This window comes from Emys orbicularis, chromosome 2 (assembly GCF_028017835.1).
Source record: "Emys orbicularis isolate rEmyOrb1 chromosome 2, rEmyOrb1.hap1, whole genome shotgun sequence".
NCBI lineage: Eukaryota > Metazoa > Chordata > Testudines > Emydidae > Emys > Emys orbicularis.
In genome coordinates this window covers 38,302,272-38,374,360 of record NC_088684.1, presented here as the reverse complement: position 1 = coordinate 38,374,360, position 72,089 = coordinate 38,302,272, and the positions used below count along the sequence as shown (strand labels likewise).

At 45.8% G+C, this 72,089-nt stretch overlaps 1 protein-coding gene across 1 annotated transcript; it reads right to left on the bottom strand.

The window, feature by feature from the left end:
* Nucleotides 1–45,069: 45,069 nt before the first annotated feature.
* On the bottom strand, nucleotides 45,070–52,045 carry ZNF706 (zinc finger protein 706). Its single transcript, XM_065399468.1, has 4 exons — nucleotides 51,919–52,045; nucleotides 47,464–47,600; nucleotides 46,037–46,144; nucleotides 45,070–45,371 (listed from the first exon to the last, which is right to left on the bottom strand). Exons 1-3 carry the CDS (start codon nucleotides 52,043–52,045, stop codon nucleotides 46,049–46,051), a joined length of 360 nt encoding a protein of 119 aa, XP_065255540.1. The 3' UTR covers nucleotides 45,070–45,371; nucleotides 46,037–46,048.
* Between the last annotated feature and the right edge of the window lie 20,044 nt (nucleotides 52,046–72,089).

Below are 72,089 nucleotides of genomic sequence, written 5' to 3'. Positions count from 1 at the left end.
TATCCACACGGTTGTAGAATGAGTGTTTGCGATTTTCTATTCATGCTCAAATAGCCCCAGCTGATCTTTAAACATGGAAACTAAGTTGATAAACATTTTAATGGAACTCCTCTCTGGTAGATTAAATTAACCAAAATGTAAACTTGCACAATGCATTAAGGATGGGGTTGCTCTAGGGCCCCGATCCTGTACCATTAAAGTAAATGGGAGATTTGCCATTAATGTCAGAGAGCATAGGATCGAATCCTATGCACATTCTGTTACCCGGGGTTATCTGAACCCAATGCTCTAGTAACTAATCTCTGTCTTCCAGGTGATGTCAGGTATTAAATCAGCGGGGACACAGCTCCTCTGATAAATAATTAGTACAAACAAGAGTGCTTTCACTCAAAGCTCCTTCTTTATTAAGTCTCAAGCACACGCGCATGTGTAATAGCAATAATCTAGAGCACTCCAGCTATAGCTACCCAAAGTCTGAGTGGTGTCAAGTGTTCAACCGCAGGTTTCCAGTGATCAGCCGTCCTTCCAGCTGCTGGGGAGTAACATGTCAGTCTGGTAGCTCTTAGAAATCCTCCTTGAACTGCTCCAAATTGCACACTCTCAACTAATCTTTTATAAGTTACTCAAAATAAAGCGCATAGTCATAACTTATAGTAACCTCTAATAGGCAAGCAATTTCCCTAGCAACGGCCAAAAAACCCACTCATGATGCTACTTAGCAGCAAAGCAACTCCTAGTCATAACAATAAGACATACAGATCCAATGTCAGTTATCCACCTTCTTTTATTCTAATAAATCTGTGCAAAGCTGCAGCTGTGCAGCTATTTGTCTGCTTTACTCAGACAAAGGCCAACTTCTTTTTAACTACGTGGTGTTCTCGTTTTCAACTAATGATGGCTGGGTTCACAAAATGGTTACGGTTGTATCAAGTTCAGGTTATGTCAAGTCCAGTTCTCTTGTAACAGTACAACCTTAGGAAGCCTCTGATTTCCAGAGACCCCTCAGAGAAAGGAAGGCTTAATATGGAAGAGGCTTTCACTAATAGTGTGGAGGTTGAAAGAGTCACTGTTTTGATGCTTGAAGGAGCCCCATAAGAACTTGGGCGAGTCCTAATTTATCAGAATGAATATTGGGTCATGCTTAAGAGTGCGACAGCAAGAAGACATGAGATCCATACAGGTTTCAGGATTCTAGACGTTGGTACATTTCAAGGTGAAGAACAACCCTGGAGACTCAGTGACTGTGGCCTTTTGATGCAGAGTTTGGAGAAGAGGGTAAATCATTAAATACATCACACTGTATCAAAGTCTCTCAAAGGCTTTCTTGCTAGAACGGGGAGGCGGCCACAGCAGGGTGCAGAGGGAGAGAGAGATAGCAACTACCCGCCTAGTAATGCAAAATTTCAGTATAAAAACTCCAAACACAATATTTGGCAATAGTATAATAAGGGCAAAATCATTTTTCAGAGTTGGACGGCAGATTTCAATTCTGAAACCTTGCCCCTTTTATGCACAGAATGCTCACTGATGTCAATGGAAAGTTAGTTCCACACATGTACCGAGAGCAGAATATCAAAGTTGAGATCTACCATCTATATCTCAGTGGGAAATTTCGTCATTTGTGATGCTGAGCAGCCTGTCCTTGTAAAATGGGTAAAGGCAAATGTTTTGTGCAACTCTTCAAACACCCACAGACATGGTTCTTGGCAGCAAAAGAATATTAAAGAAGAATACATCAACTTAACAGAGGAAAACTAATCGGAATATTGAGAAAATGGGCAGCATCCCAGAGTAACACTTGTTCTCCAAATGCATTAACAACACAGAGCCACACATTAGGAACATAGTGCTGGCCATGTGAATACAGAGCAGTACTGACCACTAAGGAGCACATGTATTTCTCTCATGCCCAACATCCTACTGACTGAGACCTTCTAACCACCCCTAAGTTCCTCTCTATCTCCAGAAGTCTTTTAGAACTTGAATTCTGAAATAAAGGAGAGAAGATGGATTAGCATTGCTGAGAAGGGCCTGGCTACACTACAAAATTATGTCAACCTAAGTTACGTCGACATACAGACGCAGCAGTAATTAAATCACTTGTGTGTGTCCGAACTATGCCCCTTGTGTCGGTGGTGCATGGCTTCACCAGGAGAACTTGTACTGACTGTAACAGTGGATGTAAGCAACTCAGTGTCTACACTAACACTGCGTCAACCTAACTACATTGACTCTATGCCTCTTGTGGAGGTGGAGTTATTAAGGGAGCATAGCAGGGCAGTTACATCAGCGGGAGCAAAATTTTAATGTAGACATTTACATAATTAGGTCAACATAAGCTGCCTTGCGTCAGCCTAACTCTGTAGTGTAGAACAGGCCTTACATTCGTAATGCAAAGCTTTTGTCTTTGCATGTGATCAAAGACCAATAACCTTCTCAGCCACAGTGTGGCAGCCATGATGGGCTAGTGAGAAAGGTGGCTGAGTTCTCTTAACATCAAGAGTGCAAAGCATGGCTTCCTTTGGAGGACTACCGGGTTTTGAAAAAATACAGGCAAAGATTGATTGATTTGAAATGAAGATCTGATACTGGGCCTGATTCTGATCTCACACCTGTTTTTAAGCCATAGTAACACCAATAACTTCAGTGGAGTTACTTCTGATTTACACCAGCATTAGTGTGATCAGAAGCAGATCCATGATCTTTGTTAGAAATCTAGGAGAAGGCCTGTGTACCACCTTGTCCTTATAGAAGATGGTATAGGGTGGATTTGCTATTAATGCCTGCAATTTTGAGACCTGCCCAGATGAAATAATAACCACCAAGCAGTGGAAAAGAGCAAGATATCAACTGGTCCCAAGGCCCTTCCATAAACCTAGCCAACCCCCAAATCCACCCCTATGGCTGAGCTGGCTCACAAATGGGAGGATATACATTTTAAGAATTTGTTTCAGAAATTGTTTCACCAGAGGACAGGGGAGTGATATTGCTCCCTTTGCAGGAACCTGGTGGGATGAGATTGCAGTCAAACACTCTGACAATTGTTAAGGGAAATTTGAAGTCACAGACAAGAGGAACTTCAGAAGTATGGTGAGTAGACAAAAGATAGGCTCAGGACCTAATGGCCAGAACTGTCTCTAGTTGGAGCATGGCACATTCTAGTGAAGAGCCCCAAAGAACTTCCTTGATCTCATCAGAAAGGACTAAATACCAAAGCTCTAAAAGTGTCAGACTGGAACTCCCAAGCAAGTAGAGAAGGGGACTTCCAAGGGTGGTTGAGCCCTTGTCCTTCTGCCCTTGTTTCCCTGCTGTACCTGGCTTTCTTCTCATGTAAAAGAGAGGGCAGGATATCCAGAACAGCACTGTTTCTGTCAGTGAAGCTCTGACAGGCAATGAGCACTTACTCCATTCACTCTCTTCATCTAACTTCTCTTTCTAGGCACTGCAGAATCATTGCTGCCACTGAAAGGTTAAAAATGGCAACTGCTAATCCCTGTTTAATAACTTCTCTTTTCCCTGCCTCTTCTCTGTGTACCTCTTTTTTTATTCTCTGCCTCCTTCCTCCAGGTTCTTTTTGGATCTATCCTGCCTCCCACTGAAGCTCTTCTTTTTGTCTCCTGTTCCTGTTTCCTCATCTCTCGCTCTCTTTCCACCTATCCTGCACATTCTGCAGTCCCACCTCCACAGCATTCCTCTGCCTGCTCCTCCCACCACTCTACTCTGCTTCCCTCTTTCTACCTCCCCCACACTGCAGAGCTAGAGGGGAGCAGCAGGGGAGGAGAAGGAGGAAGAAGAGCTGGAGACGGCTGGTGTTGCTGCTACCTGACAGATAAGGCTGTTATAGCAGGTGGCAGCCTCATTTCACACAAGCTTGATTGAGCCAAGGCTTTGCCTTGCCCTTCAAGGACAGGGACACTTTCCTGCAACCCTGTGGACCAGTCCAACCTTTCCCCAAGTATAAGAGATTATAGCATGACAAGAGCTGAAAGAAAGGAAAGGTCTGCAGGGACGGCTTTGACTTGAAAAGCATCAGTGGAATAAGACTGACAAAGGATTGCAAATTCTTACATTACAGGCACAATCATTACTGTGTTTTCTTCACAAATGTTGAGCAGTGGGAGGGATCTACGATCTGATTCTCCTCTCTTTTGCACCACTGTAACTAAGTGGAGTTTCTTCTGCATTACACTGGTGTAAATGAGATCAGAATTAGGCTCCTTGTGTGGGAAAGGCATTGCCATTACATTAATCTCTTAAAAGAGATTGACGGCTTATCACCCAAAACAACATCTCTGAGCAATTTCAATTCAAACCTTAATTATACACTCAAACAGGGAGTGTCTACTGTATTTTGTCCACAGTGCAACATCATTATGGTAATGGGAATCTGTCACGTGTCAGCTCAGTAAGCTGCATATTGTTACATTACCAGGCAGCACTCCTCTACGTAAGGATATGTCAGTGTGCCTATGACACACCTCGTTTTGGGAGGCTGAAACTTGCCATACTTGTTTATAGCCCAAAAGCAATATTTTTTTTTTTTTTTTGCTGTTTAGAAAGAAAGGAGGGTTTCTCAGGGGGGAGGGATAGCTCAGTGGTTTGAGCATTGGTCTACTAAACCCAGGGTTGTAAGTTCAATCCTTGCAAGGGCCACTTAGGGATCTAGGGCAAAATCAGTATTTGGTCTTGCTAGTGAAGGTAGGGGGCTGGACCCAATGACCTTTCAGGGTCCCTTCCAGTTCTGTGAGATAGGTATATCTCCATATATTATTATATGAGGAAATTAATCAAACTACCGGCATGCCCAGTGTGAGCTAGATGTTTTGAGAACCCTGAGTAGACTTACTCTTAACTGGTTGCTCATTCAGTTAATAAATCTGCTGCACATTCCTTCCAAACAACCTGCCTCCTGCCCGCTAACTAAACGTTACATGTTTGGTTAAATCTGATCCGCCATCCAAATATTGCAGTACCTGTTACATAGCATGCCCTTGACCTGCCAGTTCCAGTTGGAATCTCAAGTGCAAAAATACCAGGAGAGAGGCGCAATGGCTTGTATTTATGGCCCAACCACAACCACAACCAGGCAGCACAAGAAAACCCACTAGAAAGTCTGTTCTCACAAGCCTGTCCGCTACCTGACAGCACCCTTTCAATATACTAGTATTCAAGTCAAAATTCTTGGATGCAAAGCCTGCCGCAGGCCACTTCCTAGAGAGCATGTGTCCGCCACGCAAACTGCAGGTGGGAGTTTATACTGCATAGACAGTGAAATTCACCCCTTACTGTGTCCATCTGCAACAGGGGTGAATTTCACTCGCTCTGCAGTAATACAACTTAAGTGGTGAATAGACCAGCTATTAGCCCTTTGCAGAGAAGTAAATCTAATCCAGAGGACAGGTACAGAGCACAACTTTGCACATAAGCCTGAAGCACTGTTGGGACCATGTGAGGATCAATTAACTACTATATAAACTACACATCCACAAAAGTTACACAGAAACATTATTAGGGCTGCAAAGTTAAGCCTTCAAAAGTTAGGAAATGCCATAATTAAGGCTACTTATGCAACCTTAATTCAGCCCCCCTTGTTTGTATGCATTATGATACAGTCCAGTTACATGATCACATACTATCTTTTCCATAGGACCCCTGCCTCAATCAGTGCACAGAATGAAAGGTATTAAGATACCACTTAATATGCAGCTATTCATTGTTCAATGTGTGGCTCTAGGCAGTGGTGCAAGTAGAATTCATTTCTTACCGGTATGCTGCACCAGCTAAAGGGGGAGACGTGACCTCCCCACGTGACGCCCCCACGTGACTCCTCACATGAGCCTGCCCTGCCCCCAACCCAGGGCCCTGCGCTCTCCCGCTCCCCTCCCCATGATCCATCCCACATTACCTGGGGGAGAGGGGGGCTCTGTCCTCCTCCCGCTGTGCCAGAGACTTCTGAACTGCAGGGCTCTCCGGAACCGCAGCGGCGAAAGGAGCAGAACATCAGATGGCCCCACGCCAGCAGCTCCTCCAGCGTGGCTGTACCACCCCCAGCCTCACCCCCAGCCCTGTCCTCCGGCGGGGCTGCTGTTCAGACCCAGGACACGAGATGCAGGCACGCAGCTGCATGGAAGGGCTGGGGGCGGTACAGCAGCGCTGGAGGCGCTGCACATTCTGCTCTTTTTGCCGCTGCAGTTCATAGATTCATAGATTCATAGATTGTAGGACTGGAAGGGACCTCGAGAGGTCATCGAGTCCAGTCCCCTGCCCTCATGGCAGGACCAAATACTGTCTAGACCATCCCTGATAGACATTTATCTAACCTACTCTTAAATATCTCCAGAGATGGAGATTCCACAACCTCCCTAGGCAGTTTATTCCAGTGTTTAACCACCCTGACAGTTAGGAACTTTTTCCTAATGTCCAACCTAGACCTCCCTTGCTGCAGTTTAAGCCCATTGCTTCTTGTTCTATCCTTAGAGGCTAAGGTGAACAAGTTTTCTCCCTCCTCCTTATGACACCCTTTTAGATACCTGAAAACTGCTATCATCTCCCCTCTCAGTCTTCTCTTTTCCAAACTAAACAAACCCAGTTCTTTCAGCCTTCCTTCATAGGTCATGTTCTCAAGACCTTTAATCATTCTTGTTGCTCTTCTCTGGACCCTCTCCAATTTCTCCATATCTTTCTTTCCTGGGAACCGCAGCAGCAAAAGGAGAAGAAAGGATGGTGCAGGGGAGCGTGGTGGAGCACAGGGCAACAGAGTCTTCCTAAAAGGGGGAGGGACATGAGGCCCTGCTCCCTCTCTGACTCTGCCCCTGCTCCTCCTCTTCCCCCGAGGGCCTTCTCCCCAGCCAAGCCAGAAGCTTGAGCCTGGCCTGGGTAAAGCGGCCGAGGGAGCCCGGGCACTCTGCCCAGGGCAGAAGGAGGGTCCATGGCTCTCCACAACTGCCCGGGCTCCCTGGGCTGGGCTTAGGGTTGCCAGGTGTCCAGTTTTTGACTGGAACGCCTGGTTGAAAAGGGACCCTGGTGGCTCCGGTCAGCACCACTGACCAGGCCATTCAAAGTCCGGTCGGTGACGCAGCGAGGCTAAGGCAGGCTCCCTGCCTGCTGTGGCTCTGTGCAGCTCCTGGAAGCAGCGGCAGGTCCACTATCCAGGAATAGGGGCAGCCAGGGGGCTCCACGCGCTGCCCCCGCCTCAAGTACCAGCTCCGCAGGTCCCATTGTCTGGGAACCGTGGCCAATGGGAGCTGTGGGGGCGGAGTCTGTGGACGGGGCAGTGTGCAAAGCCGCCTGGCTGCGACTCCGTGTAGGAGCTGGAGAGGGGACATGCCGATGCTTCTGGGAGCCACCTGAGGTAAGCGCTGCCAGGAGCCTGCACCCCTCACCCCCTCCCGTGCCCCAAGTCCCTGCCCCAGCCCTGATCCCCCACCCACCCTCCAAACCCCTTGGTCCAAGCCCAGAGCACCCTCCTACACCCCAAACCCCTCATCTCCAGCCCCATCCCAGAGTCTGCACCCCAGCCGGAGCCTTTACACCCCCCTGTACCTCAACCCCCTGCCCCAACCCAGAGCCCCCTCCCGTATCCTGAACCCCTCATTTCTGGCCCCACCCCATAACCCTCACCCCCAGCCCATCCACCATCCCACACCCCAACACCCTGCCTCAGCCCAGAGCCCCCTCTCATACTTCGAACCCCTTGGCTCCCCCTCCCAGTCCAGAGCCCCCTCCTGCATCCCAAACCCCTCATCCTTGGCCCCACCCCAGAGCCCTCACCCCCTCCCGCATCCCAACCCATTGCCTCAGGCTGGAGCCCCCTCCCTCACCCTGAACTACTCATTTATGGCCCCACCCTGGAGCCCTCATCCCCTCCCGCATGCCAACCCCCTGAGCCAGCCCTGTGAAAATGAGTGAGTGAGTGAGGGTGGGGAGAGCAAACAACAGAGGGGGGGAATGAGTGAGCGGGGGGGGGGCTTGGGGGAGGGGATGGGGGCAAGGGTGTTCAGTTTTGTGCAAGTAGAAAGTTGGCAACTCTAGCTGGAATCCAGCTTCCGGTCTAGCTGGGGTGTGGGGCCTTGGGGGAAGAGGAGGGGCAGGAGGCCAGGCCTGTGGTGAAAAGGGGACAGGCCAGGCCTATCCACTTTCTAAAGTGGGAGGGCCATGGCGTCTTGGATGGAGCCCTCCTTCTGCCCCATCAACTCCCCCATCACTCCAGCTGACCATCTGCGGGCCTGCTTGCCTGCCTCCACCCACCCACCCAGCCTGGGACTACTGCAGAAGAGACTGTAACTTCACAAGCTCACATGGTGCATGTGCCCCCTTGGACTCCCCTGCCCCCTAGTCTGCATTGGGCTGAAGGGCCTCCTCCTCCTCCCCCTCCTGCTGCCTGGCCACCAGCCTCCCCTTCATGGTTTGCTGCTGCCCCCGCCTGTCTTGCGTGGTCCCCTTCACTGCCCGGTTTGCTGCTGCTGCACCTCTCTCCCGCTGCTCCAGTTTTGCATGATCCCCTCCTCGCAGCTTGCTGCTGCCCCCTCTAGGGTTGCCAACCCTCCAGGATTGTTCTGGAGTCTCCAGTTTTAAAGATTAATCTTCAATTAAAGATTATGTCATGTGATAAAACCTCCAGGACTACATCCAACCAAAGTTGGCAACCCTATGCAGGAGCCCGCCCAGTAACTGGCTGGTGGACAGCTCCCAGGCAGGAGCCCCAGCAGCAGTTCCTGGGACCCTGAGAGAAATCAGCCCCCATGCAGCAGGAGCTCAGGCATATCACTGGTCTACAATTTTTGAGAAGTCGTCTGCTTCAGAGATAAAATGTGCTATTTATTATGTATTTTGATGTGCTGAATTCAGATATGACAATTAAAACAACTGATTGGCTACTGTTTCTAAGATATTTAAGTTTTTACATTTTATGTCTATGTATATTGTGTAGATAGTAGAGTTTTAATCATAAATTGTAAACTTAGGTCTTTTCATGTGTTTATGGTTGCTTTACATGATAATATTTCACCTGTCCTGTTTATGTAACACTTTAAAAATCAGCAAAAGGGTTAGATAAATAAAATTTATTATGAAACAAAAGGCAAAAAACTATTATGTACATTGTTTAGTCCTATTCAGTGTCTACTCGGCGCTTCTTGGCTTGTCTCTTGTATTCATTAAATGGAGCATCTCTTGTCACTGTCCAGCAATAGTCTGCAAGCATTGATGGGCTCCATTTGCCCTGATAGCGTTTCTCCATTGTTGCAATGTCCTGGTGAAATCGCTCGCCGTGCTCGTCGCTCACTGCTCCGCAGTTCGGTGGAAAAAAATCTAGATGAGAGTGCAAAAAATGTATCTTTAGTGACATGTTGCAACCAAGGCTTTTGTATGCCTTGAGGAGGTTTTCCACCAACAACCTGTAGTTGTCTGCCTTGTTGTTTCCGAGAAAATTTATTGCCACTAACTGGAAGGCTTTCCATGCTGTCTTTTCCTTGCCACGCAGTGCATGGTCAAATGCATCATCTCGAAGAAGTTCACGAATCTGAGGACCAACAAAGACACCTTCCTTTATCTTAGCTTCACTTAACCTTGGAAATTTTCCACGGAGGTACTTGAAAGCTGCTTGTGTTTTGTCAATGGCCTTGACAAAGTTCTTCATCAGACCCAGCTTGATGTGTAAGGGTGGTAACAAAATCTTCCTTGATTCAACAAGTGGTGGATGCTGAACACTTTTCCTCCCAGGCTCCAATGACTGTCGGAGTGGCCAATCTTTCTTGATGTAGTGGGAATCTCTTGCACGACTATCCCATTCGCAGAGAAAACAGCAGTACTTTGTGTATCCAGTCTGCAGACCAAGCAAGAGAGCAACAACCTTCAAATCGCCACAAAGCTGCCACTGATGTTGGTCATAGTTTATGCACCTCAAAAGTTGTTTCATGTTGTCATAGGTTTCCTTCATATGGACTGCATGACCAACTGGAATTGATGGCAAAACATTGCCATTATGCAGTAAAACAGCTTTAAGACTCGTCTTCGATGAATCAATGAACAGTCTCCACTCATCTGGATCGTGAACGATGTTGAGGGCTGCCATCACACCATCAATGTTGTTGCAGGCTACAAGATCACCTTCCATGAAGAAGAATGGGACAAGATCCTTTTGACGGTCACGGAACATGGAAACCCTAACATCACCTGCCAGGAGATTCCACTGCTATAGTCTGGAGCCCAACAGCTCTGCCTTACTCTTGGGTAGTTCCAAATCCCTGACAAGGTCATTCAGTTCACCTTGTGTTATGAGGTGTGGTTCAGAGGAGGAGGATGGGAGAAAATGTGGGTCCTGTGACATTGATGGTTCAGGACCAGAAGTTTCATCCTCTTCCTCTTCCTCGTCTGACTCAAGTGAGAATGATTCTGGTGCATCAGGAACCGGCAGTCCTTCTCCGTGGGGTACTGGGCGTATAGCTGATGGAATGTTTGGATAATGCACAGTCCACTTTTTCTTCTTTGACACACCTTTCCCAACTGGAGGCACCATGCAGAAGTAACAATTGCTGGTATGATCTGTTGGCTCTCTCCAAATCATTGGCACTGCAAAAGGCATAGATTTCCTTTTCCTGTTCAACCACTGGCAAAGATTTGTTGCACAAGTGTTGCAGCATATGTGTGGGGCCCACCTCTTGTCCTGATCTCCAATTTTGCAGCCAAAATAAAGGTGATAGGCTTTCTTAACCATAGTAGTTATACTGCGCTTTTGTGATGCAAAAGTCACTTCACCACAAACATAGCAGAAGTTATCTGCACTGTTCACACAAGTACGAGGCATCTCTGCTCACTTTGGCTAAACAGAAATGTGTCCCTTTGCAAAATCAAACACTGACAAATAAGAGAGCATGACACTGTATGATTTCTAGAGCTGATATAGGGCAATTTGTTCAGCAGAGTGATGTAAGCTTCGTTATGATTGCATCATCCATGACTTCTAGGAATAACATGATGCAATTCATATCATGTATGACGCAATACCAGCTTCAGATTGCATCATTCATTGTTTTGCCTAAAAAGCAAGTACTGTCCAAACCCAGTCATAGATTTATTCATAGATCCAGTCAAAGATGTATTTTAGTCATTTCTGGTTTAAATTGAGATCCCTTCCCTTTATAACTCACTTATCCTCCGCCATTCCCAAGTCAAGGGTCGTATATACTGACCCAATAGCATATCTTGAAAACTAGAGCCAATCAACAATTTTAAGCATCATTTTCGTTCTCAGTGACCCAGAATTAGTAAAGTTTGACTAAATTTATTTCAGAAGCATTTTGGCTGTAGAGCAGTGATTCAGCCCCAGCCAGTTGTCATCCCCCTGTCAGCAGGGCTAGGGCAGTCAGGTCCTCCGGGGCTGTTAACTCTGGTAGGTGGGGCTTGGGCAGGCAGCCCCTGGCTGCTGGGCTTCCACTTCAACCCCTGGTGGCAGGAGGCAGCGTTGGGCCCACAGCTTAGTTTCTGCCCTAGGCCCAGGCCAGTCTAGGTCCTGGTTGTTGCTTAGCCACTGTTTAATTACAAAAAACCTTATTGAAGCGCAAGGAGCACGTGCATAAGGTTTAGCTGGCTGAGAAAAAAAAATGGCGATGCCAAGTACACTAAAGAGCAAAGTGGCAAAAACCACTGCTAAACAGAGAAGTAGTCAATACCCAAAGGGAACATTTCACGAACGTGGTGGGTTGATGTTTTGTACAGTATGTACATTGCCTTCTTGTGTCCTGAGGACATCCAGTGCCCCTGAAGGCTGGGTTGATGGACATTCCCTCTGGACTCTCCCTGTCACACACAGCTGCTGGCAGCTGGATGGTAACTTGCAGTGGACTATGAGGACGTGACAGATAGTGGGGTCCTTGCAGCCCAGCAGGAGAGGGCAGATGGAGAGACCAATTTTCCCAGGGTAGAGAGGGGAAGCAGCAGAGCAGCATTGGGGAGAAAGGGTGGGAGGGAGGTGAGCACCACCCATATGGCCAGGTATGCCGAGGGCTTGAGGGGGACAAAGAGGTCCCCCCACCAAAATGCCCTTCTCCACTATTTCCTGGGTAGTGGCTTCCGATGCCAGGAAGAAGACAACCTTCCTGTACATCTTGGAGGCTGCCACGATGACCAAGGCCCCCAGCACAATGGCTGAGGGCCACGACCACCTTCACTTAGTGACATGGAGCAATGTGGCTACCAGGAGGCAACAGACACCAGGACTCCTGGGGAAGGGGCCCTGGCCACCATCAATGGAATAGGAGGAGGTGGCGGCAGCAGTGGTGGACAGAGGGGCTTCAGCAGATGGCAACAGGACAGCAGGTGGTGCTGATAGGAGGCTTGGCAGTGGCCTCCCTGCCTGTCCATTCTGCTGCTGCCTCAGTGGCGGCGCTGATGATGCCAGAAGCGGTGGTGGTGGCGGTAGCCATGGGGGCGATAGGGGAGAAAGCTGAGGTGCGGCAACGATGGTGGTCAGGGATTCCCCTCCCTCCCTCTCTCCCCCTCCCTGTATGGACAAAGGCACTGGAGCAGACGCCTCGCACGTGGCCAGGCTGGGGTCTGCCATTGAGAGTAGGTGAGGGGCACAGCTACAGGAGGGAGGGATAGAAACAAGGGATGGGGATAGGGAGGAAAAGGCTGATTTCTCCTCGGCACTGGCCTGAACAGAAACTGTGGGGGGATTAATTAAACAAATAAGGGAAGGTGGGAGTCACAATAGGCAATTGGGGGTGGGAAACCAGCTGCACAGGGAGTGAAGGGCAGAGATAAGTGTGAGGGAGTGAAGTGAATGGGAGTTGAACAATATGGGGGGAGGGAATCACAAGGTCAGGGATTGGGCAGGTGCAAGCAGGGCTGGGCAGGGAATAAATTGTAAAGGGAAGAGGCAAGGGAGGCAGGCAAGCAAACAGCAATGGGGGCTCTGGACAGCCCTGCGGGGTTCCTTGCCCTCCGCAGGTGGCAGGAGGTCCTGCCACTTGGGGTCGGGGAGGGACAAGAGGATGAGAAAGTGGTATGGAGCATGACCACATACAGATGTTTTCTGGCATGATTTGGAGATGGAATGTCTTGATGCTGTTCAGGGGTGTGTCAGGGATGGCCAGGGAGGCTCATGGGGCAGAGGCCCAATGATGAGTTCTGGAGAGCTGGGGTGAGGCATGGGTGGGGAGCCCCCTCCTGCAGGACCCACTTGAGTCAAGATACAGAAGCAGGGGGCATGGCTGCCTCACCTCCTGGAGCACACAACATGGGACATGCAGGGTGGGCAACCCTATGTGCTGACTGAGCACCACAGGATGCACCCAGCTGCTCCAATCGCAGTCCAGGAGGTCTCCGATTCTGGTGGCACCAGCCAGAACCAACCTCCAGCACACCAAAGGGGACTCCACCACTGTTAGGGTTCCCTCCCCACTCTGAACTCTGGGGTACAGATGTGGGGACCCGCATGAAAGACCCCCTAAGCTTATTTCTACCAGCTTAGGTTAAAAACTTCCCCAAGGCACAAATTCTTTCCTTGTCCTTGGAAGGTATTGCTGCCACCACCAAGTGATTTAGACAAAGATTCAGAAAAAGGATCACTTGGAGTTTCTATTTCCCCAAAATATCCCCTCAACCCCTTCACCCTGTTTCCTGGGGAAGGTTGAGAATAATATACCAACCAATAGGTTAACCAAATGAGTACAGACCAGACCCTTGGGTTTTTAGGACACTAAAAACCAGTCAGGTTCTTAAAAGAAGAACTTTATTATAAAGAAAAAAGTAAAAGAAGCACCTCTGTAAAATCAGGATGGAAGGTAATTTTACAGGGTAATAAGATTTAAAACACAGAGGATTCCCCTCTAGGCTCAACTTCAAAGTTACAAAAAGCAGGAATAAACCTCCCTCTTAGCATAGGGAAAATTCACAAGCTAAAACAAAAGATAATCTAACGCATTTCTTTGCTTTACTTACGATTTTTGTAATCTTAGATGCTTATTTCAGGTAGGGTTTTAGGAGAGGTTTTTTTCCCTGCCTGGTCCCTCTCTCTGTCCTGAGAGAGCACAACAAAGACAGCACAAACAAAAACTCCCTCCCCCAGATTTGAAAGTATCTTCTTTCTTTATTGGTCCCTTTGGTCAGGTGCCAACCAGGTTATTTGAGCTTTTTAACCCCTTACAGGTAAAGGAGGGATTTTATGCTACCCTTAGCTGTATGTTTATGACAACCACATGCATACAAAAGTGTGGGTTGTGTAGTAGGGGGTCTGTGAGGTGATCCCTCAGCAGCTGCTAAGGACCTGGTCACTAAAACTAGATTCCAGGTTGTGAGGAGATCAGGTGAAAGCCTAGCAGCTCAGAGAGGTCTCAGGAAAGACCTATTTGGTGGAGATAAAAGAGCTGCCGGTCATATCAGAGCACTCGAAGGCAACAGAGGAAAGCGTGCCCCATGGAAAGCAGCACTCCATGCTGGACTACGTGCACTGTAAAGGAGTCTCTGCAGGGCCTGGAGGCAGAAGGCGTGGACCTGACTGAGGATACCTACCAGTGCCCATCTGCCTTCCCCCAGGCGGAGACTCAGGACACCCACAGAGACCCAGTGCAGGCCCGGACAGAAAAACTCCAGGATCTTCTTCTGGAGGCTGGCCTGGGTCCCAGGGCAGGCTCGGGATGTTGAATTGGTGCCAGAGCGTGGACAGGACTAGCTGGTTGGTCACAAGTGCCCTTCCTCCGAAAAGAAAGGCACCAGAGTAGCCCCATCCATCTCTACAACCAGTTAGTCCCGCGTGTCCAGGGTGGTGTTAAAATCTCCACCCAGGACCAAGCACTCATGAGTAAGGCTACATTTTTGTCATGGGTATTTTTATTCAAAATCATGGACAGGGCATTGGAAATAAACAAGAAAATCACAGAAATGTACACACAGTAATGCAGTTTTCACTACCTCAATACAGAACTTTTAAATTGCCTATTTAAGCCTTATATAATGTTGACTACTGACAGGATTAACTGTTAGAGTGTAAAATGGTCATTTATTAACAGAGCTTTCCACGATTCTGAAACAGCATGTGGTACATCGCCAGGTTGTCATCTTTGATTGAGCGTCTGTCATCTTGCAAGATATCTTTGTAAGACGAAAATGATCTCTTGCAGTCCACACTGTTATTGGGCACCGATAAACACCTCAGAGCTATTACGGCCAGACTTGGAAAATGATCTTTTAAGTTGCACCAAAATTCCAGTATGTCAAGGCACTTCATTTCAGAAACTGCACTGCTATAGCTCCAATCTCATTGTCTCGTTGCCATCTCATTGTCTTCAAACATGGGAATAGACTAAAATACATTTAGTGATGCAAGGTCAAGAAGTTTGGCCTGATTGGTATCAAACACTCGGCAGGTTTTAAGAAAACTGGCAGCATGTTGACAAAACCGTTCAGAACCAGTCATGTAGGCTTCGATTTTATCTGTTTTCGCAAAGGGCTTTCTTAGCTAACAGGTGGTCAGTAGTGCCACTGAAGGACTTTGCCCAACTGGCAAGATTGGCTTAATCATTGACCACCTTATGTGATCTGATTTTTGGTTTTTCATAAGCTATGAGAGTTGCCATTATTCTTGGTGCAAATGCTTCAATTGCTGCAATATCCGCTTTTATTTCCCTTGATTTACTTAAGGTGACCACATCTACAATAGATGAACTACAGCTTCGCTCACACTCCTCCTCAAAAAAATCCACATAATCCTGCAGGTCGCTGGTATGAAAATGGACAGCTTCAAACCAGTCCCACCTTGTGATTACTGGAGTAGCTGGAATTGCAGGCACTTTCCCTTTTCCCCCGCAATGATTGACTGAACCGTGCTTTGCGGGCAAGGCAGGCAGTGAATGCACATTTTACAGCAATGACAAGTTCATTTACTTTTCCAAACCTTTTTCTCCAGATATCGCTCACTAAATTGAGAAGATGTGCAGTGCATGTTACATGCACTCCATTCAGAAAAAGTGCTCTGACGATTCATTTCCAGATTTTGTTCATATATGCAGCGTTGTCAGTGACAAAGGCAATGATTTTATCAAAAGGAATTCCATATTTCTGAATTGTTTCCACCACTGCATGACTCACAGTTTTAAAGTTAACAGTCTCCAAACATATACACGCTATTAGCAAAGACTTCAATTCCAAACTACCTTCCCCTTGTCAGCTTGAAATGTCTGTAAAAGACAAACAGGGCACTGCCAGGATATTCAATATGTAGCGCCCTTCAGCATCAGTTGTTTCATCTTCTACGAGACTAATTCCAAAACATTGATTCAGCAGTTCGTTCAGGTCACTGACATGTCTTTCAAACTTTTTGGCAAGTATGCTCTTAGAAGATGATCTGAAGTAGGTATAAAACCAATGTTTTTCAGGGAGCTTTCCAGATAGCTTTTCGTAGCAAGGTTGTCTAGGACATGTAGTGGAATGTTAGCGGAACAGAAAACCTCTGTAAGTCGGTAAATTTCTGTCCTGATGCAGCTGTTCTTCGGTTTTTACAGTAAATAGCTCACTCACTGTTCTTTGTAGTTTGGCTTTCGCGCTCGGACCTGCTTCAAGCTCTTGTGCCTTACGTTTATGCAAAGCACTTTCTATATCAGAGGGGTAGCCGTGTTAGTCTGGATCTGTAAAAAGCAACAGAGGGTCCTGTGGCACCTTTAAGACTAACAGATGTATTGGAGCATAAGCTTTCGTGGGTGAATGTCTGACGAAGTGGGCATTCACCCATGAAAGCTTATGCTCCAATACATCTGTTAGTCTTAAAGGTGCCACAGGACCCTCTGCCACTTTCTATATGTTTCTCACAGCTTCCTGTTTGTGTGTAATCTACAGGAACATTACATACTCCACCACTGCTGGCATAAATCATAGGCCTAGTAGCTCCCTCTCAATGAGTGGGAGGTCTCCTATAGGTCATCTGGGTGGGGGCTGCCGCTAAGCCTGCTTCTGCACCCCTGAGAAAGTCCACAGGGTGGACCTGGCCAAGGAGGTTCTAGCAGTGGAGCAGGGTGACATAATCCCTCTCCTGGAGTCCCTTCTTGAGGGGGCCTCAGAGAGACACTCCCCTCCCCCCGCTCTTCCATCATCTGTAACCCTGATTGGCACTGAGATAGTACCTGACTCGGTTTTGATGGGGAGGAACCTCTTTCTTTTTTGGGGGGCCTCCAGGCCATCATCTAGGAGATCAAGGCCCTGCGTCTGATCCCTGTAGTCCAAAGGGAGGATGACTCTTTGCCAGTGGCTCTCAGTCTGAGTGTCAAGTCCATCATGATACCTGCCCCCATCTTCCCACCTCCCCAGCCTTCTGCACTGGATGCTCCCCTGCTTTTCCATCTGGTGTGCCCCCTTCCCTTGCCACCTGTCTGGCTGCTGATGGCACTGTGCTTGGAGCTGCTGAGCCTCTCAAGGTGATGGTCAGAGCTTAGCAGCTGGGCTTAAAGCTTTCTGAAATGGGGCTGTTTTTCCTGGAGCAGCTTGGGAGTCCCAACCTAAGTTCCCTGTAAGCTGCGTGGCTGGGAGGCTGTCCAGCAGGCTATCAAGTGCCGTGCAGTTCAGGTGTCCCTCCCTTCACTGCTGTGTGCTGCTCCTGCCCTCTGCCTTGGAGCTGCTCCCAGGAGCCTCCTGCTTGCTCTGCAGAGTGCGGGGAAAAGGGGTGCTGATGTCAGGGTGTCTCTCACCCCTGTACCCCATCTCCACAGGGTGGGGGGGACAACAGCACAACAGGGCTCAGGATGGACGGAGCTTGCTGGTAGCTGCTGCTGTATCTTCTGAACTTGCTGCTCTACTTAAAAGGGCAGCATACTTAAAGTCGGGTCAGCGTATTTAAAGGGGCAACACGCATCTCTGTCACACACACGCATGCGCGCACACACACAGTGTGTGTCTGTCACACATACACACAGTCTTTCACACTCCCCTCCAAACACATAATTGTATTGTTGTGGCTGTTACTTCTTTCAAGTGTGTTATTTTAGTTTTTTGACTGCTTTATGCATTTCATCATTTTTATTTCTCTCTTACACTTAAATTTAATTCTTTGAGCAGTGAGTTCTAAAATGCATAACCTGTCCTGGCTGGAGTAATTATCCCTACGGTAACTTTTAAAAATATATATATATTATATCTAGGTTTTTGGTTTCTACTGGTGGCGCACATCCGCACATTCCTCGATATGGTGCACATAACAAAATTCATTCCGCATATGGATGGAAAAAATTAGAGGGAACACTGGTCCCAACCCAGTCCATATTCCACCTGATGCCAAGGCTGTGGGCACTGAGTCCATTGTGGCACAGTGTCACAGAGGGGACCCTTGGCCCTACCTGTTTCACCCCTGTGCTTGGTGAGCTGCGGGGAACCCCCAATCCCACTCCTGACCCCACTCCTTCACCCTCTTATGCTACTGCCGCCACTGGAGCTGTCATCATCCCTTCCTTGGGGGGGAGACTCTCAGAAGGAGGTATTTGTGTTGCCCTTCTCCCTGTCCCACCGGGCGCTGCTGTGCTCCCTCTGCTGCTCACTCTTCTGTCAGGGGCAAGGTGGACCATGTGGTGCAGATGGTGCTGTGCCAGCGTTCCGTCACCACTGAGGGAAGTCCATCCAAAGGTCACAGGAATGTTGATGGGAACCACCCACAGAATCACCAGGAGTCCATCGGCTTAGTCGAGTCTGTAGACCTCTGGGCTCCACTTGTTATGTCCTTCCAGCATGATTGTGAACCACTGATAACTACTCTCTGGGAATGGTTTTCCAATCAGTTTTGCACCCACCTTATAGTAGCTCCATCTAGATTGCATTTCCCTAGTTTGCTTATGAGAAGGTCATGCGAGACAGTATCAAAAGCTTTACTAAAGTCTAGCTATACCACGTCTACCACCTCCCCTCTATACACAAGGCTTGTTACCCTGTCAAAGAAAGCTATCAGGTTGGTTTGATGCGGTTTGTTCTTGACAAATCCATGCTGACTGTTACTTATCACCTTATTATCTTCTAGATGTTTGCAAATTGATTGCTTAATTATTTGCTCCATTATCTTTCCGGGTACAGAAGTTAAGCTGACTGGTCTGTAATTCCCTGGGTTGTCCTTATTTCCTTGTTTATAAATTGGCACTGTATGTGCCCTTTTCCAGTCTTCTGGAATCTCTCCCGTCTTCCATGACTTTTCAAAGATAATCTCTAGTGGCTCAGATATCTCCTCACTCCGCTTCTTGAGTAATCTAGGATGCATTTCATCAGGCCCTGGTGACCTGAAGACATCTAATTTTTCCAAGTAATTTTTAACTTGTTCTTTCCCTATTCTAGCGTCTTCTGATCCTGCCTCATTTTCACTGGTATTCACTATGTTAGATGTCCAATCACCACCAACCTTCTTGGTGAAAACTGAAACAAAGAAGTCATTAAGCACCTCTGCCATTTCCACATTTTCTGTTACTGTTCCCCCTCCCCCATTGAGTAACAGGCCTACCCTGTCCTTGGTCTTCCTCTTGCTTCTAATGTATTTGTAGAATGTTTTCTTGTTACCCTTTATATCTCTAGCTAGTTTGATCTCATTTTGTGCTTTGGCCTTTCTAATTTTGTCCCTACACACTTGTGTTATTTGTTTCTATTCATCCTTTGTAATTTGACCTAGTTTCCACTTTTTGTAGGATTCTTTTTTGATTTTTAGATAATTGAAGATCTGATTAAGCCAGGGTGGTCTCTTGCCATACTTCCTATCTTTCCGACGCAGTGAGATAGTTTGCTCTTGTGCCCTTAATCATGTCTCTTTGAAAAACTGCCAACTGTCTTCAATTGTTTTCCCCCTTAGACTTGCTTCCTATGGGATCTTACCTACCAACTCCCTGAGTTTGCTAAATTCTCCCTTCTTGAAATTCAGTGTTTTTATTTTGCTGTTCTCTCTCCTACCATTCCTTGAACTCTATCATTTCATGATCACTTTCACCCAAGCTGCCTTCCACTTTCAAATTCTCAACCAGTTCCTTCCTATTTGTCAAAATCAAATCTAGAACAGCCTCTCCCCTAGTAGCTTTCTCCACCTTCTGAAATAAAAAATTATCTCCAATACATTCCAAGAACTTATTGGATAATCTGTGCCCTGCTGTGTTATTTTCCCAATAGATGTCTGAGTAGTCGAAGTCCCCCATCACCACCAAGTCCTGTGCTTTGGATGATTTTGTTAGTTGTTTTAAAAAAGCCTCATACACTTCTTCTTCCTGGTTACATCGTCTGTAGTAGACCCCTACCATGACATCACCCTTGTTTTTTACCCCTTTTATCCTTACCCAGAGACTTTCAATAAGTCTGTCTCCTATTTCCATCTCAACCTCAGTCCAAGTGTACACATTTTTAATATATAAGGCAACACCTCCTCCCTTTTTTCCCTGACTGTCCTTCCTGAGCAAGCTGTACCCTTCTATACCAATATTCCAGTCATGTGTATTATCGCACCAGGAGTCTGTGATGCCAACTATGTCATAATTGTGTTTATTTACTAGCATTTTGAGTTCTTCCTGCTTATTCCCCATACTTCGTGCATTAGTATATAGACATCTAAGATACTGATTTGATTTCCCCCCCGCCCAGTTCTGTCTTGTCTCTGCTTTATCCCTGCTGTAACAGCCCATGCTCCCCCCAAATTCCCAACCTTCTCCCAGGTCTCCATATTTTTGACTTACCTGTGAGCTTTGGTCACTTGCCCCCTTCGAACCTAGTTGAAAGCCCTCCTCTCTAGGTTAGACAGTCTGTATCCAAATATGCTCTTCCCCTTCCTCAATAGATGGACCCCAGGATGCATCTGTCTGCCTGGGCCCCTACCCTTGAATGGCAGGATCGAAGAGAACACCACCTGCACTCCCAACTCCTTCACCCTTACTCCCAGAGCCCTGTAGTCACTTCTGATCTGCTGAGGGTCATACCTTGCAGTATCATTAGTGCCCACATGGATGAGTAGCATGGGGTAGTAGTCAGCGGGCCGGATGAGCCTTGACAATCCCTTCGTAACATCTCATATACGGGCCCCTGGCAGGCAGCATACCTCCCAGGATGCCATGTCAGGGTGACAGATGGGTGCCTCCGTCCCCCTCAGAAAAGAGTCACCAACCACCAGTACCCTCCTGGGAGTGGTGGCTGCGATCCTCCCAGCCTTGGGGGTACATGGCTTGTCCTCCTCCACCTTTGGGGGTGATTCCTCATCGCTCATTGCCAGGGCAACATATCGGTTTTTCATCCCCATGGTGGGTGGGTTGGGAGTATGGGTGGAGCACTGCCTGCTGCTAGAAGTAACCAGCTGCCAGTGCCCTCCCTGTGACAGAGCCATATCCTCCTCCCCCCCACCCCCGGTGGTGTGACAGCAATCCTCTGTAGCTGGATAGCTTCCTCAGCCTTGGATGTCTCCATGTGAATACTCTTGAGGAATTCCCCTAACCACCTCCTCCTGTAGCTCTCCCACCTGCTTCCTGAGAGATTCCACCAGCAGAAGCCTTTCCACTGGATGGTCCCCCCAGCTGGCTCTCTGTGAGTGGGAAATGCAGGCCACAGTCTCTGCAAATCTCTGGCTTTTAAGGCCTTCTCTCCTAGGTCAGCCCTGCCCCCTCGTTAATCACACGGCGGGAGGGTGATCGCAAGGCTGACTGAGGAAGGTGCAAGTCACTCTCCAGTGGTGCAGGGATTTTAATCTCATCCTCCCAGATGAAGGTGTTACCCAGGGTTTTCTGAACCCAAAGTTCTCAGTAATTTTACTCTTTGCAAGGTGAAGTCAGAAAATAAATCAGTGGAGACACAGCACATCTGGCTCATAGATGGTTGGCACAAACAACACAAACAAAAGTGCTTTCACTTAAAGCCTTTACTGTTTTAGTCTCCAGCATCCCCAGAGGAGTGCTTTCACTTAAAGCTTCCAATTTTTTTAGTCTCAAGCACATACAAATGCAGTAGGTTATAGAGCACTCAGCACCCCAAACAAATAGTTACCCTGAAGATCTGGAGCGGTCAACAACAGATTTCTGGTGGCCAGCCTTCAGTTTGCTTGTGGGAACCTTAAGATGGGTTCACAGCAGCGTCTGCTTGACCCTTTTCTCTTTTAATGCTCAAAGTGTTACCAGATTTGCCCATTACTTTAGGGTATGTTCATTTATTAGGGTTACTCTTTGGGGGGAAGGGGGGGAAGGAATTCTGTAATTCTATCAATGTACTGCTTGTGTCACTTGTGTTCTCATACAGACCTCTACTTCTCCCTGCAGCAAGTTCCCTCCCAATGGAGCTATCCTGCAGGACCTAGGTTCCCCAGGGCTGGGTTCTTCCAGCCCCAGAATCAGACACACACACATTAACAGAGCGTGTCTGAGAGGACTGGGTTAATCAGCACTCCCAAGCTGACTCCTTATACGTCCCTGGACTCAGTAGGCTGGGTCAAGCAGCATTTCCAAGCTGTCACCCTCATATGCCATGGGCACCACATCGAAATAGAGTACGTCTGAGCAGACAGGGTCGAGCAGCACTTTCAATCTGCCATCCTTATATACCCCTGGACTCAGCAGATTGGGTCAAGCAGCACTTCCAAGCTGCCACCCTGATATGTCCCAGGTTCAGCACGTCCCTATCCCCACTTTCACGTTACAATTGTTCTGGTAGTAACCCACTTGATGAGCAAACCCCACAGGATTTTTGGGCACTGTAGGGATCTTTTAGCTTAGGTATGAGGAGCGTTGCTGCAGAGTGAATGTGGAAACAAACAAAAAAACACCACGTGGGGGAGAGGGAGAGGGGGAGAGAGAAAAGCAATCAGCTTAACCATGACAGTTATTTATTGCTAGGTAATAACCATAGGGGAGCCAAACAAACAAAACAGTGATAATATTAAATCTAACTTAAATTTGATTATAAAAGTCAGGTTTAGAAAACTATAACTGATCACACAAGTCAGGGTCAGAAGGCTATAGCTAGAGAGACTGAGAGAGAGACAGAGAGAGAGCTGGGTTTTCACCACTCCATGAAGCTTGAATCGATCAGAGTTCACAGGTGGTGGTGGTGGTAGCTGAGGGTCCGGAGTGCTGGAGACAGGCAGACCTCCCAGCACGATCAGTCAGGCGAAGATGAAGTCCCAATGGAACTGATGCAGATTTTGGATCCAGGCATCAGAACACTTACTTGAGCATGGGGAGGGGTTTTTATAGGAAAACAACAATGGTTCAAGGGAGAACACTAGATTTGTTTGTGGATAAACTGATGGCTCAAGGGAGTATATCAAAGTTGTTTTGTTCAGGCTAGACAATAGGAACTGATCATTCCTGGCTCTGGGCGGTGTTCCTTCGAGGGAGCTCACAATGCAATTAGGGAGCTTTGCTATTTTGGATACCAATAAAGGATTTATTACTAGAACTGGTCTGATAACTACTGAGCTGGGTGTGTGCAGGCGGGGTTCATTAACATCTGGAGAAGAGATCCCCCATCATGCAGTGCTTCCCTGCTTTTCTGGTCCCAGAGTTCCGTGCGATTCTTCCCTTGGAATCTCTATTCTCCATTCTGTATGCTGATGGAGATGCCTCCCTGTCCCATCTTTGATGCAAATGACGCTAGGGGATTTTCTTTAATCCTGTCATCCTTGTCCCAGGGGTTTAGGTGTGTCTCCCACTGCCTTTTCATTGCTTTTTGTAAGTCTTTCTTCTGATCGGTTTTGGTTCAAGCAGAGGCTGTGGGGTGGGGAAGGTCTTTTGTGAGTCAGACAGGCTGGTACTGCGCCCGGGTTCCCCAAGAATACAGAGCTGATAGGTAACAAAAGTGTCACAGAGCTTGTCAATCACCAATAACAGCTGAGCAAGCGGTTTGTTAAGCAAGAACTTCCAAGCCGTTAGTTATACAGCTTTGTTTTTGCAGAGGCTGCAGTTTCATGGGCCCTGACAAACCCACACCAGAAGTCAGATATAGACTTCCTGTCTTTCAAAACTGCATACTTCAGCAGTTTAAAAGAAAATCCAACAGGATGGTGCAGGGTCATGCTCAGTTCTCGTGGTCACCGCCCCTCTCCTACTGGCTTACCTAGTTATGCTAAGGCTGCTACAAAGGCCTTACAGCTGCTTTTGGCAATAAGCATAATAATCAATATTCCAGATACATACTGTCAGTGGCCTAGGCACTTTGCTGGACTGTTAAAATCTCCCCTTACAAAGGGACCAGGGACAGCGCTCTTTAGCCTACCAGCAGGTCTGCAGCTTCCATGATTCCCTTGTGACCTTCAGGATCAACCAGGGGTTACTGCATCGCTCCACAAGGGAGGAGGGCACTGCCGCTGGCTGCAAGGATCCTCAAACTCCCCAGTGAGATTGACCATCATCTCTGAACATCAGGGACTATAGGGTAAGTATCCACAGATGTGGGGCACTCTTGTTCCTTCAGCCGGGGGAGCTCTAATCTTCCTGCAGGATGTTCACAGCCATCCAGCTGCCAAAGCCAGCTAGAAGCTGAAGTGAGGGGACAGGGTATACTTTGGCCACATCACTTAGTTATCTGGTGGGATCCTGTTGTTCCCAGATCATAGAATCATAGAATATCAGGGTTGGAAGGGACCTCAGGAGGTCATCTAGTCCAACCCCCTGCTCAAAGCAGGACCAATCCCCAACTAAATCATCCCAGCCAGGGCTTCGTCAAGCCTGACCTTAAAAACCTCTAAGGAAGGAGAGTCCACCACCTCCCTAGGTAACCCATTCCAGTGCTTCACCACCCTCCTAGTGAAAAAGATTTTCCTAATATCCAATCTAAACCTCCCCCACTGCAACTTGAGACCATTACTCCTTGTTCTGTCATCTGGTACCACTGAGAACAGTCTAGATCCATCCTCTTTGGAACCCCCTTTCAGGTAGTTGAAAGCAGCTATCAAATCCCCCCTCATTCTTCTCTTCTGCAGACTAAACAATCCCAGTTCCCTCAGCCTCGCCTCATAAGTCATGTGCTCCAGCCCTCTAATCATTTTTGTTGCCCTCCGCTGGACTCTTTCCAATTTTTCCACATCCTTCTTGTAGTGTGGGGCCCAAAACTGGACACAGTACTCCAGATGAGGCCTCACCAATGTCGAATAGAGGGGAATGATCACGTCCCTCGATCTGCTGGCAATGCCCCTACTTATACAGCCCAAAATGCCGGATCTACAGCCCAAGGTACTGGGAGTTGCTGAGGTCATGCCAGGATGCCTGCTGCACCTCTGGGGCTGTGTGAAGGAGCTGATCCATCTCGCCCTAGGGACCATCCCTCCGCAGAGTGTGTCAGGAGAAGCAGGAGAAGCTCTGGGCCCTCAACAACCACTGGGCCTGGGTTGCTTTTATTTGATCCTGCATCTAGCTCTTTTGGGAGATGGATTGCAGATCCTGCTTTTTCTGTGCGCTGGAGAAAAAGAAGGTGCCACAAAGCACATCACCTGCCTCCTGGGTCAGCTTCCCGACACCACCAGCCATGGGCAAAACAAGCACTTCCCTTCCAGCCTACGCAGGCTCTGTTGTACCGCTGCAGGTTAGCAATAGGCACACTCCAACCTTGGAGCCCTCCCAGCATCTCTCTGGAGTGACCAACCCCTGTTCCACTCGACAGTCACAGTATTCACAGATCTGCTGTTCCCAAAGGAGCAGTACACCACAGCTTAACAATTTCACCACAGGATCACCACTCAGCTCGCAGCACTTAGATTTGTTTATAGTGAAAACGGGTATATGTTTATTTAATAAAGAACAGAGATTCAAATAATAGCAAGTACAATAGAATCTCAGGATTATGAATACCAGAGTCATGAACTGACTGGTCAACCACACACCTCATTTGGAACTGGAAGTACACAATCAGGCAGCAGAGAGAGAAAAAAAGCAAATATTATACAGTACAGTACTGTGTTAAACATAAACTACTAAAAATAAAGGGAAAGTTTAAAAAAGATTTGACAAGGTAAGGACACTGTTTCTGTGCTGGTTTCATTTAAATTAAGATGGTTAAAAGCAATATTTTTCTTCTGCATAGTAAAGTTTCAAAGCTGTATTAAGTCACTGCTCAGTTGTAAACCTTTGAAAGAACAAACATAAAGTTTTGTTCAGAGTTACGAACATTTCAGAATTACAAACAGCTTCCATTCCCAAGGTCTTTGTAATCCTGAGGTTCTACTGATAGAAGTATTGGAAACAATTAGCTACCTGTAAAATAAAATCATAACATGCCTTCCAGAGCTTAGACCTAAATAACACGTCATTCTCCTGTCTCATAAAGGTTAGCTCACCCAAAGGCTTTCTCCCAGTGTTTAACAACCAGGCTGGCTGTGATCCTCCGTTCATAAGACAAGCATGATGGCTGTTTGTCCCCTAGGTGAAGAATATTGTGTGTTTCCTTGCATTCTCCTGATATAGTAGAATCATTCTTTGATCTTCATAAATAGGATTGCTGTGAGTTCCTTCCTGTAGATTTCATGAGCTCTTGTGGACTACATAATTTTGATTGGCTGGTGGCTCCATATGCAAATAGACTTACATTGTAAGACACATAATACACAATGGTCAGCCAGGGAGATAGTATCTCCTACCACCACCTAAACAAAACCTGTTTATTACCTTCTGGTGTCATGTCTTACATACCTTAAAAGCACAGTTTTCATGTAGATACACAACTTTAAAAATAATATCCTTACATTAATTTTGCAATGGTTATGACCAGCAGGCTATGCGTTCTCAACAGACCTTGCATACTAACTTTTGGCTAAATATTATGCAGACATCAGACCCCTGTGCACCCCTTATGCCCTCTGCCAGTTGTCATCAAGGGGTCCTTGTGTGATACTCATGACAGAGAGGTTATCCCTGCTAACTTTCAAATCTCTTCTCCAAAGCATGTACGCACTAGAGCCTCTCAAAGAAAAGATCACCTGAATTTAACATGGGCAAAACAATACATTTTCCCCGAGCCTCGTTCTTGTAAACAGCTGAACCATTTGGGCTGAAATAAAAAAAAAATAAAAAAAATCAGCCTGGGGCAAACACCCAGCATGGAAAATTTTAGTCCAAGTTGTTGAAGTTTAGCAAAGTTATAAGCCACTGAAACCAGGATTTTATAATAGGTGGTGTCAGGAAGCCTTATTAACAGGCGGTGCTATCAGACCCACCTGAAATTAGGTAATAGAAAAAATGCTACCCTATTCTACAGTGTCCTGCCAAAACTTCACACTCCCACAACTGGAAGATATAGAGTCAAATTCTACTCTTAGTTACATGGATGTTTTCAGTGGAATTACTTCAGATTTACATGTAGTGTAACTGAAAACAGAATGTGACCCATATATTCCGTACTATAGATCTGGACTATTCTAGTGTTTTATAAAAGTAGTGCTACAGGCACAAAAGATCTGAACGCTTTGGAGAAGCTTCAGCTACACAAGTCCGAGTGCACTGAACCCCAATCTGGGACATTTTGAGGTTTTCCTATCATTAATTAAAAACTTAATTTGAAAATTTTGAATGAGGGGGATATGGAACAAGTTTTATTTTTAAATGTTTATGGTTCAGTCCATTATTTTATGTAATGAACACCCCTCGCTCCCCAAACAGCCCAGTTATTTATTGCAGGAAAGAGACTAGTGTACATGTTCATTAATAACTATTTTTAGAATCCATTATATAATAATGGAGCAGTCACAGAGTTTTATGCAGCCACAACCATTTGAGATAGAACTCACACAAATGCCCTCTAACATCCCTTTTCTGCCATGCCACCTATGAGTTTTTACACAATCCAATTTAACAGAATCACCAAGTCATGCACATGGCTCACTGAGTAACCATGAGATCTTACTGTTGGAACTTTGGTTCTTCCTTCCTTCCTCTCCTTCCCACCACTCTCTTATGTTCCTCACTTGTTGTGTCATGGCTGAATTTGAGACCTGCCCAATTCTGGAAATAGCCATAGGAATAATGTGAGTAGTCCTATTGACTTGGAGGCTAAGTGTTTGCAAGACTGGGGCCTTAGGCTGGGATCCTGCAGTTGACAGCACACAGGTCGAGTGCTGCAATCGGCGGAATGCTGCCCAGCTGCAGTAGTCCACCCACATGCTAGCTGCAAGCTCAGGGTTGTAAGTTCTTTGGGAAGGAGAGTAGGTCTCTACTTGTTTCTGTGAAGCCCCACTTTCAATTCTCAAAAATGAATACATATATACTATCACACTGTAATGTCAATCCATAAGCTTCCCTACATTGTAAGTAGCTTATATCAGATATTCTAAGCAGTTATAGAGCATGTGTATGGGGGAGCTGACAGCCACATCTACATAAAGATTGTTACACTTGCCATTTTAAAAGGTTTTTTTGCAACCTTTTTAAAGAAGCTTTATCACTTTCTTTGTTTGCAGCAGGTCTTTGATATTTAGCAGGGACAAAGTCCTAGGCTCAGAGAAGTGCCTTGTTTTGCTTCATAAAATTCCATTTAGGTTTGGTGGAGATCTAAACTTTTGAAAAATTATCATTTCCCTTCACCTTAATTCTGGCATTTCCTAACTTTGGAGTGCTTATCTTTGCAACCTAACTAATGCTCTTTTAATATAGTTTTGTGATAATAATTTATATGTGGTATTAGTTAGATGGTCCTTGCTGATATGCAAAGAAACTGGATGCTTCTGCTCCTAGCTACTAGCAACTTGTCAATTAGTACTGAGCCTGTGTTGTTTCTTTTGGAAGCAAAATCATCTTTACAATTCAAACTGAACTGTTGACTGAGCTGCTTCCCCTACCTCCAGTTTTTACACAAGCCCTTCTGGTTCATCAGGGAGGTAGGAAAAGAAACAGGTAGTAACATGTAAGGACTGCCTCCTCTCCCACCACTGCCACGTCTTCCCCAAACGGATGAGCAGTGAGTCACACTAGGGTTGCCAGTTTTGGTTGGACATATTCCTGGAGGTTTCATCACATGACAAAATCTTTAATTAAAGATTAATTTTTAATTCGTGGAGACTCCAGGACAATGTTGGAGGGTTGGCAACCCAGTTTCCTCTGCCTGAAAAAAACGGTCAGAGGTTGGCAACCCAGTTTAACCTTGCGGAACTATTAACTATGGTTTGTAACCTGTCCTTTAAATCGGCTTCTGTACCCAATGACTAGAAGATAGCTAATGTAACGCCAATATTTAAAAAGGGCTCTAGAGGTGATCCCGGCAATTACAGACCAGTAAGTCTAACATCAGTACCGGGCAAATTAGTTGAAACAATAGTAAAGAATAAAATTGTCAGACACATAGAAGGGGTAAAAAGTGAGGTGGCAAAGTTTGCAGATGATACTAAACTGCTCAAGATAGTTAAGACTGAAGCAGACTGTGAAGAACTTCAAAAAGATCTCACAAAACTAAGTGATTGGGCAACAAAATGGCAAATGAAATTTAATGTGGATAAATGTAAAGTAATGCACATTGGAAAAAATAACCCCAACTATACATACAATATGATGGGGGCTAATTTAGCTACAACAAATCAGGAAAAAGATCTTGGAGTCATCGTGGATATTTCTCTGAAGACGTCCACGCAGTATTCAGCGGCAGTCAAAAAAGCAAACAGGACATTAGGAATCATTAAAAAGGGGATAGAGAATAAGATGGAGAATATATTACTGCCCTTATATAAATCGATGGTAAGGCCCACATCTTGAATACTGTATACAGATGTGGTGTCATCTCAAAAAAGATATACTGGCACTAGAAAAGGTTCAGAGAAGGGCAACTAAAATGATTAGGGGTTTGGAACGGGTCCCATATGAGGAGAGATTAAAGAGGCTAGAACTTTTCAGCCTGGAAAAGAGGAGAGTAAGGGGGGATATGATAGAAGTATATAAAATCATGAGTGATGTGTAGAAAGTGGATAAGGAAAAGTTATTTACTTATTCCCATAATACAAGAACTAGGGGCCACCAAATGAAATTAATGGGCAGCAGGTTTAAAACAAATAAAAGGAAGTTCTTCTTCACACAGTGCACAGTCAACTTGTGGAACTCCTTGCTTGAGGAGGTTATGAAGGGTAGGACTATAACAGCGTTTAAAAGAGAACTGGATAAATTCATGGAGGTTAAGTCCATTAATGTCTATTTGCGAGGATGGGTAAGGAATGGTGTCCCTAGCCTCTGTTTGTCAGAGGGTGGAGATGGATGGCAGGAGAGAGATCACTTGATCATTACCTGTTAGGTTTACTCCCTCTGGGGCACCTGGCATTGGCCACTGTTGGTAGACAGGATACTGGGCTAGATGGACCTTTGGTCTGACCCAGTACGGCCGTTCTTATGTTCTGTTCTTATGACTACTAAAATACACAACTAGAGAAACTGATAAAAATCAGGAGGAGGAGGAGGCAAGGAACAAACTAGATAAGAACATAATTATTTCATTTGCATTGTAAAATTCTTTCAAATGTATGGATGAAAAGGTAGTATAAGTGCTAAGTATTACATAGTGCAAAATATGAAATATTTATTGTTGATAAGACTTGCTATTTTCACTGATTTAAAAATAAGCAAAATCCACACTATTTACTTATCAGCCCATGCAAGCACACCTGGCTACATGTGAAAAACAGTAAGTTCAACTCAAGTTTAAGTTAGAAAACACATGACGCATACTGTAGTTGAGATTTGTCAAGTTTTACAGGATATTTCAGTGATGAGGTCCCAGTGTGCCTTCGGTGGGAGCTGGTACCTATTTGTGATCTAAAAGATTCTACAGTCAGTCACATATTGGCAATGGGCATCCAGGGCCATATACAACCATATTGATGTAGCTAGGCATTGTACACCTGAGCTGAGGGCACTACACGATATGGCTCTAACTGGCCAGGACCATATTCTAATAAGCCATCATTCATTCTTGTCAAGGCAATTTAAATATAATTGTTTCAGCTTTTCATTGCATGGACCAGTATTTCCATTCTCAGAAGAGTTAATTAAAAAAAAAATTCAAAAAGGTTAGGTAAAAATAAGGTCTCTGAATGTCTACAGTGACATGCACCATTCATTATATTGTCAACTTCTGAAAAACTGCTTCCACAATAGCAAGGACAGGAGCCTTTTGTGTGCTTTGCCTCAAATGTCAATAGATATTTAGAGTACAAAAGAATGTTTCTTTGAAACTAAGAGGAGTAGATTTTGCAGACCTTGATTAATTCTCCCTGGCTTGTGAGGGCTGGACAGAACAATTACAATTGTGGACAATTTTATCATGAATAGAAAATGGAAAGGCTACAGAAGGAGACACTATTAGATCCCAAATCTCCTTGTTTAATAGTGGAACAAAATGTACTTTTATGCCTGTGCAGTTTGTAGCATCAAGCTTAGGCTCTTTTCCTGCTACCCCAGGGTGCTTTCGTTTGTGCTGTCAGTATGTTCCATTTCAGTGCAAAGGTGGACTCTTAATACAGAACCAACTTCTGTCCTTATTCGTCCCATTTCAATCAAAGGCACTGCTTAGATTAGACAGGGGAGCAGGTTTTGGCTCCTAGATTTAATTATGTGATTCTTATGAGTCAGTTTAACTCAGATTTACATTTTTAAAGTAGTGGAAGCTTTGTTGTTCTCATTTTTTTGTAGGTTTAATAATTATTTAATTGATTATCGGCTGGTTAGTTTAAAAAAGCAAGGAGGGTGTAATATTTTGATAGTTGCTTAAGGGAGTATTTCCCCTTAGCTTTCTCTAGAAATGAAAAGAAACCAATATTTAATATATAACTTTATCAAATAAGGTCATGATTAAAGCTAGTTAAAGTCTGTAATACACTCAAAGGGAGAACAAACATACATCAAAAGTAGCCATCTGTACAAGTAGTTCAGAAAGTTGAACCCAATCCTGCTCCCATTACAATTAACTAGGCATCTAGTACACATTTTTAACAACTTTTGGGCCCTGTACAAAGGAATATATTAATTATAATCATGGCAAAGCTCTCATTTATTTGAGGGACTGCAGAATCAGGTTCTTAGTGGCTAAAAAGTAAAAAAATAAATAATATAGCTAGAAAAGGGATTTGAAGACTCAGCTTAGAATTTCTTCTGACATTTATAACTGTTTATTAGTTCTCCAAAACCTTATAATCAGTAGACGGTTCTAAGAGAGGGGTAGAAAATGTTCTTTAAAAATAAATTCAATGGCTGCAATAAAGAGCTCAGCTTACTGCCAAGGTGGATAAATACTAAGGATCAAATCCTGCAACCTTTACTCATGTAATTAGTCTCATGTGTAAAGGGTTGCAGGGTCAAGCCCTAAATGCTCATGCTGAATAATTTGGTTCACTCTTGCAGACTGTGCATTGCCAGTTCTTGTTTTGCTTCATGCCTGTGTGTTTTTTCATATTCATTTTCTTTCATGTACAATACTTGTCTCCTGCCGAAAGAAAGCATTAAGTGGAGAATAAATGAGATGAGGCATTGTGAGGGTGGAGAAACAAATATGGGTTGGTTAGAAGGTGGAGTTTGCAGTACTGATTTTCTGCAATTAAACTTGTATTAGACATTTAGTAAAACACAGTCTGAAGGGGCTAGTAGCTGAAATGTGAGATGAAAACTTTCATCCTAGAGCCAATTATTTTCAATAAATGCAGCAGGGAACCAGGCCCATGTTTTTGGTTGGTTGTTTGTGTCCTCAGTTATAAAACAATAAAGCTCAATATGGTGAATGTTTTAAGCACGGAGATAGTGTGCCAATTGCTGCTTCTGGGACTCCCTTTATGGGCTGGTGCTTTCACAGCCATGGCTGGGGGGTGCATTGCAGAAACAGTTACATAGCCTTACCTTTCCCAAGCATTCTGCATGGGGACAAGACGTACACCCATCATTGGTTCTGTCCCGAGTCCTTTCCCCATACACTCTGCCTTCCCCTGGGGATCCCTGTCCCTAAAAAAGATTTTCTGTATGGTCCAGCCAGGGAGGAAAGGTATCAGAGAGTAAACTGTGGGCATGAATGGAGTGTTTCTGCATGAGCAAGGGTGTGGAGGGCCAAGAAATATTCCCAGATTACTAAAATTATAGTCCAGAAAAGCAAACATCTGCTGGGCCAGATTATTAATAATTGTTTTTTTGTGATAGAAATTCAGGTATGTGACCCCACTATTGGTCTCACAAAAGTTCTCACTTTGCCTTAGGGAACATCAGGATTTGGACAAGCGAGGGCACTTGCAGCTATTAATAATTTATTCTACAAATAAAAGTAAAAGAGTGTGTGAGGAGTTCAGTAGAGATGACAACTTCTATTGGAGCAAAACATATTTTCTGTATGGGACACTCTTCTCTAGGTGAATCGTGACAAAGAAATTAATTATTCCCAAAATTAATAAGTGGAACTGGGCGGCTTCTGTCACGTACACTGAGTTTCCCTTCTGTGTCCGTCACCGAGAAGCATTCCCAGGCCTTGTTCCTTTCATGCATACCAGGTTCTTCTTTTCTTTACAGCACCCCATGATTGCCTTCTCAGGGCAGATTACAGCAGACACACCTGGCTCCTGGCTCCAGGCTCTTTTCTCCTTGCAGTTCCTCTCCTCCTAGTCCCACACACATTCCCTTGTTCACACTCTCTCTGATTGCGTGATGGAATATTGCAAAACTTGGAGGTTTATACAAACTGAAAAGGTTACAAAGCTTGCAAAAGTTACAAAACTTAAAAAGCTATGCTAACAATAACTAAAGTTACAAAGTTTGCAAAAGGTTACAGAACTTAATGATCATACTAGCAATGACTGAAAAGTTACAAATCTTACAATCGCATTCTACTGGACTGAGCGGAGGCTTTACATAACAAGTGTCACAATTAAATACAAGATGGAGCAAATTGTTTGGTGTAAGGAGTTAACCCATATTTCAAGGGACCAGTCAAGGTGAAGTGGCCCATTAACACCCCTCCAGTCATAGCTGGGAGTGGAAGGAGGTGGGGGGAAGGCAGCATCACAAAACCAATGATAAACCTGAGATACATTGATGATATTTTCATCCTCTGGGCAGATGACCTGAACACCCTCACCCTTTCCACCACGACTTCAACATCCACCATCCATCTATTAAACTCTCTCTGGAACACTCCCACACTTGCATCAACTTCCTGGATACCACAATCAGTTTCAGCAATGGAACCCTACAGATAACTATATACAAGAAACCCACAGATCACCAGACCTACCTCCACAGATCCAGTAACCACCCTAAACACACCAAGAAATCTGTTATTTACAGCCAGGCACTCAGATACCACAGAACATGCTCCAGACAGAAAGTCGGATATGCACCTTAACACACTTAAAACCTCCTTCACCAAACAAGGGCACTTCACCAGAAAAGTAGATTGCATCATGGAACAGGCCACTCATCTATCCTGAGAGAATCTGCTTCAATATGGAAATAAAACCCCTCTGACCAATATGGAAATAAAACCCCTGGTTGTCACCTACCACCCCACACTGGAACCCATATGGGGTTTTATTAAACAATTATAACCCATGCTGGATGGGGACCATATCCTGAAAGAAATATTTCCTGAAACCCCCCTTCTGGCTTTCAAACAACCCCCATGCCCAGGGCCCCTGCCAACTGAGGGGCTCAGGAAAAAATCTGCCACTGGGCAGTGGAAGCTCGGAGCACCAGCTGCTGGGTGGGCAGGGCAGTGGAAGCTGCAGGGGTCCCTGACCCTGTCCCTGGCAGAAGCCACAGTGTGACAGGGAAAGCCTCCTGCACCCCCCAACCCCGTCAGAAGCCACAGGGTGGTGGTGGTGGTGGTGGTGGGGGAAGTGCCCCGACCCTAGTCCCCCACATAAGCATGGGGGTGGGGGGAGAAGTCCCAGCACCCGGACCCCCGCTGCGGCCCCGGGACTGGAGGATATCTCACTCCCCACTGCGCCCCAAGGCCGTGGCACGGGGACAGAGCTTCTCCTGTCTCGGGGGCAGGGCAGAAAGGAGCAAACCGGTTGTGGGGGCCACAGTGGGGTGTCAGAGTGGGGAGGGGGCAGGGTGGAACAGGGGCAGGCCCCAGAGATAGGGCAGAAAGGGTTGGGATTGTGGGTGGGGCTGCAGGTTGAAAGGGTGGAGCGGGGGCGGGATCGCAGTCAGAAGGGGTGGGGAGGGGTCCCCCACTTGCTCTTTTCCAGGGCCCCAGAAAAGCCTCATCTGCCTCTGCCCCCAGCCTCTCCAAGCTCATCATCAGAAGCAAGCTTCCAACAGACCAGGATACACAACTCAAAGCAGCATCAGACCCTGCCAGAACAACAGATGCAAAACGTGCAGACATAGCTCCACTGCTATGATAATCAACACCCACCACAACACACCTTTCAAGATCCCTGGGTCCCATCCATGCCAATCACATCATGTGGTATACCTCATTCAGTACACTACATGCCCTGATAACAATTATGTGGGTGAAACCAGACAATCACTATGCTCTTGAAAGAACTCTCACACACACAAAAAATGATAAAAGACAAATACACCATATCACCCACGGGTGAACACTTTTCACAAAACGATCACTCTGTATCTATACTGACCTCTCAGTCCTTATCCTCAAAGGCAAGCTGCACAACACTTTCAAAAGACGAGCCTTGAAGTTTAAATTCATAGCTTTGCTAGATAGTAAAACTCATGGACTGAATAGCGACACTGACAATCTATAACCCACTAACAACCCCCGAGCCCCAGCTGCCTTTTGTTATCCTCTCCCTTCCTTTCCCCACTATGACTAGAGGGATGTTAGTAGGCCACTTCAACCTCGAATGGTCCCTTGAAATATGTGCTAGCTACTTATGCTAAACAATCTGTTCCACCTTGTATTTAGCTGTGATGCTCTGTATATTTCCCAGACCTGAAGAGCAGCTCTGTGTAAGCTCATCTCCTTCATTAACTGGATCAGAGATAGGAGCCCCCTCAAGGAATGCTTTCCTAGAAATCCTTTTCTAATTCATTTGATCCGATAACCATAGCCCTTCCCAACAAGCACAGGTGCCAACTTTTGTTGGCGCCGGTGGGTGCTCGCGCCCCTCCGGCCCCGCCCCGACTCCGCCCCTCCCTGCCCTTATTGGACCCCTCCCCAAATCTCCGCCCCAGCCCCGCCTCTTCCCCAAGCGTGCCGCGTTCCTCCTCCTCCTCCCCCCCAGCGCTTGCTGCGCGAAACAACTGTTTCGCGGCGCAAGCGCTGGGAGGGAAGAGGGAGAAGCAGGACCCGGCTGCACGCTCAGGGGAGGAGGCAGAGGTGAGCTGGGGCGGGAAGCTGCCTGTGGGTGCAGAGCACCCACCAATTTTTCCCCATGGGTGCTCCAGCCCCGGAGCACCCATGAAGTCGGCGCCTATGCCAACAAGTACCTGCACTGGACATCTGCCACACGTTTTACATACTAACCTGCCTGTTGCACCTCTCCAGGTCCCAGACCTGCTGTGGGGAAAGGGAAAAAACCACCCCACCTCGGTCAACCTATCAGAAAGGGAAAAATTCTTTCCCATCTCCCAAAGAAAAGGGTGACTATCGTAACACCCACAGTGAGTCATGAGCATACCTGGTCCTTTTACAGATGAGAGCTGCTAGCCCGATCCAGGTAAGAGGGATTTTCCAGGACTGCACGGGGTATAAAAAACCCCATATACTCTTCCAGTTAGCAGAAAGGACAGTGCCCTGCCCCTGACCTGTTCCAGCTTCATCCTTCTTCCCTGCTCTGTCTCTGTAAACATCTACCCATCCCCCCCCCCCTACCCATTGTAAGGGAAAGGCTCCCTTAAAGAAGGCAAGAACCCCTTTTCCTCTGGAAAGCCAGACAAGGGCTCATCACACCAATGCTGCAGGGAGCACAATTTCAGTCAATTTTCAGTCAAAAAAGGCAGTGCTTACTTTGTGCCAGAGCTTAGCCCTGGCATCTCTGAGCTCCCGGTTAGCAGCCACCACTCTCTGGCCACCCAGCTGTGCAGTGCTGCTGCCAGCAGCAGCACAAAAGTAAGAGCAGCAATACACTCTGCCATGCCATCCTTACTTCTGAGCTGCTGCTTCCTTCAGAGCTTGACACTCAGCTGCCCAGTTTGAGCCCCAGCACCTCTTTCATTATAAATTAGGCACTGAATAAAGGCAACCTAGTTCATTGTAGTGCCTAAGCAGGACTCTCTAACCTGCTTGAGGTCTGAAATCAGCAACACCTTGTAGAGATGTGCTGGGGAAGGATTCCTTCTGGCTGTTGGGCCCATTGCTGGGCTTTGCTTTGGCTGAGTTTACATTTTTGGTTCGTGTTCCTGTCCTTTTGTACTCTCCTCTTAACTTGAATCTGTTTCAATGAGCATTTTTTGTTCATTTTCTTTCTCATAGTTCATTGAAGATGGAGCGTTCTCCCCTTAAGGTATGTCTACACTGCAATCAAATACCTGCAGCTGGCCTGTGTCAGCTGACTCAGGCTCACGGGGCTCGGGCTGCAGGGCTATAAGATTGCAATGTAGATGTTCACGCTCAGGCTTGAGTTTGGGCTCTGGGACCCTCCTCCCTCATGGGGTCCAAGAGCCTGGACTTCAGCTGGAGCCCAAACATCTACACTGCAATTTTATAGCCCTGCAACCCGAGCCCCGCAAGCTGAAGTTAGCTGACACAGTCAGCTGAGGGAGTTGTATTGCAGTGTAGACATATCTTTAGGGGCTTGACTGAATTCACATTAACAGTGTTTGTTCTCCCCTGACATTTCTTTCTGGGCTGGTCCCAGTAACTTATTCAGTTCCTGGCTATGCAGTTGGAAACAAATTCTTGTCAAATGACATTTGAAAGTTTCTTTACTGACAGTAATGGCTCTTTGCATCAATTTTGACATTTTACTTTGTCTCTTCAGTCTATTTTCTGAAATATCAATTCCATGCCACCCGTGCAGGCCTTAATTTGGGCCAGCGCTGAGCCCCAGCACCTCTAGGCTTGGCAGGTTATAGCCCCAGCACCTCTAGGCTGGCTGCATCAGTTATGAAATCACTTGTCATAATCTTTGGCTATGTTTGATTGGTGCATGTCATTTAATTTGTGTATTCATTTTAGGTTTGTACCCAAAGAAGAGAACTGTGAGTGCAAGTTTAAAAACAGAAGCTTATCTTTGACAAGGTCGGGGGAGGAGGAGGAGGAGGAGGGAGAGAGAGAAGCAGGCACAAATATGTATTTCTTTATTTTATAACTTAAGATTTATCAAAGAGTTTGCCAGGTAATAGCAGTTTTACGGTTTTATTTGGCATTTCTGATTGCATCCCTTAAGAATAAATTTTAGGTGGTAGTTGTTGTGTCTGTCCTTGAGAAAAATATCTTTTGTGGGTGCCCCAAAACATACAAACTCTTGGAGACACACTTACGGTACTTTGCCTCTTGAATAGAGCATGGCCATCATTAATGATCAACCTGAGTTCTTACAAGAGCTTAAAAACAAACATTTTACATAAGGAAATACACATACTTATTCGTATTGCAGTAGTGTTTAGGGGCCCCAGTCAGGGATCAGGGCCCCATTGTGCCAGACACCCGGCAAAAAGAAAATCAGATCTCACTGGGTTGGGGGAGGACACATGACACGTGGGCCCTGTGAAATCATGCAGTGAGTCCATGAGAGAGTATTAAGTTAAATCAAACTTAGGAATTGTCTAAGTCTTTATTCCATCTTTTGAGTTATGGCTTGTGAAATATGCCAGATGTGCCCTTGTTCATTTAGAATGGGTGTCCTCAGGTCAGCTTCCCAAGACATGTTTCACACCACATTGTGTAAATATTAAATTAGGGATTAGTACAACTATTTATCTCTTATGTACCATAAACATGACAGTTTGTCTTCTTTGGGGTAAGGAGCTTGCTTGAATTATTAATCTTTGTGATACAGAGGACATTACATCTAATTCGTAGAAACCTGACAAAGTAGTTGGGGGAGAGGTTGAATGGAAATTTTACAAGGGTATCAGAGCTATTGCCTTTCTGTGTTTGTCAAATGCTGAACCATTTAAATACATGCAGTGATTGTGGTTGCTCGATGTATGGTTCAAAAAGTTATTCTCTCTTCAACACCGAGAGTTTAGAGAATATTGTATTAAAGTCTGACTGCGCCTACTGAAGTCAATGGCAAAACTCTCACTGATTTCAGTGGTGCAGGATCAAACTCTTACTTGGGAAGAAATGGAACCACAAAGCATGAGCCAGGTTAGGAGACACCCTAGCTGAAGTTAAAGGATTTTCCTCAATACAAAATTGCAAAGCTGGGTTCACAGGCTTTCAGGTGACCCTACAAGGATTTACAATAGCAATATATAGCTCACTCTTGTATCAAATATATTGTTTAAGTGAAAACAACCATGGTATTTCTTCAATGGAGCCATGTCATTGGATAAAATATTTCTTAGATCTCTTCAAAAAACCCTCTTTACGGCTGACTTACAAGAGCCAACAGGAGTACAGAAGAATCCATTTACGAAAGAAACTAAACCATAAATAATACTTAGAGTATAAGTATTACAATATTTATAATACTATAACATTGTTAAATAAACTAAACGTAACTCCTAAGTAAGAAACTCAGCAAACCAAAACCATTCTTAGTTTAATAATATAAAAACTTCTTCCTCAACTAAGATGAGGAGTTTTGCCATCCTCAAATCCTGTATGGAGAGAAAACACACTTCTATTCACAAGGAAATTATTCTATTCAGGTTCTTACACTGCACCCATTCCCAGATATCTGATCCAAGTTACAACACGGAGCACAATGGCACCTTTGTCTCTAAAGTGTTACTACAATACAAATAGTAGTTTATCATAATTGCATACAGAACTCCACAAGCCAACACAGTTTTAAAATGTTTGCTAATATTTTCTCCAATAGACAAATTAACTATTCTTTTGGTTGGAAAAAGACTGATACCCAAATTTTTTTCATCCTTAAGATGAAGATCCATAAATACCTCAAAGTAAAACATGCTTTTCAAAGTTTTATTCAAAAACATAAAATGACTATTACACCACATACATGTGTGTGTGTGTGTGTGTGTGTATATATATATATATATATATATATGGAAATGATTGACATAACAGCAACTGGTGTTTTAAGATACACCAGGGATTAAATAGATTTTAAAAAGAAAACCCTACTCTCTTCAAGCAGAGAATAAGTTGTGTATAATTAACAATTGATATTCCAGTAGTTCTCCTAGTGTACTAGGCACTGTACAAAACACTTAGAAAGGCTTGGTTTGTGCCCAATTCAGACAAAGGGTAGAGGAGAGAGACACAACATACAAACGAAATGGGGAAGGTAATGATTGGCCATATCTTGATATTAGCGTTTATTATATAAATTACTCCCCCATTTCCACTCAACCGTAACATTATTACTTGCTTAATTTGCTATAAGCATTCTGGTAGAACTAGACCTTTCTGGGAGTGGTGGGGCAGAGTTAGCATGAGAAGAAGGTAGAAGCCTTGGAGACCAATTAGGAAAGACATTTCATGCCTAAGGAGTGGCATGGAAGAAGACATACAGATGACTGTGGGGGAGACAGACAAGTGGTGTATTGAGGCTGGTATCAGTAGGGTGGAAGGAACTGGTGTCAAGTGAAAAGAAAGAAGGATGGGTAAGTAGGAAGGGGTAAGGTTATGCAGGACTTTGAAAGCCAGAGGAGGGATTTAAGTAAATATGGTCATAATGACATACACTGAGAATGAAATTCAGATTCTGAACAAATCAGTGCTGTACAGTGTTCGAGAGTACAACATAACCGTTACTGAACACACAACAGATTAGAACAGTCTTGTCTAGGATGCATTCTCTTGCCCTGCAAATCCTCTCATACGCCATACTCCCTTGTATGTTGAAATTTAGCCATACACAGCATGTAGAGTAAATGCTTAGCACAGCTTAAACCTTTGTGGGAAAGTTTGCAGATTTGACTGTCTTTTTTTTATTTATTTGCCATAGATTTTTATCATAGTAAAGTGTTTATGGCTTTAATACCTCTTACAGTGGAAAAAACATTCAAGGAGAAAGAGGCAGGGCAGTCACGTAAACTGCTCTTCTGTTTGATTTATTAGACCCGATACCACCTCAAGGGCAGTGTGTTGATGCTGTAGCCCTCTCTGCACTGGCTCTGAGATCCACCTTTAGAGAACTGAACATTGTTCCAGCTAAACCTGTATTAAACATATGTTGGGTCCCTGCCTTGCACAGGGCCAAGCTATGTTAGAAACATTTTTAAAAGGCATGGTCAGAGCCTGCTTTTAATATGGTTTAAGCAGAGTTTGTGTCTGTCCAGACCGGACCAAATTAGGAAATACGGCATCATAACTAACGTTTAGCTAGTTTAGAAGTCAATATAGTTAGGATCATCTTCTGCCTAAGCAAAATTCTTGTGATAATTTACATGCTCACCACTGACAGCTAAGCACATGAAAGACACTTCAGCCATGTTCACACTAGCCAAGTTTTTCAAGGACTAGTGATTTTGTAATGTCTTTAAAGAAAGGTTTATTTTTAGAGAATAGGTGCTCAACACTTTTGAAAAATCAGACCCCATATTTAAGATGTCTCAGGTTTGACCCCATAAAATTGAGGCATCCAAAAAATCACTAATGACTTTCGAAAGCTTTGTGTGTGGCTTTTAACCCCATCGAAAAGTTTTAAAACATGATTTTGGGCACAAAGGTTTTTTAAAAACAAAAACCCCACAGCTCTTTATTAATGCAAATAGACATATCCAGATCATTTAAAAACAGTTGTTGCTAGCAAAACTTCAGCTACTGCATAGACTGGGACTTTAATATCCTTTTTGAATGATGGGACCTCTCTGAAGATACCACTGAATATGTAATAATTACACCAAATGTGTAAACTCAGAATTAGAAGCCAACAACACTTGGTTGAAGGTACAGCCATTGCAAGAATGCCTTAAAGCAGTGGCTCTCAAACTTTTTTACTGGGGACCCCTTTCACATAGCAAGCCTCTGAGTGCAACCCCCCCCCTTATAAATTAAAAATACTTTTTAAATATACTTAACGCCATTATAAATGCTGGCGGCAAAGTGGGGCTTGGGGTGGAGGTTGACAGCTCGTGACCCCCCATGTAATAACCACGTGACCCCCTGAGGGGTCCTAAGCCCTAGTTTGAGAACCCCTGCCTTAAGGGTTCTAAATGGGTAAACTAGCCAGGGGGCCCTAATACAAAAACACTTTGCAGTAGTGAACTGAGTAGACATAAAGCAAGTTGACCCTTTACTCTGTATTCTTTAACAAAGTAGTCAGCTTGCTGGTCAGAACTTTCTGATTTAAATGGTGTCAGCATTCAACCCTTTACTATGCTTTGACTTTTAATTGGTAAACACATTGCAACTTGTCAATCTTCACTATGCTACACTTTTTAGATCTGCATTAGAACTTGACTCAGGTTTAAATAAGATATGTAAATTCTATTTATTACATAATTTTAGTGATATTGCATTATGTTTCAACAAAAGTAAAATTTGGAGGAACCCAGATCCTCATCACTATGTAACTTTCAAATATAACTAACCCTCTTGGTCAATCTTGCAGTGAAGAGCACTTCTCTATCACAGGAGAATTAAGATATGGGGAAGTCTCCAAAGAGAGATTGCCAGAACACTGCACAAAACACAAATACTGCTTTGTTAAGGTTACATATGAACTGTCCTTGATTTTTTTTGTTGCAGATATTCTTCAACATCCTCAGTGGTAGGCCTCTAAAGGGGAGAAAGCGATAGCAGTCCCTGCCTAGAGGCAAGTCAGCCAGGCAGGATGCAGGTGGGACGTTTGCCCTGCCGCAGCTACTTTTTGTAGCTGGATAGCTTCAAGATTTAGAGCTGTCCAGCCAGCATAAGTTAATTTAATAAAAATACAGGAACACTTGTTTTTAACAGGCAGGAAATATCACATTTTACACTTTAGGTTTTTTAACTTGCTCTTTAATCAGACACAGTACAATGCACAATTGTGTCTTTTTAGCCAGAGTTAACAGGGTGCCATCCACAAGTTTAGAAGTGAGGAGAGGAAACTCCCCTATTCCTTACCCCACACACAACTCTTTAAATCCATACACTGAGTATTTGCAGACAATACTAAATGAGGATAATTCCCCCACTAGTCCTGCATTCCCCCCATACTTTTGGGTTCAGTTTATTAGAAAATGTTACAGTATTTCAGATTTCAACAGCTGTAAATAGGGAGTTTATTAGTGTATAAAACTGAAGGTCACCCTGGCCTTTACCAATATCAACTGATGGTTATGTAGTTATCATACAGTTTTCAAAATGCAACAAAATTCTTAAGTAGGTTAATTTGTCCTACCAGTATGATGCCGCTTTCTAGCCACCTTATTTGCTCATTAACTACGTTTGCTACACAATCTGTAAATTAAAGCAACAAAACATGTCTTTCAGCTTAGGGCTTTTTTTGGTAAAGGATGCATCCCAGAACCTTCTCCTGAGAAAAACCAGACTACCAAACATCAATCAATGTAAGGAACATTTTGTTCAGGGTATACTCATCTTATTTTTGATGAAATTACAGTATGAGAACGTTTAGGTACCCCTCAACACCAAGTTGAAAGGCAGATTTCTTGTCTTGTGGGAGTCAGGCTGTCAGAATGAAGTTATTGAATTAACTTCTAACATTAAGAAAAAATGAAGGACTACATTCTGTCAGTACTAGTGCAGTACTGGATTATTTTCAGCAGACGAACAGGGTACCTATCAAAGTTCAGTGGTATACAGATTATGTCAGAGTGGGTATATTACAATGAAACTTTAGGCCAAAGTGAACATTTACAGAGAGATACAACTTAATGTCACAGTAAAGAGGGTGGGAGGCTAGCCTGACACAAGTAATTCATTAAAAGGGAAAGTAAGTGGACATAGAAAGAGGCTGTATTTGACTTGATATACCAAAAATACCACTTATTTCAAGTGAATTCATTAAATCAAAGAATGTGTTCAACTTGGTTACTTGGTCTGTCAGAAATAAGAGATTAGTTATTGTGGCTGCAGTTTGTTGTAACCAATTTCTCAGCAATTCATAGCATTTCCCCTCTGTCTAACCAATTTCAGAAGGTCTGTTCTTTGGCAGTACCACCTCAAATATATTTAGGATGGCTACTACTGTATATCACAGACCTTCCAGCACAATTCAAATACACCAGTTTTAGATTTCCCCCCCACTTTTGTGCTCTGAGATTAGAATCAAGTCCATGATACACTTTATGAAGGTTAAATCTGTCCTCAAGTGCTCTCATCTAGGGGTTTCAGGTAAAGCTTAAAATTTTCCCTGGTAATGTTGGTAAGTCCGGACTGATTTAAGTTTAACTAGCTACATCACTTCCAGTTAGTCATTTGGCTTGTGTGCTTTCCAACAGGCTTATTTTAAGTTCATTGTCAAATAAGCAGATCATTAGAGTTTGATTACTTTGCACACTTCTTGAAAAAAGTTGCTACTAAGATAGCCAGAGACTCTGGAGGGTGGGGGGTGAGACGCGTGGTTGGCTGCTCATGTGCATTTACAATCTTTCCAACTGAATTTTACAATGAAGAGCAGAGTTACTTGAACTTGATATAGCATTTGTGAACATTATTCAGATAAGCATGTCCAGAAATATTAAATTCTATTGTGTCTCAGCTTTGCCAGCCATCTACTAAATATTAAGGTTCACTTGTCTAACAAGAGTCTCGCCAGTGCATGAATAGAAGGAACAAGTTCCCTTACAGCAAAGGAGACCTGTTCTAAATGGCTTGTAGTACCCACACTCCCTAATAAACAGAACAAAAAAGAGGAAGTCCCATGATTCTAATGCAGCTTCTAAGAAGTTGGCTATACCTCTTGAGTCAAGAAATTAAATTTTAGTAACCGAGCTCAAACAGGCAGAACATTGGAAGGTAAACATAAGCAGTTTCCCTCTTAGGTTAGCTTTAGCTCAGCTTATTGTAATGCACATTACTTTCAGTGGAATGAAACTGCTCACGTTTCTGGCAGGATGGAGAGAATTCCACTTTGTCCTCATTAGGATTTTATAAGGCAGATAATGTGGAAAGTTGAAACAGAACTTCTACAAGCATTTAACCTGTGATATTGTAAAAATCAAAATACTACTTTATTAAATGAGTTATTTTACACAATATGAACATCAGTATAATTACAATTGTAAAAAATGTTTATAACAAGTATGGACTGGTTTTCAGGATTTCCAAATAGGGCACAACTGTACATTTACACAGAATCGTCTTTGCATGAAGCTCAAGAGGGAACAGCATAAAAATATGAATGTTTCTGTAACCCCTTCATTTTTGCTGATCAACAGTTTGTTAGAAAAGCAGCTGCAGATTTGTTATGTAAGGTCTGACTGTAGACGAGTCAATAGGTGCCATGAATTCACCTATAAAAAAAACAAGAATTCAGTTAAACTGAACTGTTGCACAACACTGCTCTAACTACTACTTAGCTTCCAATCACTGAAAAATTATACTGAACTAATTATGAACCAAAGGGTTTTTGATTATAGGGGTTTTTTTGGCATTGGTTTAGCTACCCCGCAAATATTCTCAAAAGATTCGTATCTACATAAATACTTTCTCTACCCAAGCCAAATAGTATATATTTTTATGTTGTGTAACAAAGTCTAAACATTTGGTCATGTGCTCAACAGTTCTAACTTCATTAAGTCTTGTATGGCAAGAAGGAAATAAAGTATCCTTTGAAAAAAGTATTTACAATAATTTATGCTTCTAATCTAAATACCTGAATAATACTTCGCATTCATTAGTTTGTATCAACCCCATGGGCAAGCCTCTCACCTAGGGTTGTATTTTTTCCTCAAAGTTAGTATCAATGGTCCAATCAAGGACCAGGCCTCCTGCTGTTGCAGTAGTAATGATGAAGTTGCTTCTCATGCTTAGTGATCTGAGGATGTGTTTTTAGTTTCAAGCTAACTTTCACTTCGGAGAAAATGAAGTAATTCTCAGATAGCCAGTGAGCAAGGCTAATTCATTATGATAAACAGTACAACTCAGATTTAGTTTTAAAAAAAGTGTATGTAATGACCTGTAAACAACTTTATGCCTGAACATCAGCCAATTCTGGAGGAAGTGGAGTCTTAGGATGCTTGCTCTCAAAGTGCTGTTTGAAGGTCTTGGGGTCCGGCATTTGTGTCTGATTAAAAAAAAAAAAAAAAAAAAAAATCATCTTTATACATGGCAGAAGAGTGTTAGGTAAAATCTTTACACTGAACTGTTCTCCCCATTTCAAACCTTAATTTTCTTCACCAAGGTCAACATAGGGCTTGACTTGTCTCATTGATGAATGCAACATATGTATATAATTACCAATCTTAGTGCCATAGTACTTCCAGCAGACAGGCTATCAAGATGCTATTGTGCATTACTATGCTAGTTTTAGAGACTCTCTGGCTCTATATTAATACAATCCTCTGATTTTTAACTCCTGTTTTCAGCATATCATTATCACATACTTGTTTTATGCCACCTGCCAAGAATGCACTGAAAGATGTGTGCTCATTTTTATTAGAAGCCTCCTTGCAGACGTCAAGTTTATTCAATCTAGGATTTTACAAATAAATTAGGTGGGAAGCCTACTCCCTTCAAAACTCAGCCAAAGGATACATATCTAACTTGTATAGAACTATGAAGCCAATTCATTTTTTATGGCCTCACTGGTACACTGAGGCCCAAAGAGTTATTTGTAGTCTCTTAACCCACTGTTTCTAGCAATGTGTAGACCACAACTTCTGATTGCATTAGTAGGAAAGCTGGCATATTTTGCAGAAAAGAATGGGGGTGCATGCATCTGAGTGAGCAGTCCTCCATTGGGAAGCTTTCCATTACAGTTTATTACAAGTGACAGGTCTGTTCTAGGACTGGCCCTTTAAATGAATGCACTCTGTAAGAGGAAAGGCAGGATTCAGGAGAGTCAGTCAGGAGGAAAGTCAGAATCTGATTAGGTGCTTAAATTTCTGTTCTCTTGTCAAGACAATAACTCTGGCAGAAATATATAACTATTTATTAAACCCTGGCTACAGCTCTTAGCATCATGCTCAACAGTATCAGCCATCAATGATGGCGAGTCAGGAGCATCTTTTCATTTAAAGATGAAGTAAAATACACAGCAGAAAAGTGGTCTCAGACCTCTAGAGAAGCCTTGTACTGCATACCAACTGCAAACATGAAAATTTGCAATTAAGCAGTCTGGAACCACTGGTCTACAAGGTGCTGATCTTTACATGTAACCACAGGAAGCTATCTATGTAGCTACGGTTATATAGCCCAACAAAGTAATATGAAACCCTATTATATGTACATAAACTACAAATATGCCTGGAGCAACTAGCCAGTTAACCCACTATTACCACAGAAATATTTACTTTGTGGTTTCCACAACTTCTTCCTATAAAAGTCCTACTCTAGGCTGGAAGAGTTGCCCAGTGTAATGCTTTGTCTTCTGCTCCCCCTTACCCTACAAACAGTGCAGGTATATATTAAGGCAGCCTTGGCTGCAGCCTTCTGATCATGTCCTTGTTTCTTTTTCTGTCCAGCTTGCTTTTTGGCATTTTTCTGCTGCGACTGAATCTTCTGCTGTCCACGAGCCATATCTACAAACAAAGAAGGATGTTTAGTCTAAGTGAGAAAGAGACTGTTTTGGCTACCGACTCAGAAGGTATCCTTATGAGCAAAGAGTCATATGCTCTCTCCATATGGCCTACTCAATCCACAGGAGGCAGACACATGGACAGCTCTGTTCAGGTTCCTTGTGTAAATACCTCTGTACTCTAAGTACTTTTTATATGAAAAAGTGGTTAGTAGGTTCCATTCTAAAGCTTCCTCCTAAATGACACTTCAAAGCCCATCTTTTAGAGAGGTATTTTCAGTGGATAAACAGTAAAACCAATTTGTTTCCTTTTATATGCATTTATTTTCTAATTCCTGCCCAGGTAAAGAAATTCAGGTTTAAAGATCTCACTTTGGTTTAATCAATTGATTTTCTAAGCAATAAAGCCCTAAACATTTCCAGATGAAACATGAATTGGGCCATAGATGTCAAGACAGTGATTATTGAACTGTTGTCCATGGATCACTGGTTTCTATGGAGCACTTGGCTAGGGGTCTGTGTAAAGCAAAGTAACATGGTGCTGCCTCTCCCTAATGCAAGCTGCAGCACAGGACTATAAAATCAGACCCAAGGGAGCCAGGCTAGCTGCTTTCATCAAAAGCCACTACTACATATAGAATGACAAGAGGAGGAGATAAGAGCTGCCCTCAGGGACTGAAGTCATCCACCATCAGGGAAAGGATGTCTATGAGACATGGGAATAGGATAAATGGACAGTCTATATAGTGGAGCAGGTAATATTTCATGGAAAACTTGCTTCCAAATTTCTACTCTAGCTGCTAATTCCTCATCTAAAGTATTTTTTTTTTAAATCTGATGTTTATTTGAATTGCAGAAGTACCTGGAAACCCAGTCCCATAGTGCTAGTCACTCTATGAATATAAAAAGACAGTCCCTGCCCTAAAGTTTTTACAGTCCATGTAATTCTATAGCTATCAACTGTAAAAAAGGATTATGAAGTCAGAAGGTGAGAGAAAAAAGCATGAAGTGAAAATTCCATGCAAGTTTTCTTAGAAAGAAGATACAGAAATGCAATAGATTTCTTATGTTCAACACTTCCATGAAATAGATTATTTTAAACAAAAATCTAAGGAGCCAGTTTTAACTATTTCTGTACCAAAACTATTTAAAGAAAAGCTATAGTGATTTTATCACATTAAATAAACAAACACTATATTAGTAATGAGTTTTCAGGATGTTAGAAATACCTGTCACAATTTCACTATTAATGGTTTCAACTGAAACTGTCATTACACTGATACATGCTATACACCTGGGGGAATTCTGTGCCACTGCCCGCACACAGAATTCATGTCCCCCACAGATTTCTTTGCTTCCCTGCAGAAAAAAGATTTTGACAGGGAAGCCACAAAAACTGTCATGCACCCCTCCCCAGAACGGTGGGTGTGTCGTTTTGGGTGCCCAGAGCGGCCAGCAGTGAAGTAAATCACCACAGCGTGGGGGGGGGGGGGGGCAGGAGGAGGGAGAGCTAGGGATGTCCTGGCCAGTGGCTCCTTCCCTGTGCCAAGCTCAGTTGTTAGTCCCGACTGGGCAAGGGCTGGATTTCCTCTTTCCCTGCAAGGAATGGCTGGGGCCAGGTCAGACCCACCCTCAGAAACCTCCCCATGGCTGCAGGAAGCTCCACACTGCCCTTCCCCTGTTTGCCCATCTGCCCAATCCCTGATGCATCCAGAGCCCCCTGTTCCCAGACCCTCCCTCCCCCCGTGCCTCACCCCCTGCATCCTCCCACACACCCACAACCTCTGGCACCTGAACCCCCTCCCCTATGTCCTACCCCCTGCATCCTGAGGTTCCCCCCGCTGAGCCCCACCTCCTCAGCATCCAGACCCCCACCCCTGCACCCAGACCACCTCCCGCTGAACCTCACATGCTCCTGCACCTGGACCACCCCTAGAACCCTGCCCCACCCAGTCCCCACCACCGAGCCTCACCCCCTTGCACCCACAACCCTCCTCCGATATCCCCACATCCAAACCCCCCACCTCACTGAGCCTTACCCCCGGCATCCAGAGCCCCCCTGCATGCAGACACCCACCCCGATGAGCCTCACATCCCCTACACCCGGACCACCCCCTCCTGCACCCAGACCTCCATCTTACCCAGCCCCAAGACCCCCTCCCGCTGATCCCCAACTCCCTTCAACAGCACCCCACTGCTGAGTCCCATTGCCCCTGCACCCGCCCCTCCTCCCCCCCCAGTGAGCTGCCCACACGCAGATTGCCCCACCCAGAACCTTCTCACTCCAGACCAAGACCCTCCACACTTGGAACCTACCAGACTGAGCCTGCCTGCCCATACCTGGTGCAGAGCCCGAGGGTGTTTCTGGGACAGACCCAGCCCTTGCACTGTGTCAGAGTTGGGCTACAGCCTCACTGCCAAGTGAAGGGTAATCTCCCACTTCCGTGCAGCCAGTGGCCTGTCCCCCCTACTGCCTTGCTGGAACCTCCACATTTATTGACAAATAAAATTTGCAGAATTTTAAAATATTGTGAGAATTTTCAAATATTTTGGTGCAGAATTCCCTCAGGAGTAATCCCAGCAAGGGCCTCAGACTGTTTATGTAGAGTACACTGAAGAATGTGCACTTCCTGTTTCAAAAGCAAGGGAGATTAAACCTTCAGTTAACTGTAAAAATCTTTAATTTCCTAGTTAATTTAATAGAAGACTTCATTTATCTAAATACTGCTCTACACTAGTGTCAAGATTGTTTTAAAACAAACAATAGGGAGAGACTAAAATTCTCTTTAAACAAAAACATCCAGATGTGGGAAACAGAGTGGGTTGGTTTTAGTTATCTCAGTTATTTCTCCTGCAACAGTTGCACCTCAATTAAAAAGTGTTACAATATGTTTTATTTAGTGTCTTGATATTAGTTTGCTAAAAAGGCCACTAGACAAGCACACTATTTTATTATATTGAGATTGTCCATAAGTATGGAGCTGTTATTTTCGTTTTTTTGTCTAGTTAACTAAAAAAAGTATTTATTTGAAAATATTGGGCTTTCAGATTTGGTCCAGCCAGACTTTTCCTTTTAAAATACTGTAAATTACACAACGTAATGCCAATATGTGGAATTTGAACATTAAGTGTACTGGCAAGCTAAGTATTTCTAACTCTCTTGGAATACTACAATACTGTCACTTTCAGAGTTTGCTGAAAACAGTTACATTCAGCCACAACTAAACCAATTCTATATTTCAGAGTTAAAGTAACATATTATGATTACTTTCCTGTTTTCTTAAGCACAGAAACACCCTTCCAGAACTTAACAAACTGGCCCCAAATCTTGATTTAATACAGACTTGCATGACAGGACATAAAATAAACTTTAAAAAGCTTGTTAGAAATGTTTAACATTAAAGCAGTCACAGTGAAGTTAGAAGACGCAAATGCTAAATAGCACAACTCGATTGACGCCCATGGTATTGCAATACACCTCATACTAAGTTGTTTTCTTGTAAAACAACAAGGATTACGAGTAACCAAAACCGGAAAGTCAAACTAGAAGCAGAATGTTCATATCCTGAGACTGGAGAGCAGCAGCTGCTTCCTCTGATACTTTCAGAGGCTACAAATAGGTTAAAATTGTTCAGTTTAGTTTCCAGCAGGATCGCCAAGGGCCCTAGGCTCAAACTCTTTGTGATGAAGCAGAACCAACCTCAGGCAGCAGCCTGGTTTGAGACCGAGAATTCAGTCCGGCTCCGAGCGTAGCGTACAAGTACTTCAACCCCTTCTGGGTGACCCTGAAGTGTCGAGGGCCGGGGAGAAGCCAGCGGCTGCAGGGCTCCAAGCAGCGAGCGAGCGCAGCCCCCCAGGACGGGACTGCAAGGGACAAGCCGGGGAGGGGAGCCCGTGGGCACAGGGACAACGCTGCGCTCGGCCGCGCTCCCTGACCCCGGGGCCCAGGCAGGCAGGGACCGGGAGCGCGGAGTCCACCTCCATGGTCAGGTTTCGACACCGTCCAGCCACCGTGAATGCAGATTTCCTCTACCGGAGGAAGCTCGCCCCCCAACAGACCACGGGCCGCCCCGCACCCCAGGATTCTTCCCCCCCGGCCCTCAGGCCCGGCCCGGCCTCCCGCGGCCCAGGGGAATACCCCGACACCACCTCAGGCCGCCCCCGCCAGGATCAGGCCCCAGCCCAACGAGGTGCCCTCACGCCGGGGCCGGGGCCAGCGCGCTCCCCGGCCCGCTCGCCGCCTGCGGGCCTCCTCTCCCCTCATGCCCGGGGGAAGGGCCCGGCTCCCACCTATGGCAGCGCCCTGCCGGGTCCCCGCTTACCCGGACTAGCCCGGCCGGCCCAGGCGCTAGCGAGCGGGTGGGGAAGGCTCCGTGCGGCCCCGCAGCAGCCGCGGCCGCCGCCTGCCCGAGAGGAGGATGGAGGAGTCGGCGCCCCCCAACTGCGCATGCGCGCTGCCTCCGCCTCCCCCCCGTGCCGGCAGGTCCCGGCCGCCCCGATCCCGCCGGCCAATGGCGGCGCCGCCCTCTTACATAACGCAGGGAAGGGAGCGGGGCCTCCCCAGGAACAGGGGGCGGAGCCGCAGCACCTCCCCCGGTGCCCGGATGCTGCAGCCGCCCGCTCCCGGGAGGAGCCGGGGACATTTGCCTCTGCCAGCCCCGCCCATTGCTTCTCTCCGCCGGGGAAGGGAGAAACGTGCTTCCTGCGGGTGCCCCCGTCACCATGGGAGTGGGGAGACATCCCCCCCCGCGGACCGTCCCCACTGGGTGTGCGGGGAGTGGGCCTGAAAATCCCGCCCTCGGGGCTTTCATTGAGAAAATGGGGGCTTGGGGGCCTGGTCTCCCCTCAGGTGTTAGGGGGGGAGAGCCCTCTGCCGAGTCACGGGGGGACGGAGTCGGGGGTAGGTTCCCGGGCCCTAAACGTTCAACCACCTACTAAGCCCCTCGCCCCCCCCCCAACAAAATCCGAGATGGGAATTGGGGACGCAAGAAGGGGTATCCCTGAGCATGGGAACCCTCTTAACGCGACCCCCTGTTCACACTCCGCAGGCGCCTGATGCGCTGCCAGATCCTCCATCCCCTCTGTCAGCTGTCCATGTGCAGATTGTTGAACTCAAACCACCCTTAGCAGCGCTTTAATTAGAGGCCACTTCATTTCCCCATCAAGACATATTGGCTGCATCTACATTGAGGATTTGAGGAAAATCTCTCACTGTTGCTCTAGCACCAATGCAGCTCCACTAGCGCTGGTTTGAAAGGCACTTGTGCTGTGGTCTATTGTGCACTGCCAGTAAACTGAGACAGGCACATAGAGGGATACCTTAAAGCACAGAGACATTGGGACTCAAGGATTAAGCTCCCCCTTTCACATAGTGCCTGTCTCACTAACAGCGCCACGCAAACCAGTAAGTCAGTTGCAAACGAAACCAGAGTTGCCTGGACACTGTACACTCTGACAAAGCAAAAGAACTATAAATTGTAGTGCTCAGACTCCAGTAAGGATTAGGGCTCCACTGTGCTAGGCACTGTACAAACACAGATAAACACTCCTGAGGGCATTCTGCACCTATATATATATATATATATATATATATGCACAATATTTTAAAATTCTGCAAGTTTTATTTGTCAAATAAATGTGGAGGCTCCAGCATGGCAGTATGGAGCACAGGCCACTGGCTGCACAAAGATGGGAGGTCACCCTGCAGCCTCCCCACCCCTGGAGCATAGAATATCAGGGTTGGAAGGGACCTCAGGAGGTCATCTAGTCCAACCCCCTGCTCAAAGCAGGACCAATTCCCAACTAAATCATCCCAGCCAGGGCTTTGTCAAGCCTGACTTTAAAAACCTCCAAGGAAGGAGATTCCACCACCTCCCTAGGTAACGCATGAACTCAGCAGTGAGGCTGCACCTGACCCTGACCCAGCACAAGGCCTGGGCCTGCCTCAGAAACACCCTGCCCTGCTCCTCTGTGCCAGGTAGGCTCAACCAGGCAGGATCCAAGGGGCTCAGTGTGGGGTGAGAGGGTTCTGTGTAGGACAAACTGGGCGCAGGCAGCTGAATGTGGGGGGTATGGATGCACAGAGGCTCATGGGGGGGGGCAGAGTTTCCAGGTACAGGGGCAATGTGACTCTGCAGGGGCTTCCAGATGAAGGTGGTTGGGGCTCAGTGGAGGGATCTGTGTGGGGGGGGGTCTCAGCAGGGGACTTTGGGTGCCAGGGGTTTGGTGGGGTGTGAGGTCTGGGTGCAGCTAATTGGGGGTCAGTGGCATGGGTGTCTGGATGTGGGGGCTCAGGTTGACACAGGAGGGTGGGGCTCATCAGGGTGGAGGTTTGAGTGCAAGGAGCTCAGTGGTTGTGGTCGGGGGGGCTCCAGATGCAGGGGTTGAGGTATGGAGTGCTAGGGGGGTTCTGGAAGGTCCAGATACACAAGGTTTTGGAGGATGGGGGAGCAGCTCCCCATACAGTGACCCTTCCTGCAGCTGAGTAGTGATGGGGGCAGGAAGCTGAGCTTCCTGCAGCTGGGGGAGGTTTCTGGAGGTGGGTCTGACACAGCCGCAGCCACTCCTTGCAGGGGAAGAGGAAGTTTCATCTTCCTCTGCCTTCAGCCCAGCTGGGACTAGCAGCTGATCCCAGCTCAGGGAAGGTGCTACTGGCTGGGGTGTCCCCAGCCCTGCGATGATTTACCTCTTGGCTGGCTGTTCTGGGGTGCCTGAAATATATGGAGATATACCTATCTCATAGAGCTGGAAGGGACCTTGGCAGGTCATCAAGTTCAGTCCCCTGCCTTCACTAGCAGGACCAAGTACTGATTTTGCCCTAGATCCCTAAATGGCCCCCTCAAGGATTGAACTCACAACCCTGGGTTTAGCAGGCCAATGCTCAAACCACTGAGCTAGGCAGTGGTGTGTGACTGCTCTTGCAGTTTCCCTTTTCTTCCCTGTCAGAAAGTCATTTTTCTGCAGGGAAACAAAGAAATCTGCAGGGGACATGAATTTTGCGCATGTGCAGTGGTGCAGAATTCCCCCAGGAGTAAGATAAAGAAACTGTCCTTAACAGATGAAGGGTTTAGGACAGGGAAGCAAATGAATATGGTGACTGGGCACAGTTTTGATAATTACATATTTTGCTGTTAAAAGTGACAAAGAGTCCTGTGGCACCTTATAGACTAACAGATGAATTGAAGCATAAGCCATGGTCAGCTGATAAGATTCTGTAGGCATCATGGTGTAGGTTTAAGAAGGGATTTGAAAAGAAGTAAGGTAGTGGCTGTATAGATTTTACAAGAGGTTTTCCTTATGCACAAGAAATGGCATGAGAGAGGTACAAAGGTGTTTTTGGAAGAAGCTGATGGGTGTTAAAGGATCGGAACACCTGCGGAGTGAAGATATGTGTCACATGCATCTGACGAAGTGGGTATTCACCCACGAAAGCTTATGCTCCAATACGTCTGTTAGTCTATAAGGTGCCACAGGACTCTTTGTAGAAGGGAAAGGAGGGATGGTATAGACTATGAGTAAGTGGAGGAAAGATTGTGGGGCTCTCCAGGTAGTGCCTAAGGCCGTGTAGAAGAAGGAGCTGCTGCTAGAGCCCAGATGCTTTTGTTTGGGGACTTCTAAGTTCTGTCTGGACTCTGATGTCAGTGCCTTTAAACCAGTGTGTAAATTATGGTGATCACCTTTGCTGCATGAAAATAAGGGACAATGCTTTATTTTAAGGGATGTTTCAGGGGAATGCCATTTTCCTTAGCATATCATGTATTTTCCTCTCAAGTGTACATTTATATTGCCCTCAAGTAAACAATGCAATTATCATATGCTTCAGTATAAATGTTTAAAATGGTACTTGAGAGACAAGGTGGGTAAGGTAATATCTTTTATTGGACCAACTTCTGTTGGTGAGAGAGACAAGTTTTTGAGCTACACAGAGGAAGACCTTTGTTTGGTAAAAAAGATTGGTAAAGGCCTAATTGTGAGGCCTGTGCTAAGGAGGCATTGAATATGTGAAAAAGCATGAGAAGGAAACAGCTGACGATGGGAGAAGCACTGTTGGCATAAGCCTGGGTGTGCACCACCTCTTATTTAGAGATTCAAGGCTGGAGTTCTAGAGAAGGCCCCCTTTCTTGGCCTGCATTAACTGATTGGATTTTCAGGAAGATGTATTGGGCTGTTTCACCTTGGGTATCAGCCCTACACGGGTAGGGATGAAGGCTGTGATTTGGGCTGGACTAAGGATATGTTTTGTTTTTATGTTGACTCTTGTAGACCCAGAAGGGAGGATTTGTGGTTTGGCTGAATGTCTGACTTCTCAAATCACCCATCTACCAGAGGGAGACTCTCCAGAAGGAAAATGAGTCAGTAGCTATGCTTGCATGGAGGCATTTGGTGGCAGAGGCCAGGAAAGCATACAGTGAGCGTGATCATAACTTGCAGGAGGAGATGCTGAGGCTAATGGGGGAGCAAACGGACACAATGAGGCGTCTGGTGGAGCTGCAGGAGAGCCAGCTAGACTACAGACCCCTGCTGCATCCATTGTGTAACCGCCTGCCCTCCTCGCCACGTTCCATATCCTCCTCACCCAGACGCCCAAGAACGCGGGGCGAGGGGAGAGGGAGGCTCCGGGCGCCCTGCCACTCAACTCCAGGGGGTGGCCCAAGCAACAAAAGGCTGTCATTCAAACAGCTTTGATTTGTAGTGTGGCTACAATAAGCAATGTGGCCTTGTCCTTCCCTCCTCCCTCACCCCACCCCGTTATCAAACCCTTTGTACACCCGGGCTTCCTTTTACTAGTCAGCATTGCCAGTGATCTCAATTTTTTTTAATAAATAAAAAATGAATGGATTCAGAACAATAGGGACTTTATTTCCTGTGCCAGCTGTGGTTGAAGGGGGGAGGGGGATTGGCTTACAGGGAAGTACATTCACCAAAGGGGGCAGGTTTGCATCAAGGACAAACACACACAACTGTCACACCGTAGCCCGGTCAGTCATGAAACTGTTTTTCAAAGCCTCTCTTATGCGCAACACGCCTTGGTGTGCTCTTCTAATTGCCCTGGTGTTTGGCTGTTCAAAATTGGCCACCAGGCGATCTGCCTCAACCTCCTACCCCGACATAAACGTCTCCCCCTTACTCTCACAGATATTATGGAGCACACAGCAAGGAGCAATAACAATGGGAATATTGCTTTCGCTGAGGTCTAACCTACTCAGCAAACTGCGCCAGTGCCCTTTTAAACACCCAAAGGCACATTCTACCACCATTCTGCACTTGCTCAGCCTATAGTTGAACTGCTCCTTACTGCTGTCCAGGCTGCCTGTGTACGGCTTCACGAGCCATGGGAGCAAGGGGTAGGCTGGGTCCCCAAGGATAACTATTGGCATTTCAACATCCCCAATGGTAATTTTCCAGTCTGGGAAGAAAGTCCCTTCTTGCAGCTTTCCGAACAGCCCAGAGTTCCGAAAGATGCAAGTGTCATGCACCTTTCCCGACCATCCCACGTTGATGTCGGTGAAACGGCCCTTGTGATCCACCAGAGCTTGCAACACCATTGAGAAGTACCCCTTGCGGTTTATGTACTCTTTGGCATGGTGGTCCGGTGCCAAGATAGGGGATATGCTCTATTGCTCCATCACAGTTAGGGAACCCCATTGCAGCAAAGCCATCCACTATGCCCTGCACATTTCCCAGAGTCACTACCCTTAGCAGAAGGGTATTGATTGCCCCGGCTACTTGCCCCACGGTAGATTTGCCCACTCCAAATTGATTCCCGACTGACCCATAGCAGTCAGGCATTGCAAGCTTCCACAGAGCTATCACCATTCACTTCTCAACTGTCAGGGCAGGTCTCATCTTGGTATTCCTGTGCTTCAGGGCAGAGGAAAGCAACTCACAAAGTTCCATGAAAGTGGCCTTAGGATGCGAAAGTTTAGCAGCTGATTCTGCCAGGCCCAGAATCAGCGTTCCACTGTATCAACATGCCCCAATGCCGCCGTGATATCCCAATTGCCACATCCCGTGCTTTCAGGAACGTCTGTGTCCATGTCCTCCTCACAATCTTCCTCGTGCTGGCGGCTCCTAGCTAGGCTCTGCACATACTGCAGGATAACGTGCGAGGTGTTTGCAATGCTCACAAAAGTAGTGTACAGCTGAGTGGGCTCCATGTTTGCCATGCTATGGCATCTGCATGGATAACCCAGGAAAAAAGGCGCAAAATGATTGTTTGCCGTGGGTGGGTGATAGATGGCACACATATCTGTATCTTGGCACCATACCACCTTGCCACAGAGTACATTTACAGAAAGGGCTACTTTTCTATGGTGTTGCAAGCACTGGTGGATCACTGGGGTCAATTCACCGACATCAATGTGGGCTGGTCAGGGAAGTGGCATGATGCACACATCTTTAGGAACACAAGCCTGTACAGAAAGCTGCAAGCAGGGACTTTCTTTCCAGACCAAAGGATTACCACTGGGAATGTTTGAAATGCCAATAGTGATCCTGGGAGACCCTGCCTACCCCTTACTTCTTTGGCTCATGAAGCTGTACTAAGGCCATCTCAAGAGCATCAAGGAGCACTTCAGCAACAGGCTCAGCCGATGCAGAATGACAGTTGAATGTGCCTTTGGATGTTTGAAGGGCCTCTGGCGCTGTCTACTCAAGAGATTAGACCTCAGTGAGGAAAATATCCCCATGGTCATAGCTTCCTGCTGTGCGCTTGATAATATCTGTGTAGCAAAGGGGGAGAAGTTTCTACAGGGGTGGAGCATGGAGGTGGATCATCTGTCTGATTTTGAGCAGCCAGATATGGGCTATAAGAAGGGCTCAGCAGGGACCTATTCAGCTCATGGAGGCTTTGAAGGAGCATTTTAACAATGAGCCACAGTAATATGTGTTGCTGTAGCGTGCTGTGCCAGACATTGTTTTTTGCACCATGCTATGAACCTTGTAATGAGTGTTTGTGCACTAATATAACAATGCAAACGCAACTGTTGCTGTTTATAGTATCTTTGAATGTTGGGCACAGCCACCATATGTTGGAGACGAGACGAATAAAGATTGATTATTTCAAAAATAGATTTTTATTCCACACCCATGCAAATATTACTATTCAAAGCTAAAATTGTTTTACCTGAATGTATAAAGTTTACCTTCAAAGGGGAAGGAACAGGGAATTTTCAAATGCATACACCAGTGTAGTTTCTGACAGCTGGACATATGTATGTCTGTCATTTTGTATACTCTCTCACAAGGTGGAGTGGCTGGGGGTACTGCTGCAGCCCCGGAAGAGATGTGGAATGTGTGGCGGGGAGAGTTTGGGAGGTCCTGGAATGCAGTTCTCTATGGGCTGCAGGGGGAGGTGAGCACGGATGTATTCAGTCTGATGTTTGATCAGGGACCGCAGCATGTCTGTTTGCTCCCTAAGCAGCGCTATCATCTCTTGCTGCCCGTTTTTCCTATCCTCATTATCCTTCTGCATTTTGTCATTGATCATGACCCTCCAAGCCCTCTGCTCACAATCCAAAGTGCCAGAGGCTTGCAGGACATCCTGGAACATGTCTTCCCTTGTCCTCCTCTTTCTCCTCTTTATCTGGCTGAGCCGCTCCCCTGATGTGGATGGAGAGATCCTCAAGGTCACTTTTGCAGCTGCTAAAGAAACAATGGACAGAGGTACTTCCGTGAGTGCATTCACTCCCCATGATCCGCACATGTTACAAGCACAACATTCTTACTTCCCCTTGGGATTCATACAGCCTGGCAGCAGTTCCAGCCATGGTGAGTCTGGCTTGGCGGGGAAGAGGCGATTCGGGACAATAAAGTGGGGGTAGCACTCTGGCATCAGTACAAGCAGATAGGGTAGTTGAACTGAATGCTGGCACCATTCTCCACAGGTGGTGGTGATTTTTTCTGATATCTCATTCATGAGGATAACCAAGGCTGAAAGGGAACAGCTCCTGCATGCATCCGGCTACAGACTGGCTCCGTATGCTGCTAGCCTGTGTGCTGCAATGGTGCCTGCTGAAATAATTGCTGACTGGCATGGGAAAGTGTCCTACCACAGGGGAAGAAGTAAGGCAGCCCTCTCCAGAAACCTTTGACAGATGTGTGACGGGTTGGATCACAGAAACTCCCTTGAAGCTGCCAACTGATGTGCCAAGACTACTTCTGCCCCTGGTTTCCCTGCCAGCTCGAGATTCCAGAGCCCTGCCTAGTTGTGCCAGACACTTGCCAGCCACAAACACAGACCCAGGTCTGAACCACGTCCCACAAACTGCAGGCTTCACTGAAAGCAGCTTAAGAAGTGTTCCTGTCTTTAACCCTCAGATGCCCAACTCCCAATGGGGTCCAAACCCCAAATAAATCCGTAAACTCATAAATTGTTCACCCTCTATAACACTGATAGAGAGATATGCACAGCTGTTTGCCCCCCCCTCCCCCGGTATTAATACATACTCTGGGTTAATTAATAAGGAAAAAGTGATTTTATTAAATACAGAAACTAGGATTTAAGTGGTTCCAGGTAGTAACAGACAGAACAAAGTGAACTACCAAGCAAAATAAAATAAAACACACAAGTCTATGCCTAATACAGTATGAAAACTGAATACAGATAAAACCTCACCCTCAGGGGTGTTCCAGTAAGCTTCCTTTTACAGACTAGTCTCCTTCTAGTCTGGGTCCAGCACTCACTCACTCACCCCCCCCTTCTTATGTGGATTGGAGCCTTCCAAGATCCATTGTTTGTTAAGTGTTTCTTGATTGGGCACTTAATTTGCACATTCCTTTCTCAAGAAGCTGACCAAATGCTTTACTAAGGCTACTTATAAATCAAGCAAGTACACAGTCATATTCATAATTTTGAATACAAAAATGATACATGCATACAAATGAATAGATTAAGTAGATCATAACTTTTACAGAGATGTTACATGGCATATATAGCATAAAACATATTCCAGTTATGTCATATATACATTCATAAGCATATTTCCATAAAGCCTTAGGGGTGCAACGTCACAAGATGATTGCAGACTACCTCCAGGAAGGTTTCTTAGAGATCTCTATGGAGAATTTACGGGACATGCCAGTGCACCTAAACAAAGTGTTCTGCAGGGCCCACTTTGCCTAGCTGAACAGGGGAATGAGAAGCAGATAGCAACTGCGCCCCTATAGGTTATTTCACTCTTTTAGCCTGATCTTTAAAAAAGATGTGTCCCTGTTATATTGAAGCAAACTGAGTACTTGCCAGAGGTTCCCTCCCCTGCATCGAGTTTGCTGATGCTGAACTACTGGGAGTGGCTTGACTGCTTAGGAGTCAAGAACAGGTCCTGGCTCAGGATCACACACCACTGGATCCAGGATCCACAGCACTGCATCCCCCAGTCACCTATCCCCTATACGCCGCCCCCTTCCTCATTCTGCACCTCATCCTCCGGGTTCACTGCAGTGCCCTGTGACTCCATCTCCCCCGATTAGGGTTGCCACCCCTCCAGGATTCTCCTGGAGTCTCCAGGAATTAAAGATTTATCTTTAATTGACGATTATGGCATGTAATGAAACCTCCAGGAATACATCCAACCAAAATTGGTAACGCTACCCTGACGTATCCACAGGGTGCTTGGCGGTGGAGGTGAGGTCACCGCCAAGGATGCCTTGCAGCTCCTTGTAGAAGCAGCATGTTTGCAGCTCTGCACCAGAGCGACTGTTTGCTGCCTTCTGGTACACCTGCCTCAGCTCCTTGATTTTTCACGCGGCACTGCTGCATGTCCGTGTTGTAGCCCTTTTCCACCATGCCTTGAGCGATCTGGCCATAGATATTGAAGTACGACTGACTGCACAGCCTCCTTTTCCCACAAATTCAGGAGATCCACCACCTCTGGTGTACTCCAGGCAGGAACGTCTTTGCTGCATAGAGCCGGCATGGTCAGCTGGGCAGTTGCTATGTTAGCTCTCCATGCTGAGCAAACAGAAAATGGAATTTCAGAAATTCCCAGGGCTTTAAAAGGGGAGGGGCATGCAGCTGTGTACCTGGCCACTGGGCAGTGGAGTTCAAAAAGGTGACCAGAGCGGTCACAGTGGAGCATTGTTGGACACTTCCTAGAGGCCACTAAAATTGACGTAAGCAATGCAGTGTTTACACTGACACTGAGTCATCCTAACTACGTTGACCTAAGCACTATGCCTCTTGCCTCTTGCTGCGGTGGATTTGTTAGGTCAGCGGAGCAGGAGAGTTACAGTAGTGGGAGGAACATAATAGTGTAGACACCTACATAATTAGGTCAACATAAGTTGCCTCACGTAGCCCTAACTCTGTAGTGTAGACCAGGCCTTAGACTGATGGTGAAATTTGGTCTGATATATTTTTCTCTGTAAGGATGAGTAACTCACTTAACTGGTACAACCAATTAAATGGAAATATTGGGAGAACTTCTTCCTACCTTTTGCTCAATTTTTTGTCCATAACTTCTCCCAGAAGGCCTGCACATGTGCCTCTTAACATTCCCATTGAAAAATTGTTCACTTACGTCTGTGTCTCTGTAACAAATGGAAAGCCAGGTCCAGCGTTCCTTATCTGTGTAACTTGTCACAGTTTACTGCTGATCTTTGGATTTCCCTGCCACTCATGTTCATGGTCTGCTAGTTCCTGTGTTCAAGGTGGAGCTTGATCCTTTGCATTTAAAGCTATAGGGCCCAATTCATTTCTAGTGCAACACCACTGGAGTTACTGTGGGGTGAATTAACCCATAGGGTGTAATTTCTAACTCAGAAGTAGCTCTAACTCCTGTTGTCAATAGACAGGCTACAACTAAGATAAGTGGCTATACAGTATTTTTGGGGACTTTCTTTTCAAGAGAAATTTGGTATCTTGTGACTGGTTGCTAACCTCAGAGGAGACGTTATGGATATTGGGGGTACTTTAACCCCACTATATTCATAAAGTAAAATTTGTCTATTTACATGATGGCTCCCTTCCAGCCTCAAATCTGATCAACTTTTATTTATTTAACCTTTTTGTCTGGAACCATGTCATTAGAATTACTTTTGCTTATTGGCATAACTAGTCCTATCAATGAAATGCAACATATTGACAAAGTAAATATATATTAAAGTACATTGACATGTATGCTGTGAGTTCAGTTGACCTCTTGCATGTTTGATCTATGTACCCTTTCTTGTTACTGTTCAGTTACTTGTAGAACAAATAAGTTTTAAAGTCATGTGAAAATTTGGCTCTCATTTCAGCTACTGAAGTCAATGGAATTGTGAGTAATAGTTCTGCGCTCAGTCTGGAGTAGAATCATCATCTGAAATAACTCCACCTAAGATCCTTTTCTGATGAAATTGAGCTGTATACGTGTTGAATTTCATAAAAATGGGAAGAGTCTGGGGCCTGAACTTGCAAAATATGGGTCCACTGGCTTTGGCAGGAGTTGAGTATTCACCAGCTCACAGGAGGCATTCAGCTTGTAGGAATGGACCCTTATTTATTACTTTTGTTGGGGTACAGTGCTCTCTTCCATTAACTTGTGTCTCCATATAGTCTTTCTCACTGTACTACATAATTAAAACAACCTTCCTGTTAACATACTGTGCTTCCAAATTATCCATCTTCTGTAAAGTGTTCTGTTCACATTCTCATGGGCACACCCCACTCTACATGTTTTGTTCTGTCTTCACTTCTAAACTATAAGCCCTTCAGGGCAGAGGCTGTCTGGCACCTGTCTGTGTGTACAAAACACTATACATTTCTGACCCTAATTGGGCAAGTAATAGTAATTGTCTGACAGAAACCTGCTCCAATCCTAGCTTGTTCAGTCTGCTTTCCCATTGCTAACCAAGATTGGGGGTGGGGGATGGGCACTCATATCTGGGTACTGCAGCATGTGTCCACAACTTGCAATCATTGAAACCCAAATCTGTGACTACATGTGGTACCCCTCAGCTACAAAATTACGATGCAGTGTCTAAAGAGGATTGCTTGGATTTGCAATCAGTATTAATCCTGTGGTGGGATTTATCTAGAGTCTAGGGATATCCCTTGACTTTAGTGGGGCTAGGATTGCACTCCAGGTCTTGTGAGAGACACTGGGTCCCATCATGTTGACTTTGATTCATTCAGAAAAGCATAATGTCTTGCTTTCCTTGGATATTAATGAGCATTGGACACAACTGAGCTCCTCATGCTTTTTTACTGATCACTGCTGGACCGATAGCAGGCCAATAGCAAAACTCTATGGTTTTTATACTGGGGAGCTGGTTTGGTATTGCAGCAGTGCTGTATCTGCTTTACCCTCCTCTCCCCCACCACATACTTGTATGGGGCTCTTCTCCTAGGATATCTTACCAATATGTGACAAATAACCATTTTTTTCTGTTTGACTTGCATATTTCACAATACTAATTAAAGCAGAAAATCCACCCAATTAATCCTTTGTACCATTATTGATTTTATATGTAACACTTAGTAGCTTATCTTGTTCTGTTCATAACTAGTCTCATTGTTAGACACTTCTGTTGTCTTTTGATTGTAACTGACTTTTGTGCTTGATTTTTTTTCTGTGATTCAAAAATAAAAATGTGTTAAACATTGAAGTGAACTCAGGCTCAGCTGCAAGTTATTCACTTCCTTATGCCGCCTGGTGGATCGTAGCTGTAAAACACACAATTTGGACTGCCATTGCAATTGTGCGACTAGCCTTGTGTTGATATCTATTGAAATCTAATGATAACACACATCACATGCCCTAAAATTATGATGCCTTAAGAAGACTCCTTTAAGTTATTGGATGCCAAGCCAATTTGCGGCAGCCTCATCCGCAAAGTGCAGAGCTCTCAGACCACCATCAAATCTGGTTAGAGGGCAGCCATCAGTGATGTGAGATATTGTCTGTCTTTGGCCGCAGCAGCACCTGGGATCCTCTCACTGGCCCCAGGTGTGAAGACTGGCTGCACATTGACCCTGTCCATTCAAAATCGGTTCAGAAGGGCCCATGAGCAGCAGGGCAAATCAAAGCTGGGTACGTGCATGGTCAGATCAGTTATAGGAGACTGGTTTCCCACATCAGCTGCAGACTATTCTTCACACCATATCAATGTCACAGAAACCTGGGCAGGGCAAGTGATGTGAGATGAATGGAGCCAGACTGGAGCACAGTACTCCGCGGCAGAGCAACGGGGCTAAACTGCATGATTGGAGAGTTGGGGTATTTGCTTCCCATGAAGGACCAGCCAATGTGCTTAGAAGGTTGTTATGCAACCTCACCTTAATTGCAGCTTTCCTCAGGTGGTTGAGCTGTGAGAGTGCTATCTGGGGTTATTCTGAGGTAGACTAGGTGGGATTTGTTTCAAGTAATGTCCATTGCAAGAGATTCTGTTCTTGGGCTGCTCTGCCATTGGAAAGATGAAACACACTCAAAACGGTCTTGGTCACACTCGGTTGTAAATGCCACTGACTTCAGTGTTTGGCTATCTTAATCAAGTCAGTGTTTAGGGCGTTTTCAGGTTCTGGGAATGATCATGCTTGGATGCCTAGGCAAATGTCATCTTGTCACATGTAAACTTGTAGGTCTAGGTAAGCAGAAACTCATTTGTATAAAGGTTGAAAATGGTGCCAGCAATGGATCAGCATTCTCATTGCACACCCTGTGAGTACCTGGTTCGTATCAGGGAAACTGATGATCCAACCAGTGGACTGGATTTAGTCCTTTCTACGACTAAATCTTGGTCACTTGCCAGCCGATGTTCCTGGTGCAATTCCACCCCCCCAAGTTCAAGCTATCAGGCTGGCCCTGGGAATGCTGTGGCTCAGTGTTGAGGGAATAGCTAAACACAGCATTATCAGCAACTTTAAGTACAGGCACACAGATAGGGATACTCATTTAACTACATAAGTAATCCTGATTGTTCAAAGTGGTGGCTATGTGAGGCAGTGATTGGTTATTGTTGCTAATAGAGTTTAGAGGCATTTTTTTTAAAGGTGAATGTAGGAATGAGTTCCTAAACTTAACAGAACTACATAGACTCCGAGTGAAGGAGCTAATCTCCTCCTCTCTGAGACAACACCTGACTCTGCATTTGATTCTGGATGCCTCATTACCAGATGGATGTAAGGCCAAGTCCTCCTCATTCTTCTAACTCCAGTGGAGTTACATGAGTCCCTTATTTTTGAGGGAAGCTCTCATTTTCATTGACCTAAATGTATGTAGTTTGCGTAAGCAACACCTTAAAGGGAATATACAATATTTCAAAGGATGGTTAAGTATTAGTGTGGGAATGGGAGGTATGACTAGGAATAGTGGGATAAAATTAAGAAATAGAATGTTTAAGACACAGATCATGAAAGTAGCATGACACTGAATGAATATGGTATAGTTTCCTCCAGGAAACTATGGAAGCCCACTGTGAGACCCTTAAAACTAGACTGGACAAATCACTGGAAGTGTACAGTAGTGATAATCCCACGTAGAGTGGAGAATGGAGTAGTACAGATGGCCAAATAACTCTCTTCATTCTCTGTCATGCTAAGGAATAGCTGGCTGCCACCTCCAGTATAAAACCTTTATGTGGGCTAGAAGTATAACTGTATTGCGCTGACTACACAAGTAAAAGTAGCAAATGGCTAGATCTAGAGTGCACTAGCAGTGAGGCTCCTCCACTAACAACTGAAATCACTGAGAGCTGTGTTAAGTGGTGGGCCCTGAAGACATCTTGGTGAGTAGCCAGCGGAGCAACTGGTGAAGAGGCGCAGTGAGTGAGTGCCTGAGCAGCAGAGCGTGTAAGGTGCCTCTTTACCTCCCCCCTCCTTCCACCCACAGTGGGAGGTGAACTCTGCAGATGAACCTCTGAACTCTAGGGCTGCACTGACCAAGGACAGCAACTGTGAGGTGGGGTGCAGAGAAGGGATGGGCACATTAAAGGGGCTTTTGGGTTGCTGGATTTAAGAACCTGAGGCATAGGCGCCGACTTCCCCTCTTTCCCATGGGTGCTCGACACCCCCAGACCCCGCCCCCTCTCCATCCCTTCCATGAGGCCCTGCCCCTGCCCCACCTCTTCCCACCCCTGCCCCGCCCCCATTCCAACCCCTTCCCCAAAGTTCCCGCCCCAAATCCACCCCCTCCCTGCCCTTATTCCAACTCCTTTCCCAGAGCCCCGCCTCGGGCCTGCCTCTTCCCCACCTCCTCCCCTGAGCCCACCACGTTCCCGCTCCTCCCCCTCCCTCCTGGAGCATGCTAAAGCTGCCAAACAGCTGTTTGGCAGCAGCTGGGCGGGAAGCGCTGGGAGGTAGGCATAGGAGGGGGGATGCAGCGTGCTCAGGGGAGGATTGGGGGGGCGAGGGGAGCTTGGCTGCCGGTGGGTGCAGAGCACCCACTAATTTTTCCCCGTGGGTACTCCAGCCCCAGAGCACCTACGGAGTCGGCGCCTATGACCTGAGGGGAAAAGGAAACTGCCTAACTTACTTGGGAATGGGTCTTTTGCTCATGGTTTATGTTTATGAACCCTATTTGCGGTGTTTTCCCATATTAATGCTGAGTGACTTCCCTCCTTTTATTAATTTTTTTGCTACACTCAGACTCTGTGCGTGCGAGAGGGGAAGTATTGCCTCTTAGAGGCACCCAGAGGGTGGTGTGTAATTGTCCCAGGTCACTGGGTGGGGGCTCCAGCTGGTTTTGTGTTGTATTGTTGAAAAGGAACCCCTAGATACTGAACCCAGCCCTTTGTTGCTGCCAACTTTGACTGGCAGAAGGGTTACACCCATGTCTCTTCAAATCCTCACTAGCATCACAGCATCCACTCAAGCTGGAGACAACAGCATGTCCAAAACCACAGTACTTCTACACATGCTGGTAAAACTGCTCCTGGATGTTTTCAAGACCTAGTAGTTGAGACCAGCTGAGGTCTTCCTTGTGAGATACACTCTGGAACAGGGATTGGTAACCTTTGGCACGCGGCCCATCAGGGCAATCTGCTGGCGGGCCGGGCCGGTTTGTTTACCTGCAGCGTCTGCCGGTTCGGCCGATTGCAGCTCCCACAGGCCACGGTTCACAGTTCCAGGCCAAAGGGGGCTGCGGGAAGCGGCACGGGCCGAGGGATGTGCTGGCAGCCGCTTCCCACAGCCCCCATTGGCCTCGAATGGCGAACCACGGCCAGTGGGAGCTGCGATCGGCCGAACCTGCGGACGCTGCAGGTAAACAAACTGTCCCGGCCCGCCAGCGGATTTCCCTATCAGGCTGCGTGCCAAAGGTTGCTGATCCCTGCTCTGGAAGATATGGTGTAATAGAACTGATACTGGCAAGACTAGATTCTGTAGTAATATGCTTTGTGGGAATACAGTCCATGAGCTGTTGATTTCATCTTTGTTTCAGGATGAGTGTATCGTGCAAGCAAATCAATAGTAAAATATCTGCTGTATAAATCTTATTCAGAATTCTGTATTACTGACCATAAGCAAGAGCCTCTTTCAGCCCTGCCTAGGCTGTAGGGTCTTCTGCATCCAAACACTGACTCCTAACTGACATGTTGCTCTTCATTTGGAAGGGGGAAAACAATAAGAAACAAGGCACAAATATTCATGAAGCATAACAATTAACACAGCATCACCAGCAACTGCCTTAGGCACAACGCCTACTCCTGGAGAGCGAAGATTACACTGAGTTCTCTCTCTGGTGGATTAAAATCTTACTAAAATCCACATGATTCATTTTAAGTGTTGGGTGTATTAGTTCGCAGCTGCTGACACTGACATCCTCAATCTAACAAGCAGATATAGCTTGAAGAGCAGCAAGAGCAGTTGCATGGCCTTCCCTTCCACACTGATCTATCATGGTGATCCATCCCTGTTCTGAAGCCAGTTTGCTCACCAGGACCCTTTCAGTCCCTAGGCTTTTTTCCTGAGACGCCAGTTAATCTTCCTTATAGCAATGTATTGCTCTTGGCTTACAGATAGTTAAAGAAGGGGACTTACTCCTTAGTGAAAATCAGGCATGGCCTTGTTGCCAAATGCTGAAGTAATGGGATAACACACACTAAGTGGGAAGCTGGGTTTGGAATTTCTCCTGGAACTAGTGTTCCTCAGTTGGGTTTTTCTCCTGGAATATTTCTTGTGGAGATAATGTAGACACTCACAGATGAATATGGTATTAGTTTGGTGTAAGGGCTAGAAAACTTGGGCCCCAAACCTGCAAATACATACATCACCATCTTTATGCATGTGAATTATGTCACTGTGTCAGTGAGGCTACTTGTGTGCACAAAGTAAATTGTGGGTAGTTGGATCATTGACATCAGAATATGGTTCTCTGGTGCTGAAGCATGTGAGGAAATCCCAGCTGTGGATGCTTTCTCAAGAGGAGTAAGAATGTCTCTCCCTTGATCTTCGTGCAGAATTCCTATGCATGTTGAAAATTCCTCACCTGAAAGGAGTATAATATGGCTCAGATCAGGAGGTGAGGTGAAACCACAGAGCTGAAACATGGATAAGGTTGCTAATGGTTCTTACTAAGCGCTAAGCGCTTTCTAGAGGGGAAGATAGGAGTGGACAGTATGAATAACTGGTTGTTTTTTTCAGTTTGCTGGTAGCTTTGAAAAATTGCAGAGAAAGGGGATCAGTTTGGATTGAACTGAAACCAAATTTTTTTGGCAAATCAATCCTTTTCAGGTCAAATGAAACATTTTTGTTTGACCCAAAATCTAATGTTTCATTTTGTTTTGAGACACTTAACTTATTTTTAAAAACAATAAAATAAGGGGTTAGATTCCCAAAACAGAGGAGCCCACCCCAGCAACCTTTAGCTCAGTGGGTGGGAGCATAAACCTGGGGCTCCACCATCCAAGGGAGAAGTCTCATTGTGGAGCAGGACTTGAAGTCAGGGCCCTAACGCCACACAAGTGCCCTAGCCATCAGGCTATTGTCATGCTCTCTGGCCTTCTGGTTATTCAGGCACTTTTGACATAGGCTTGGCAGGATTTGATTTTAAATTGGCAGATGTCAGTAACCATTGACTTCAGCTGACACAGAAACAGTTGATTGGTAACAGTGGGTAGGAGTGCAGCCTCTCTCTTGTGCCTGCAGGGATTGGGTGCAGGAAGCCCTGTGCAGCCCTGCTGTCATGGCCCCACTCACTCACCAAAGAGGAGTGGGGAGCTGGCCCTGGGCAGGCACGGTTCAGCCTCACCCTGCGGCTGGGGGCTCATTGTCCTCCCTTGCAGCCCTGGCTGGGCGACTCTGTTCTGCTCTGCTCAGCCAGGACCATAGCCCGTCTTGTGCCTGGGTATGTTGGCTCCTTGGCCACCCAGGGAGCCCTCTGCAGCCCTGCTGTCAGCACTGCCCTTACCCTACACCCTTAATTTCCAGTAATTGTAAAAATAAAAATATATTAATCACTGAAATGAGAAAAACTGAAAATCAAATTCTGCCATCTAGTTATATAAAACCGAACAACTTCAACAGTAGAGACCAAGGATATGTCTACACTACGGGATTAATCCGAATTTATATAATTCGAATTTTGGAAACAGATTGTATAAAGTCGAATGTATGCGGCCACACTAAGCACATTAATTCGGCGGTGTGCGTCCATGTACCAGGGCTAGCGTCGATTTCCAGAGCGTTGCACTGTGGGTAGCTATCCCATAGCTATCCCATAGTTCCTGCAGTCTCCTCCGCCCATTGGAATTCTGGGTTGAGATCCCAATGCCTGATGGGGCCAAAAACATTGTCGCGGGTGGTTCTGGGTACATCCTCCCCCCTCTCCAGGGAAGCAACGGCAGACAACCGTTTCGAGCCTTTTTCCTGGGTGAATAGTGCAGACGCCATACCACGGCAAGCATGGAGCCCGCTCAGCTCAAGACAGCAGTCATGAACATTGTAAACACCTCGCGCGTTATCGTGCAGTTTATGCTGAACCAGAACCTGCAAAACCAGGCGGCGACGAGTAGGCTACGGCAGCGCGGCGGCGAGAGTGATGAGGACATGGACATGGAATTCTATCAAACAGCGGGCCCCGGTGCTTTGGAGATCATGCTGTTAATGGGGCAGGTTATAGCCGTGGAACACCGATTCTGGGCTCGGGAAACAAGCACAGACTGGTGGGACCGCATAGTGTTGCAGGTGTGGGACGATTCCCAGTGGCTGTGAAACTTTCGCATGCGTAAGGGCACTTTCATGGAACTTTGTGACTTGCTTTCCCCTGCCCTGAAGCGCCAGAATACCAAGATGAGAGCAGCCCTCACAGTTGAGAAGCGAGTGGCGATAGCCCTGTGGAAGCTTGCAACGCCAGACAGCTACCGGTCAGTCAGGAATCAATTTGGAGTGGGCAAATCTACTGTGGGGGCTGCTGTGATGCAAGTAGCCAAAGCAATCACTGAGCTGCTGCTATGAAAGGTAGTGACTCTGGGAAATGTGCAGGTCATAGTGGATGGCTTTGCTGCAATGGGATTCCCTAACTGTGGTGGGGCGATAGATGGAACCCATATCCCTATCTTGGCACCGGAGCACCAGGGTACCCAGTACATAAACCGCAAGGGGTACTTTTCAATGGTGCTGCAAGCACTTGTGGATCACAAGGGACGTTTCACTAACATCAACGTGGGCTGGCCGGGAAGGGGGGTATATATGCGTGAGGATAAAGTCACAGAGCTCAGCAACAAGTTGTGCTGTGTCATCATCAGGGATGGAATACAAGCTGTCAGGAACAGTATCCCTGATGATGACACAGCACAACTTGTTGCTGAGCTCTGTGACTTTATCCTCACGCACAATTATTTCAAATTTGGTGACAATATATACCTCCAGACCAGTGGCACCGCTATGGGCACCCGCATGGCCCCACAATATGCCAACATTTTTATGGCTGACCTGGAACAACGCTTCCTCAGCTCTCGTCCACTCATGCCCCTTCTCTACCTACGCTACATTGATGACATCTTCATCATCTGGACCCAGGGGAAGGAGACCCTGGAAGAATTCCACCATGATTTCAACAGCTTCCACCCCACCATCAACCTCAGCCTGGACCAATCTATACGGGAGGTCCACTTCCTAGACACCACAGTACAAATAAGTGATGGCCACGTTAACACCACCCTATACCGAAAACCCACCGACCGCTACGCCTACCTTCATGCCTCCAGCTTCCACCCCGGACACACCACACGATCCATCGTCTACAGCCAAGCGCTGAGGTACAACCGCATCTGCTCTAACCCCTCAGACAGAGACCAACACCTACAAGATCTTCACCAAGCATTCTCAAAACTACGATACCCACACAAGGAAATAAAGAAACAAATCAACAGAGCCAGACGTGTACCCAGAAGCCTCCTGCTACAAGACAGGCCCAAAAAAGAAACCAACAGAAATCCACTGGCCATCACCTACAGTCCTCAGCTTAAACCTCTCCAACGCATCATCAGTGATCTACAACCCATCCTGGACAATGATCCCTCACTTTCACAGACCTTGGGAGGCAGGCCAGTCCTCGCCCACAGACAACCCGCCAAC

Excerpts from the sequence above, each read along its gene's own strand:
- ZNF706 (XM_065399468.1), bottom strand. The coding sequence starts at position 52,045 with ATGCGCAGTTGGGGGGCGCCGACTCCTCCATCCTCCTCTCGGGCAGGC. Across the intron at positions 47,601-51,918 it reads GGCCGGCCGGGCTAGTCCGG|ATATGGCTCGTGGACAGCAG; the intron begins GTAAGCGGGGAC and ends CTTTGTTTGTAG. Across the intron at positions 46,145-47,463 it reads ATACCTGCACTGTTTGTAGG|ACACAAATGCCGGACCCCAA; the intron begins GTAAGGGGGAGC and ends TTTTTTAATCAG.